We start from the raw sequence: 59,903 nt of genomic DNA, 5'->3' as shown, positions 1-59,903 counted from the left end.
CAGAGCACACTCAGTGTACTGACCTGGAAAAAGGTGGTGATGAAAGAAGGAACAGTCAGTCTCCCTTAAAAGTTTAAGGCTTGCATCTGTCTTTGCCAGACTCTCAATAAAATCACTCATTCCAAACGTAAATCACAAAATCAGAAACTTCACTGAGTACATCTACCCATCGCATTATTCATAACATTATTTTTTAGCACACTGCCCCAGTTCAACATCTCAAATGATTTATTTGACTGATGGAAAAATACAAACCAGTGTAAACAAAATATTCTGGGTACATCTACACAGTACTCTTCTACTGAAATATTATTTACCTAAAATTGATTTAAAGATTTTGCATTCAGTTTTCCTGGAATAAATCTGAGATCAGATGGAGTATCCCTATGCTTCTGTTTGCCCCTGTTTCTCTTCCTACATTGTACAGATGTGAATACTCAATTCTACGTGTTATTTTTTGTAACTTCTTTTACTTTAAGGAAGGTACTTTAATCAATACATACATAATTTAAGGAAGACAGACCTCTCCTAAGGAATATGTCAGACAAGCGATCCTTGTCTTAAGAACGTCCCTCAATGATTTCAAACACGATCCCCTGAGGCTTCTAATACTGTATTGTTCAGCCTCTACTAAAAAGCACCACTATTAGTAATCACATTTTTCTGACAGGTTTAACACTATATAGTCTGCACCGCATTTCAGAGAAAAAAAAATCCATAAGAAAAAAGTTACTAAAATCATTTATGTCAGAAAACATGAACTTGGCATAGGAGCAATATAAAAGAGCTATTGCTATGTTCTTTGGATGATTCCCCGGGCAGTAATACCACACGTACAGGTACCTGATGTAGAGCTCTATTCCGACGTGGGCAGAAAGGCTTCTTGACAAAAAGTTATGATCAAATTAAAGCAAAAACTCCAACATGTAATGATTGATAGTCGTAAGCACTAGACTTTCTTATCAGTCCTTGTTTGAAAAATAAACAAGGTTTTAACCACATATATTATTCTCCTTGCCAGTGTAGAACAACAGAAAGAAAGCTTTAAACAAACAGGACTTTTTACAAGCCATTGAATGTTTAAACTGGTGTCCAGATCCACAACTGAAAACCGCTCATGGCCAAGCGCACGGAAAAAGCACATGGTCTTCAGAAATCCACACTAAGGAGTTGTTCTTCTGGGCCAAGTGTATATAGAGGAATAACCCCTGGTCAAGGAGGACTCGTGCACGTGCACATCTCTTCCAGTAGCCAGAAAGGACTACCATAGAAGAGTACATTTATTCCCAAAGTGTAGAAGCACTGGGTAAGAAAAAATCTTTCATTTGAAAATGTGCTTTCAGAAATAACGCCATTTCAGATGGAAGTGGCACAGATATAATGGCTAGTGGGGGCTGTATCCTATCTTTCAGCTAGCGAGTCTGCTTGCCAGTTACAATTCCTAGTGTTCTTTTTTTTACCATGTTGTAGTACTGTTAGCTGTTCAGTATGACATAAATACCAGTGAATGCCAAGCTTTCTTTCCCTTTTCAGCTGCCAAGGGGCTTGCTTATTTTGGTTCCCAGTACTTTTATTAAACATTCTGTGCAAGTGGATTTGAGGACTGTACCCTTTCTATTTGCCCAGAAAGAAATCTCTGATTTCTAAAACTACAGGGTGGCAGTAAAATACATTTTGAATAACAAACTGTATTGCAGGAATAGTGAAAATTTCTCCTTCAAATATCAAAAGATGGAAAAGTAACAGTGCATGTGACTGCACAACAGGGATCATAACAGCATGTGATATAAACAGACCTTTCTGTCACTGCTTATGGACCCACAGAAGTTACCATATGCAAAGCAGATACATGGTTTTTCATTTCTAGCAGACAAGAAAGTATTTCCTCATGTTCTATTCCCTTATTTTTGTATGAACTATGCTTCTATGATTAAACATATTCAGATGTTAGCTACAATTAAAAACATTTAAATGCGATTTGTGAGTGTATCAAGAGGAAAAAAAATACAAAATAGCTGTGAGAAATGTAATAAACAATGAAAATCGAGGAGAACAGGCTACATAAAATATTGGGAGGTTCTTCCTGTCTTCAAGATAAACTAGGCTAAACAGACTCTGAGATTCACAGCTCAGGATTTTAAGCTAAGGGTATGGACAAATTATCACGGTTGTTAGTGTTATTCTGAAATGTCGTTCCTGCTGCTCAGTTATATTTTGTCTAGCCACTGCTTCAGAGAAAAGGTGATTGTTCTGACATACGACCTCCCCACCCAAAGCAATTGTCTCTTCACGACTTCATTTTTTATGCCCAAAACTGTGTTTCTGACTTGTTGGTGTCATTAACTCAATTTGATAAAAGGGTTCAAAATGTTTCAATACCAAGTTAAAACCTAAAGGGGTACTCTGGTTACACATCTGAGATGAGATTATTTTGGGGGTGTTTCATGAACAAACAAAAGGAGAGAAGTTTTCTGTTCCTTGCATATTTGACAAATTGCTTTGCCTGCAATGTTGTTCAGCCAGTTGGAATTAAGAGAGAGACATAAATGAATACGAAATTATGGGTCAGCAAATATAGAGCTTTACCCGTACTCTAACTGGCTCAGACAATTTGTTTTCAGGATAACTCTGTATGCATTGCCTCCAGAATTTTAATTCAGCAAAGTTAATGCCTGTTACCATACAACTCCTTGAACACAAAGTGTTATGTAAGTGGTACCGATTTTTACAAGGTTATTATTTACTGCTGTAAATAATATTTAACAGCCACAACACCATGATAATTTGTTCTTGTTGGCTAAAATTAAATACTGAAACCAACTTTTGAAATTTACATTTTTAACTGGCAGTTAGGAAGCAAAGAATAAAAATGGTCATTTGGGCTGAAATGTTTAAAAAAAGCCTTACATTCTAATTTGCTTCACCCTGTCTACAGCTGAAAGGGTAAATATTTAGAAACTGTATTTATGTCAATACTAACATCAATAAACTATTGATTCAGTTTAAATTAATGCAAAGGATATACTCTAACGGAAAAGAAATTACTTTTCTAAATACTTCTACAGTCAAAAAGTCTGAAAGAGTACTAAAAAGTTGCTCAATATTGTATGTGCAAAACCGCGTTTAGTGTCAGGACTCTGAGTGGCCAGACGTCTTTCATACCATCTCTTCTATCTGCATACATTAAAGGGATTAGGTCTGTGGTTTCTGTTAAGCCCAGTGGTCACAACTGCTGCGAAACTGTCACTCTTGTGCTTTCAGACAACTGGTCTTGATATGTGAAATTTGCAGAACTGGAAGCAGTAGCTGGAAAGCATCCTGAATATAAGTAGTACTGTTGCAACCCTAATGGGGAGAGAAAACACATGGTTTATCAGTATAGCTGTCATGCGTTTCAGGAATTGCATTGTACTTTTTCAACAAACAGTGCCTTTTTTAGATCTGCACCATGTTATATTAGCATATGTATTCACACAAGATTTTACAATCTGTAGATAACAAAATGCATTCAAAGAGTTTACAGAGAATAAGCATGGCCTATATAAAAATCTGATTTCCCCTCAGTTTGGACTCCTGGAGAGTTTTGTTTGTAATGTGAGTAGAATAAAATGCCACTGTGTTCAGAAGTAGGTTTGACTCTTGTAATACAAATCAGCTAGTCTTCCCATCAACAGAACTAATTTTGAATCTGGTGTAGGAGGAAGTGTCACTGAAATTAACAGTTTGAATTATGATAAGAGTTTAAAAACATTGTACTATTTACGGAATTTCTAATGCTCCGTGAACCTCGGCTGTACGTATTTGTTTACAAATCATGAGGTTTAAGAATTACAAAACAGCTTATTCCACAATTCTGGACATTCCCAGATATTGCAATTCCATACAAAGATGTGTCAGCTGCAATAGCAAATTTACCCCATAACAAAAGGAACTGTATAGCAATCTTTACTACAGCTCTATTCAATTTTCCATTATTTTCCTTAAAGCTACTGTTAATCTACTGCAAAAAATGCTTATTTTAAAGTAACCTTTTCTTCATTTTTAAGGGATCATGGCTGCTAGATACAGAATGACAATTTGTAGTCACTGCTGTATGTGTATGTCTGTTTAAAGATGTGATCTCATCAGCTGAGTTAAAAGAATTAATGCTGCAGATAGTACACATTTAGTACGTGTAGTACTTTATGAACATATTACTTCCTCTTGACCTCTTCTCTCCTCAGTAAAACTGAGGCACATTTTGCTTACTGTGCTTTTCTGATGAAAAATAGATGTGATGTTTAATAGAAGAAATCACTCATGAACATTTTGATGTCGATGCATGGTTGTCCATGTGCTGACCAAGCCAGCAGCTAGACTGTGAATCTTTGTTGAAATCTAAATGCCTGTGGACAGGAAACATCGTAGCATTCCTGCAACCCAAACTTTAAAGGAAAACATAGGCTGAAACTATCTGTGAGTAAGAAATACTTGTAGGATTTGAAATAGGTAACAGAACAGTAAGAATAGACTTAGCCCGGGCAACTTGTGCATAGGTTAAAAAAGGGCTAAGCAGCACATCACTAATTGCCTGTTGTGCTCTGACCCATGCAGCCGCAGCACTTAAGAACTGGCCAGTCTCATTTCAGTCACAGTTGGTAAGAATCCTCTGTAAATGCAGTATCACTGCTACAGTATTTGTGGGAGAGGCTGAACACAAAAAAACAAGACGTTTATGAGCTGGCACTGAACAGCCAGAATGATATTGCCATTACTTTTTAGTTCTTTCTTCAGACATAAATGTGGCCATTTCATTTCAAAATCATCTTCCTACGGTATTTCCTAATGTGGAAAAGGTGAAGGCTTACCTCTAACAGCACGCTGTTGATGAGGGGGTTGAGAACTTCTGCCTTCATACTGCTCTGTAAACCAGAAAAAAGAATGAAATGCCAGGACAAGAGAGACATTTAACAGAAATATATTGGCATCTGAGCAGTGGTTTTATGAATTCTAGACAGGCCTTGTTTCACCTTGATTCTTATTCAGACTGTTTATCACAGTATTCCTTATAACTGCGTCTACATTTCATGCACACTTCAGTAGACCCCATGTATTTCTACCACTGAGTACAATGAACTAAGGCAGACCCAGGGTTTTACTTTTTCATTAATTCATGTACCATGGAGTTTCAAATGCCTTGGTTTCTTACGGATATGAAATTGATGCGATTACATTGTCTGCCCATCTGTCTGCCAGTGCCCTTTTCATCCCCCTCAAAGTTTTTTAACCCCTGGCTGACTTCCAAGGAAGTAAGGAGAAATACACATTGGAAAGATAACGATGTTCTTAGAAGTTTCAGGAAAAGGCAGATGTAAAAGGCCCCGATTAGTTCCCCTTCAGAAGGAAAAACACATGAAACAGATCTTCAACTGGAGGCAGTGTATGTTGAGCTAGACAACACAGGCTGACCAGTGAATCTGTGTGCGACTAGCTCAGCAAGCACAGCATTTTTCTCAACCACCAGACAGGAATAAAGATGGGTACAATGGGTAGTGATATTACTAGAGGCTACAGAAATCAAAGCCCTAGAAAACAGATTCATCAACTCTTCTGCTTTTTAAAATGGCAGAAGTTTTTTTTTTTCTTCTCACTATTCTTTGTATTGTGATTTTTAGAACGATATTAACCTCCAGCAAGAGTTGCTTTCTTCTAATACTGAATGGTGGACTTCTTTAGAACAAAGGGAATACAATACCCATTAATGTAACTGAAGGATGTCCCCTTAGAACCTTGTGGCTTTCACATCACAGATTTAAAGAAACACGATACATCCAAATCTTAGCTCAGAGATGGCAGAACAAAAGGAAGATGGTTAGAAAAAAAGAAGTGCAATTTTCCTGACAGTTACTAGAAAATCCATTACAGAATGTTCTGTTCATTGTCAATAAAGTCCAGAAACAGACAGAGAGCAGTATCAAATACTACGGACTGTATACATCAGTAAGTTTAAGTTTGAAAGAAATCTTGCATAGCGAGCAAAGCTGTTATTTCTTACTTCTGCATTACTGCTCACTCTTAGAAACACTGCCAACGTTATAGACTATGGGCAGAGCCAGCACTGTAACTAACATCTGAATTATACAGATATAGCTAATAGGGGCAGCAATGTGTTTAAAAAAACGCTCTTTTCTGTTCTACACTATTTCTGTTTCGCACGAGTAATACACTTCGCAAGATACTGGAATATGTTTGTGAAACCAAATGCTGCTGGCAGCTTAAGGAGAAAACTGAACCACTGGGACATGCAGGAAAAAGCAGATTTGTGAAGACTCGTGTGTGATTAGTGCTCCTTGCTAACCTGCCTGATCATGATGAGCAGAAGTCCCACATCTTCCAGAAGCTAACAGGGATAGGACAGCACATAAAAAACCACCAGACAGCCCAACTCAAACTTTCTTCTAGAGAGGATGTTGGCAGTGAGAAGTGTATTTATGCTCAATTTCTACTGTGCCCACACAAATTTTCACAAGAGCAGTCTGGTCCTACAATCTGAGTACAGAGTTTATAAGACCAAAACCTAGTGCAATGCTTATGAAAGCTTTAGTTTTCATTTTCCTGAGTTGTGCCAGCTTAATATTTCATGTGCAATTTACTTTTGTGTCTGTGCATGTATTTACTGCAAGTGTCACACAAAAATATGCTAAAACACAATCCCAAGTTGCAAAACAAGCAGATTCTTCCAGAGTAATGTGAAGAAATGTAAATTATTCAGAATAAAAGCAATCCAATAAGCCATCTTCTCTACAAATAACTCTTAAAAAAAATCTTCAGAGATGTGCTAGAAGAGCTCATGGGAGAACTGAAGAAATTTCCTTTGATGTACATTCACCCTCTACTGGAGTAATCAGGAGAGCCAGAACTCTTTTCTGACATTTATGAATAATTTCAGCAACAGCACATTTTTTTGCCTCTGGATCCTGCCAGAATATTCAGATGCCAGTCATTTTTGAAACTCTTTCTGCACTACAGGCCCTGAAAAGGCCTTCACTGCTCACCTACACAGTGTCTCCCCATTTGTCTTCAGATTAATGTCCTCAGGCTAGTAAAAGGAAAGGGAACAGGAATGGGAAATAAATTACATTTCTGGCAAAGATGTTCACAGATAAGTGGATGTTCCCAAATGGCCTATCTTGGGATATAAAACAGTGTTTTTTAAGATGGAAGACCAAAGAGATTTTCTAATCTCTTAAACCTTTTCAAACACAATGGCCCTGGGACAGGAGATTTAGCAAAGGCTAAGAAGACAGCTCATGAAACCATCTTAAGGTGCTGGAAGTATTATCCACTAATGACTTTTTCACAGATGCATTCAAAAGGGATAGGCTAAGTAGAATAAAATGTCATCAAGTAGTGGGACTTCAAATGTGGGGCCCTTTAAGTGAGAGTAAACGAATGCTGAGAGGTGATGAGGAAAAACGGGAGAATAGTCTCTAGAACGGCAGATTTTAAAAGGCTGGGGACATACTGCAGTCTATCAAGGCTCATAGACTTTCTCTACAACAGGGAATCTGCTGTGAGAATGCTCTTGTGTTCTTGATCTGAAGAAAGTAGTGCCCTCTTTGCTGGTACCTCATGTAAAGCCACAGGATTTAGATAATAATTTCTGTTTTAAGAAGTGAACTATGTTAATAAAAACCCAAATGGTACAGAAAATGTTGTTATCTTACCCCAGCTGCTGTTAAAGAATCAGAAAACTTCTTTGATAAAGATGAAACTTCATTGCACATGGCACTTGTAACACTGGTTTAAAAAAAGAGAGACAAATATAAAATTACATCCTTGTCCTGGTAGTGGATAAAAAGCCAGGCACCAACTTCATCTTGGAAGCCAACAATATTCTTAAGGCAATTTGGCTTCTAGTAATATTAAAAATATCTCAGGATAAATTTTACTCATGGTATAAGTTTTATATTCCCCCATGGAAAAATCCAGTCCTGACTACAGCGACAAAACAATGTCATGTTGGCTCAAGCACTAGTATTTTTTTTTGATATGACATTATTTTTTTAAATTCTAAACCTTTAGTTTAATTATTGGTTTTCTGATTGCAGCAACACAGTTCCTAGAAATGCTGTTGGAAAAAAAAATCAAGCTTAAAAGTGAATAGTGAGAAGTTTCTTATCTGAGCACAGAAAACATCTATTCTGTACCAAAAGAGGAAGTATCCTTGTGGTTACAGCACAAGAGAACAAGGAGATCTAGTCCTATTTCTAGATCTTTCACTGTTTTACTAAATATTCACAAGTGCATCGCATTGAACCTCATCCTGCAAAGTGCATCATACTTTTGCTCTAATTCTGCAAAACACTTTTTTGAGTACTTTGTTTCAGACTGAAGTGTTTCCATGGACTTTGCTAGGGTTATGGCCATTCTTAAAGATAAACATTTGCTTACATGCTTTACTTACTTTGGACTCAACTTATTACAACATCTTATGGTGAAATCTTTATGAGGTAAGCAAAACCCACTGAAACCAGTAAAATTGATTACTACAGAGAGCTTTAGATCTGCATTCTGAGTCTCACTGGGTAAACTGGCTTCTTAAATTTATGTATGTTATGTTGTGTATTACTACAAACTTACTGACAAGAGTGGTCTTACTGTTTAGAACCACAGACTGATTTTTGTTTATTTTTGGCAGATAAGAACCAGACAACGAAACTCTACTGGCAGATAATAAGGCTGCTTTATGCACTCTAAAGGCAAATTCTGTATATGCTAATACAATATATGTTCCAGAGGTGACAGGCAACACATCCCACATGAGCATATACATTCACTTGCTGGGACAGCAACAACTTTCAGCATTCGAACAGGTCAAAACAGGTTTTTGTAAACATGCTAGCCACGTCGAAAAATTATAGGTAGCCTACCTGACTTGATTACATGAGAAAATATAGCACCAGGACCCTAAAGCCAACGTTGTTTGTTAATTCATGAACTTACCATGACTTCAAGTGCCAAAAGCTCAACAGAACTTCACGAGTTTCAAGCAAATGTCAAATGTTCATATATGAAATATATAACACTCACTTTGTCAGTACTTTTGCTTGATCTTGAGCTGTTTTTTCTACTTCCTGCCCATGTAGAATTAATTCTGCTAGTTTATGAAGCTGTTCAATACAGCGAGCGGTTACCTCAGCCAGACTTTCAATGGACAGCATGTAGATTTCCTTAAATGAAATTAATAACAGGGAACAATATCATCAATATTAACAACACACATAAACATACATATATATATATTAACTAATTTGTAAAACAGAATACTCCCCGTACCGCCCCCAAATGGAAATATGGACTACATGCACCATAAAGTCATCCTCACAAACAATACTGGAAAATGAAATACCCACTGATAAAACACAGATGTTATGCTGATCCTGGAAAATTAATAAGAAAAAAATCTACTATTTATTTGGATGGGAGCTTTGTCGGACCCTCAGATTTTTGAAAATAGAGCTTTTAAGACTATTCCTAACAAATACAAAGATCCCTTAACTGTAGAGTAAGTCATAATTGCTTCCATATGGAGCCAAAAGCATTGAGTCATTCCTCAGATGAATTTCCAGATTAGAAGTGGATAAGTCTCCCAATAAAAAAAGTGTTTTTTATCAGCTATGATAAAAAATTCTACCTAGCACTCTGGCAACACAACTTTCACAAGCTGGTGCCAGTTGGAAATTTGCAATCACATAAAAATCTTTAATATATACAATGTAACTCCATTGCCTTATTTGGACTTTTTTTCGTGTAAGGAAACATGGCAGGTAATTAAAATTAATTCAGAAAAACTTGACAAAGATCCAAACCACATGTAATATTGCTGTAACTTCACATAAAATATTCAATAACAACTAACCATATCAACAGGAGGGGTTGTCTAAATGGACAAAATACATTTAGCCTTCAGTGCTATCTTTCATAAGGAGAATTAGTACTTGTTAATTGCCTAACAAATATTTGTTTTGTCTGTTTGTGAGTCGAACTATTCAAGAGTTTAAATAAGGTTGCAGATATTTTTCCATGTATTGTCACTGGGAGAAAGAGATGCTAAGGAATATTGACATATGACCTTTGAAGTCCTATAGGTATTACACCACAGAATGCCTCAGTTCACTGTATGTTGTGTATAAACATGTGTACTTACGAAAACATAGACGGGAAAAAAAGGGATAAGCAGAGGTCCTGATATTTTGATATTTACTCATGGGAAAAGACCAACAGTAAAAATATTTATGTAAATTAATTTCCTATTGGGTCTACATTGAGTAGCTTTATATTAATTTTTTTCAATACTTCCATGAGTTTAACAAATAAGTACGACACATAATACCAACACACGAAGACAAAGAAGTAATATTATCTAACAATGTATGAGAATTTGCTTAATTAAACTTATCCTCCAAAAGGTATTTTACCTCCACAGTTTTGTTCTTATTTACTTCTGTTTTATCATTGTCAATTTTATCTTCTCCTTTTTCAGTCTTTTCTTCATCAGGTTCTCCAGGTTTTTCGTTTAGCTTCTCTTCTATTTCTACTGATGTGGAAAAACTGGCTTCTTCCAGCCACTCATGAGCTTTCTTCCTAGCCTGCCAAACACAGAACCCAACCCCAAAGTACAGTTCAAATGAGGAATATAAAATGATATTCCAAAATGTTAATTAATAGTACATTTAATTACTTGCTTTTTTTCATTCAGAAGTTTTAAATATATCATGCCTCTGGGTGGCATTTAGTTAAGTGTATATTAAAGAAACTGTAGGGAGAAGTATTTCTGACTGCATAAAGATAGATCAGCCAGGGATAAATCCTGTCCAGGTATGGCGTTCCTCAACTAATATACCAAGCTGGTGTTAATACCAAAGTTACAAAGATTTCAGCTTTATGAGGTAGCACTCAAAGTAATTTACATGGAAATAAATTTCCCAAATGAAAAATTAAAAGGGTGATATACAGAAAAGCAAAAAATATTGGAGAGGTAAGAGAGTTGTCCTAAACACTTAAAGGAAAACTAATTAGAAAAATTACTGTATTCTCACCTGCCTTCCCAGGCATGAAAATAGATTAAAGTGGAAAAACCTTTGTGTACAACTTCAGAGACAATGGTTACGGTTAGTAGGAAATTTATTATTTCTCTTTTTTAATGTAAAGTTGAATTGAAACACGTTAAAACCTAAGCCTGATCTGGTTATCTGTAGTCTATCTACGCTAGGGAGATTAATATTCATCTGAGCCAAAGATCAGCAGGTTAATCACCTTTAAGGGTGCCTGATAGTAAAAATGTGACTAGCAATGTAATTAGTTTTTGCCATCTAACTTTTAGGTGATTAAAGCTAGATGAGATAAATTCAACACCTCCCTTCTGGCTGAAAAGATCTGGAGAAGTCCCTCAGAAACATGAAGCACAAGAAAAAATAATTCCGAACATGAATGTTGTCACTGTTCTTAACACGTAAGACCAGATCTGCTGAGCTGTGTTCTGCTGAGACACCCCTGGTCCAAGACTTTCTAATATGGCCAAGTGTGGGAGCTAGGCACTGCAACCGCATTGCCTTCCTAATTTCAGCTGTTCTATGAAAACTTTTCTATATTTACCCTTTTAGTCCCACCCTCCTGTACTTTGTTTTCTGAACTGTCTGATCTGAGCTAGCTACAGCTCTGTGTCAGACCAGAACAGGCACTAACCTTGTTGAGTTTGTCAGGAGTAGCAGCCACGTGTAATTCAAATAGCAGCTCAGTAAGCATGCTCACAAACTCTTCTCCCATGTCTGTTGCAAGAGAAAACACAACGTTTTTTGTCAGGGTGTTAGAGCTATAATATTCTACACAATCAAACACATCTAGTCAAATAGCTTCCCTAAGCACTCCAGCACTTGAAAACCAGTGACGGTGATGTAAAAGAGGGGGAGATATATGCTCAAAGAAAAGAAGAGTAAAAGCAATATAGATAACTATACAACTAGATGTCCTAGCTCGACACTTTGACCATTCTTTCCACTTCATTCTAAACTCCATTAAGTTTCACTGAGACAAGAAGGTAAGAAGAGAAGTTGCATGATCCCTAGTTATCTGACAAAAATAGATGACCTACTAAATAACCAAGGAAGAGATACTAACCTCTTCTTTCATGACAAAGAATAAAAACTGCAGCAGGGCCAGATCCTAATACAGTTTCAGAGGAAACACACTGGAAAACACGTTCTCTACTGTTCTGTCTGCAAACCACATCTAAGAAGTGTATATTCTTTTGATTTGAACTTTGCTTAAACAAAGAATGTTTTCTGTTCTGTTTGGAGTAACGGGCCTTAAATCTGCACTTTTATTACACAAAGTCAAGGTAAATACCACTAGTATTTGAACTTCACCTTCATTATATACATCCCTTTGACTACCTGCAGATGCCATATTCTAACATGCTCTAAGCTCCTAAAAGTTGCTAATTTGGTTGTTCTGTTCATCTGCACTGAATGAGTTTGGAATTTTCATTACCATTTCCTGATGGAATACGCAAAATCTGTTTGTTTTTTTTTTTTTTTAGCTTGCTGATGCTAAAAGGTTAAAGTCCCCACACTGAGCCCGATAAAAGTCTTCAAAAATGAATTTCATGTCTTGCTTTGTTCTCACTTTGTGTCTTGGACACACCGAATTTGCTTGTTCTTAAGACAATGCCAAACTGTTTTTTAAACTGCAGCACACTGGAAACTGTTAGGCAGTTCATTGGATCACTGCAGTGTTAGCAAAATTGTTGATAAATGGCATATTCAATTCAGAGCTCAGTTTGGTTACTTTCTCCCTTAACCTCACATGCTTGCACACAAAACCTTTGATGTTAATGGATTTTAAAATGTAGGCAAAGCTACTTTTTTTCTGGTATCTGCCTCTCAATATTTCATAATCAACTGAAAGGAAAAGAAGCTGCAGTTAAAATTACATGAAAGAATTGCACAATCAAAGCAAGAGAAAAACACCAGAGAGAAGGCTATGCATTTGGCTTTCTCCTACTTGCGTCAGAAAACAGACTTTCCCTTTCTGTTCATACTGATTTTCCACCTATATGACTGAGCCTAGAAAAGAGACACAAAAACCTCCAACCCCAGTTTCAAAGTTGTCAAAAACAAAGCCTAGCCCCAAACCTTTCCCAAAGCAGTCCTCCAAAGACCACTGCAGTAATTTCTCCTTGTGTAGAACTGAAAGTGTTTACTGTAGAAACGGAAAGCAGCGCTAACACCTCTGAATGACATCCTGGGAGTCTAAGGTAAGAATGGAACCTGAGAGTTTACGTAAAACAAGCAGCCACCCTTTTCAAATATTTGAATGTAAAGTATTGGTTTTCTTCTCAGCTGGTCTCTTGTTCTGCTGAATATACACAGCATTGACACATGTCACCACATAAATAACATGACCTTGATCAAAAGAAACTGGCACCAAATTACACAATAGGTGGTGATTAACCTGTTTGTAAATATTGTTCAGTGGATAGATAGGATTTAACATCTTCAAACACCATTAGATAATCTCTGGCTTCTGTAAGGGGTTGGCTTCATCATACAAAGAGAAAAAAACATGCACGTTTTATCAACCTAAGAAGCAAAAATTAAAATCCTATGGAAGGAAGGTTCATTATAGCTATAAACTAGTTAGCAACCAGGATTAAAACTCAAAATTCTTCCATAGGTTTTAACATAGCCTACTACCTCTTGCAAGATGAGCCAGCTGAAGTGAAATTATACACTCCTATAATAAAAATAAGCCATTAAAAGAACATACGGCTTGCTGGCTTGACTTTGTAAGTATAAAACTTATGAATGTACTTAACAGGACCTTAGTTAGCCTGGGCTAAGAACATAAACCAGAATGAAGCCTTCTCTTTAGAACAAGACATGAGCTGCACTTAACCCTGATCAGCCAACCTGTTGTTAAACTGTACTGTCTTTCATCAGTGCTGGATGCCAAATGATATTTAAAATTTCTCCTAACATTAAACTCATTTTCTTAGTGTAAATTAAAAGATCAAGTGTGCTCCCAGAAGGATACACATTGACGCACTCCAAAAAGCTAAACTTAATTGTAAAATACGACCAGAACACTAAGTGCAGTCAATAGAGTGTCGCTGGAACATAACCCGAATTATGTAAAGGCTGGCAAACCAAAGTCCGAATGAAATATGAAACACTTTAATAAAAGTGTGCTCCATCAGAGGAAGCAGACATGCAAATCCCATGCAGCATTATATGTAAACGTGCTGGGTATTGTTTTTATCTGAAAGTGGGAGACTGCTGTCATGTAAGGGCCTATTATTGGAAGTCTTTAAGTTTTACGAGGTTTTATTCATCTGCTCCTCTTACTAAAAACACTTAAGATCCTGTGCATTAACAATTTAGGAAAAGGTCTGTTTTCCGTGACTCAGGAGGTTTTATGAAGCTCCTAAGAAGCCTTCACTCACTCTGACAGATCTTAATGAAGACAACATATTTTTGGACTAGGACACTGCCTAGCGGAGACGTGTCAAAAAGCACTATACGGTGTTAAGAGCACTCTCTCTACAGTACATGCAGTGTTGCATGTACTACAGGTTATGGGAGAGGCTGAAGAAAGGCCACAAGTCCCCACTTAGTAGTCTGACCACATTCTGTCAACTCCATCCTAACAGAAAGCTACTTTGTAAGGCGATTCACTTTTCTATTATTTTTGTGTCCTCTAGTAGAACTAAAACTTATCCAACTTAGTATTAATATGTGAAATTTATCTGTAGTTCAAGTACTAATAAATCTTGAGTTTGACTGCACTAAAGGATGTGAGTCATTTTGAATTGCAGCCTGAAGTAACACCCATTTAACTGTAATGCAGAGAGATCTTGTGTGTGGTTATTATTTCTGTTGTCACAGAGAGGAGGATATGTTTCACTGTTGACTGACTTACTTTTGCAGGGGAAAACCTGCAGCAAACTCTGACTTTGTCCCTTTTTTTTAAGGTGCTCATTGTCTTGGTTCCAGCACATTTAGAAGGCCAGTTAATGTTTCAAGAAGAGTGTTCAGCAGCTGTGCTTCACTGAAAAAAACAGAACTTCTAACTACCAGAGGAAACATCACTTTGTGCAAGAAGCAGAGCTTTTTCTGGAGGCTGGTTTCAAAGAAGGAAACTATTTCCCATATAAAGTAAGGTACAGCACACATCTCATGAATCCTCAATCTTTAGCAGGTAAAACACTTTCTCCACTTATTTCTCACAAACCTGCAGAGGGAAGTGGAGTTTTAAAGAGTAACAAGGGAAAACACAGCACAAAACTCTACCATACTAAGACTTTACACTGAACACTTGCTATTCATTCCCCTGAGAAGCAATAAGCTACCTGTGAGAGACATCAGGCATACTGAGCAAGCACTGCTTGAAAGAACACAGTCTGATGAGGAAATACTTTCCAGTTGGAATATGTGGATGTTAACGCAATTTCTCTAACTTTTCTGAAGGTTAGAGAAATCGTACCTCAGCATCTTGCAGAATATAGGCAAAGCACTCCTGAGATCAAAAGGATGCGAAGAAAGATCTTTCAAAGTAAGGTTCCGAATACAATGTTTAATGGCTTGAGAGAGTGTTCAGCCAAGGGGATTCTTTTTATTTGCTAGAAGAGGTTTGGCATGGATCTCACACGCCTGGAGGTATAAATTATGGTAACTTTTCCTGACCCGAGTCCATTCAGGGGAATGCCAAAAGTCCTAATTGGTTTAAGACACCCATTTTCCTGCTAACTAGAGGATCCATGTATTTTGTGAGCTATTTTATGGACTACCACACTGGTCCCACCCTCTTTAATGTTGAGCACTGTGATAGTTAAGGCATGTTCTGCTATTTTAACTTCTTTCTAACACTCCATATGCAACATCTTGCCAAGCAACACCTAGAAGGCAGCACTGCCACTATGTTTCAAAGTGCCTTTTGTTCAAAGAGTTCAGATTTTTCAAGTCCCTTAATTACACTCTAATCCTTTCCCTATCTACCAAGGGAAGGTGCAAAGTTAGGATGAAATTGCTAAATAGAAAAGCATTGTTAAATACTCCTAAACTTTCCAATTACACAACTTTAGAAACAGACTCTGTAGCAAAACCTCAATCATCCAGAAAGTTATTTTCCCTTTTCATTTTTGTTTTGTTTTCACTGATGATATAGCAAAATAGTGTAACATGTCTTTATCTTGTATTTTCTTTATCTCATACTTCAATTACAATATAAATCCAAAGTTAAGCATTCTTTCAAGTTACAGAACTTCCAGTGTAATCATTTGAGTGATTTTCTTATAAAGAATATTAAGATAACAGAAATTACAGTTTGGATTTTAATTTTTTAAATTACTATATACAGAAGTAACAATTGTCCATACAGTTAAGTCTCTGTATTTCTGATTACCTTTCTGTGCCTGCACGACTTCATCATCTGATTCCTTTGGAATGAAAATCTCTTTTATAGCAATTAAATCATTTTTCACAGTCTCCAACTGCTCTCCATCAAGCGTTTCCAAATATAACTGAATCTGTAAAAGAAGGGACATAAAGCAGTCAAAAATGAAGCAGAGACTTTGTTAAATTGCTAATTTTGAGCCTGATACCAAAACAGGCTAAGAAATGGAAACTTCCACTAATTCCATTTCCAAATTACGTAGACTTGTCTTTAGTTCTCATTAACATTTGATTAAGTATCGCAAAAGTCACACCAGCCTTTGTAAGATCATCGGGTCTCTACCTTCTCCAAGAATGTTTATTTTGAATTATATATCAGTGGTTTAACTGCAAACTGTAATAAACAGTTGGGGTTGTTTGGATGAAGACAGCATGCAAGAAGAGCACAGACACAACTCACACTTAGCTTAACATTCATGAGAGCCTGATTTTCCTCCTTCGGAATCCCACCAAAATTTATTGATGGAGCACTGATCTACATGTTCTGAAGAATGTATCAAGACATCTTTTCAGCTAACTGCGAGTTGCAGATTATCTGCAAGTCCCTGCATATGTAATAGGGTGGCATGCCCAAGAGGGATGGAAACAGCTTATTTGAATCACTGTTTGCACTACAGTTATGTTGCGTTAGTCTCACGATCCCACTCTCTACCTATGGAAGCCAAAAGAAATGTCTTCTCTCTCCTTGTTATAAAATTTTACTTTAGGCTTGTTTCAAGGTGTTTATTTTTTTAGCTTGCTTCACCGAAGTGCAGACTGACTCAGTGAGAGACTGGCGAGACACAAAATGCTTCTCTTGTGTTCCTCCTTGGCATGTCCAGTTCATATGCTCAGGGTAAATACAAAATAAAGGTGGGAGACCCAACTCAAGATATGACAGACTACCTAGGGTTTTTGTGTCCATTTCATATGATAACTGCCCAGTCATATGATTTCCCATTCATGATTTGCCCAATTCATATGATAACTGTGATTTTTTAAAATAAAAGTTTAAAAAATATATATATTTTAAATCCCTGCTATTAGAAGGACCAAGGACATCAGCAATGCCTTCAGTTTCTGTTGCATTCCTGTGGGCCCATCAGAGTGTAGCTTTTAGGCTGTTATTATGGTCCCAAGCTTGTAAGTACTGAGAGTGTGTGGTATGAGTGTGCGTGGTATGGTGTGTACTGTGTAATTTGAATATATTCTTTGAGCCTTTTGGAATATATATCAGGTAATTGGACTTATTGACCCAGACAGTTGCATTCAGTCCTATGCGTTTTTATCTTCTAGATAGCTGAGAAAGTAGGACTGTCAACCAGTAATCTAGGGGTTATCTAGGACATAACATGCAGCACATCAGAAACCTCAAGGTTACAACTTGCACAAGTCTTACCGTGCAGTACTTCACAGTAAAAGAAAAAAAACAAAACAACATGGAGAGTATCTACCTATCTGCTATTAAAGCGAGCCCCTATTATTTGTGTGAGCAAATAAAACCTTAAAAAATTAAGTTGGTTATTTTTTATTAAAAATAACCCAGAGGGTAAGAAGTGCTAATTACTAAAATAAACTGAAATAAAATGTATTTTAAGAAATTTATTCAGAAAAATGTTTCAGTAAAAAACCACTGATGCAAATTTACAAAAGTTCTAGTAATATACTGTCAGTGTTCTACTGATCTAGAAGCAGTGTCAGCAATTCAACAGCTGAAATTAAAAAATATATGTATCATATAGGTGTCAGTAGCTTTAGCATGTTCTTTGGAGAGACATAAAGCATTTGTATACTTCCAGTAATGGAATTATTCCTGGGGTAGTCTTCTCTAAGTTTAGAAACCAACAAAAAAGAAGACAGGATTTGAATAATTAATCTGGAATTAATTTTAATTCACTGGTTTCCAAGTGTAGTAGGTGTGAAATTCCTGAGTATAATAAGTATCAGTGCCTGATACAAAACCAAAAGACTTGAACCTCCTTGCAAACTCTGAAAAGATATCTGCACAGTGTTACAAGCTGAAAGATACACACTATGCATGATCTTAACAAAAATAACTTTCAGTTGCAAAGCTGTTTCTTTTGAGCTAATCTTTGAGTTAAATTCTAGGTGTATTGAGATGAATTTCCTGAAGCCACAGACTTGCCCCTGGGACCAATCCAGCTTTCTCTGAAGCTGATGGAAAACTTACTGTTCATTTGCACATGCAACTTCATAGCAAAATTAATGTAAAGAACAATTTTTTTTTTTTTTTTACCAGCCATTGTGACTTATCCAGTCTGCATACTGTACCTGGGTTTCACTTTCATTAGACAAGATTTCCAGAGCTTCAAGATGAGACAAACCCTGGAACTCATCAAAAAGCAGTCCATAATGTGCTGTCCTTTCAACTGTAACTTGCTGGGCCCGTCTCTGTTTCTCTTTTTCTTTAGCTTCTCGTAACAGCTGCAAAAATATACATCATTCCTGTTGTTTTATTGGTGGTGCTGCAGGTATGACATTTTATTACCTTCCGCTTCTGCTTGTTTAGAAAATAGTAATAAAATTTGGGACTATATCACACCTACAGAGCTGAAATTCTAGAGCTGAAATACCTAACTTTTTTTTTGATAAACTTCTCTAATAAAATATTTAAGTAGTATTCTGAGCATGTTTTTCCCAATGGTAATCACTAACTTTTTTTTTTTTAAACAATAAACAAACAATCTTGCTTATGTTTTCAGAAGTAATATCAGCTATGAATACCATCTCATAAATCTAGCCACCAATTGCAGTGGAAGAAAAATAAAAAGGACTATTTCATATACAGCATTAAAGACTCATGCAATCCATTTCACAGACCACAAAATGGGAAGAATATTATTTTCAGGACCTACCTACCTACCTGCATAAGTAATGCACCTACATAAATATTTCCTACATACATAAAATATTTTTAGTAGATACTGAAATCAGTTTGATGTGACAGCAGGACTGACAAAAGAGATCTGACTAATTAGGTATGTCTTTTCCAAGAGTGAGGCAGAACTATACTTCATATACTTGGGGATATTTTGGAGTGATTTTCTTATACAGCAGAATTTCCAGGAAAGCCTGGCCACTTGTATGAATATGCCACTGTAAAGGTGGTAAATTCACCTCAATCGCATTTTAAATCACATATAAGCCTCTGAATACAGGTAAACTCACACCACTTACACTGTTCCATCATTCAAAATTTCTATGATATTGTCTTCAGTTATTCATTTGTTACATAACTCTTACGATGACACATTTTTCGAAGTCTCCACCTTCAAATCACACATAAAGTTTTATGTACAAATCACCTAAAAGGAAGCACTATGTTATGAGACCCATGAGAACTGATTTATACAACTTTCTGCATCCAATTTTATGGGTGGATTCACACATACTGTTAGGTAGGTATTGTCAGAGGCTCATTTTAACCCTATGTGCCTGACTGTGTGTATAGTCAGCAGAATGGCTCAGACTGCTTACAGGCCATTTCAAAGCCCAAACCCAATTTAGTCACTACAGGTACAGCAAAGCAACATATTACAAGGCATTGGGCATGGCTAGGGCACTGGAACTTGATCATTTATAATGTTGATTTTTTATCGCTTCTGAAAGACCTATCCTACATTGTATCAGGCTTATTTTAAGCATTGTTTAAATTTGATTTTGAGTAATTTGACAATCCCACTTGTCTCTTTAATTTTGATGTGTTTAAAATCATTTTAAACGTTGAAACTATAAAAAGAAGTCAAATACATGCCCCGGTTAAGTCAACAACAAAATCTCATTGTTTTACATACAGACAGCATTTCATATATGGCATCAAATATGCCTGTATAAACAGCCCTGTGTTTAAATTCATGAATCCTACAATCTGGATTAATTTTCCCAGATAGATCTAGTTTTTCAGTCTCTATAAAAAGCAGGAGCCACTTTCATTACTGCAGGTCTAATGCTATTACCCTGTGAAGTGCTTTGGGATGCCCTCCCTTAAACATGCTCTACAAGCTTAAGCCTTAGTACAACGGCTAACGTTACCGAATTGGACACACACACTCAGAACCACACTGCGGTGCAGACTTCAGCTGTGATACTGAGACTGTAGTGTGCTATGCCTGCGTGCATTTCCACTTTATTAACGGTGACTGTTTAAAATAGAGTGCTGCTGCAACAGACACATGTAATATGTGTAATTACGATAACATTCTGTACAAGAGTTATTTGCTTTTGGCCTACCACAACAGCAATAGTCTGTATCAATTTACAAGGACTGATACTAAAGATGAAATATCTCATCAAAGGAGAGATCCCTTACTACTTTCTACTGGGTGGTAAGTGCAGTAAAATTAAAGGTGTTTTTTTTTTTTCTTCCCCCATGTATATTGATTTCCACAACCTCCCTCCTCTCAGTGCCTGGAGAACTAAAATAATTTTGTACTGGCAGCACTTACATGTCTGTTCTATTATCACCATATCTCTGAATGTTTAAAGATACAAGTCATGACTTGACTCCTCTCTAAGGGTACATTTAGTTTAAAAGGACATAAGATATAACTTTTCCCAGCTTTAACTCCTAATGAAACACACGTCATATTCCAGTATTACTCATTTCCAGGGAAATTAGTATAGGGATGTTTGTGCCGGAGGACACCTATCTACAGCTGTTACAAAACCACTAACAATTTGATTGTTTCTCCAGAGTATAATAATTTATTACCACATATATTACCTCATCAAAATCAGCTATTCCTCACATAATTAAGCAGAAAGGATGATTTTACATCATCTTTTGTGGTTCCGTGAATAAAAAGAAACTGTAGGAAACACAAAGCACAATATTTATTTTTGTAAGCCTAGCCAATATCTACTGCAATAAATAAAGCCTCTCCCTGAGGCATGCGAAATTCTGCAAAAAGAATCTGAAACAGCACTGACAGAGCTGTATTAAAATAAATCCAACCTGAGAGAGAGAAACTGTTCTTGCCATCAGTGTTTTTGTTCTCTTAAATCCAGGATCACTTTCTGCAAGGACATTCATGGTTGTCTTTCCAATAAATTCCAAAGCATCTAAGCCTCCAGATAATACACTTTTCCCCTGTATAAAATAATGAAATGTGGTTATTTCCTTTCTAGCTTATGCCAATATGAACTGTAAAGAGTATTACTTTTGCTGATGCCATCTTTGAACATTCAGCTCCCTAGATTTTCTCTGCTAAAGCTAACATTAGGTTATTAATGCAAATTATGCTACTTTGTTCTGAATACATTTTCAAAATGAAAAAAATCAACCATACAAATATTTGCAGTTAATTGAAAGACTCACATGAGAAGAAATGTAACACCTGTTGCCTATGAAAATTTTAAGAGCAATACCACTTTTATTTTATCTTAAGTGGCAGCTAGTCTGTGGAAACATGTTTTAGGTAAGAAAAATATGGAGACAAAGTCTATCGTGAACAGGATGAGACTGCCCTTATCTAACTGATTTCTAAAATTTTGACATGTGATAACTCTGGAAGTGTCTATAGAAATGCAGTTGTTTTTCCTGTGTCTTCTTACTAGAATTATTCCTCACTCAAAATTTTTCAGCTACACTGAAGAAGAATTTTCATTGGCTAATGACTTCAATTTCAGTGAAAGAAACCTGAAACAGACTTAGAACAGAACTGTTTTTACAAAGACCTACAACCCAACAAACTCCACTTGTTAAATGTCACCTGCCGTGAAGTTACACCTAAAAATGATCAAAAATACCTACAGGAGAGAGGTCTGCTAAAATGACTCACTGTGTTCTGTACAGCATTAGTAATAGCTGACAGCATCCCACGGGATCCAGATGAAGGAGAAGAAGGAATATTCTCAGAAGAGCTTTGGTCCAGAGAATCCTCTGCTTCTAGCAACAACAAAAAAAGACCAAGCTACAGTTTTCTTTCACCCCTATGAGTCAAAAATTACAGTAAACTGGATCCTGTGATCAAAATATTAAAATTTCTGAATTGTATTAATCTAGCAGTGTCAACGAGTGTCAAAGATTTCAGTGAACTTGAACTTACGTATAATTGATGTTTCAGCTGCAGGATGCTCTGCTGCTTCTGAAGATGCTGAACTTGCATTATGAATTCCCAGGGTAGTTCCTGCTTTTTCCTTTACTGCTGTTATCCCATGACCTGCATTAAAAACATACTTTAGATTATGTGATTTGAACGCTTATTCCAAACAGCGTGTAGCATCCTTATGTTCCATGAATGATCACCAAAAAAAACCTGATCATCAGAGTAAGTATTAAACCTACCTCACTTGTTTCACTTATTTTCTAGGTTAATAGTTCACTTGTTCTACTATGTCCAGTACATTAACTGACTAGAAACAATAAAGTTAAAATATAATACAAATGACACTGGATCAAAGATGTTGTAAAACTTGTTTCAATGACACAAGTAAGTTGAATTTAGTTCCCTACTTTTCAAAATGCTGAATATTCTATTAGAAAGTTTAAAGAGAACTTGATAATTCTCATAATGCCATAGGGTTTGGCATTGTTCCATTTTCAGAGGTCCAGAACAATTAACCTTATCTGCCTTTTGATGAACTGTGAGTGACTGCAGGGTTGAGGTGAGAAATCTGTTGTTCAGTATCCTTCACTAAGTACTTTAGGAACATTGACCCAATTATTCTTCCACTCGTGCACAATCTCCTATAGAGATTGTGCCCTCTGTGCAGATGCACATGCAGTGACTCCTTAACTCTGGTATACTAAAATGGTCCAATTTTATGTAAATAATGTACATATGTCATTAGTGTTTTTATCTGAACCATTTTGGCATGCTTTTTTACACATAATTTCCAAAAGCAGATTACATGGACTGCTAATATTCCACTATAGGATAGGGTGAGATTGGCTGGTGGTCAGCAAAAGGAGGCAGTAGCTTCCTCATCTGCATCAGCTGTAGTTGAAAAATGCTGCCCTTAATAAAAGAATACCCTGAAATTGTCTGCCTACTCTGCTTCTGGATATAACCCTAAGCAGTCATGCTCATGATGTACTTATCTCACCACAAATAATCCAGCTAGCACACCTGCCTTAGCTGGAAGCTTCTGCACATCAGCTGACTGCAGTCAGTAACCCACGAGCCAGGCAAGCCCTCCTGTTTATTCCATAACACAATGAAATGGCTTCAGTGACCCTATTTTCCTGGGTCTCGCATGGTACACTGTTACTGCAGTGCTTGTAAAATTGATCATTTCCAGCAGTAGGGCAACACAGAGTACTTTAGTTACCTGTCCTAACTACTTAGAAGTATTAATGATGATCCAGTACTTCTTTGTCTCTCTACCTTAAACTGAACTGTAACTACATAAATAATTTCAGTAAAGCCATTAATACAGATGCTTAGGCAGACACTTAGACATCTAAGGCAGGAAGTCAAGTATAACAGTTCATCACATGTTGTCCAAACTTTCTCACAATTGCATGTAATTCCTATTAGAAAAGTTCAAAACATCTTTTTGAGTTAATTACAGCAAAACAGCCTATCATTTGCCAGTGGTCAGGCAGCTGGACTGGATCTTTGTATGTCCCTTCCAACTGAACTATTTAATATTCTACATGTACATACATATGTATAGATGTATGCATATATATACAGTCATACAAATATGCTTCTTGAAAACCTGATTTTTAAAGATACGTCAAAACTATTTGGAATGGAGTAGGAAGAAGGAAAGCCTAAATTTATGATTCTGTGATTTCCAGATGGGTTGCATATCAGGTGCTCTACGGATTCAATAATAAATATACTCCAGAAACCATATGTGAAGCAGCTCTACTGAAAGATGACATACAAGAAAATTGGAGTATCTGCAGGAAAACACAAAGTAAAGAACAGATGTTCCCTAAGGAACAGACCAGCAGAAACAAGTGATTTTCCATATGAGAGTATAAATTACACAGAGCCCTGATGTTTTACACTGAAACAGAGAAACAAGGCACATAAATCCTCTGACCTGTCTAAAGAAAATACAGCCTTTGCCTATTTCATCTCGTGTCTTACAACCGCATAGGACATGCTAGGCTATCTGCCACAGCAAAATAAATCATCGCTGGATAATTTGCCTCTTGTAAAATCTGCTCCAATGCAGATACTGGAGAGTGGAGTACTACTTTGTCTAATCCCAACCTCCTGCACATTTTAATTGGCTCAGTGAAGATATTTGCATGAATGGATTCTTAAGTCACTTCTTTACTCATCAGTTTCCTGAGACTCACTTAAATAACTACTAATTGTGCTTTAAAGCTGATGTAAAAGATACCTGGTGCCATATTCTTTTCCATTTCCCCTGCTCACATTTTTTTTAAATGAGCAAAAGCATTCTGTTCTTTCCATTGACATAAACTGCTTAAAGATTTTGACTTGATAACATATTATTGTCCTTTAATGCTATAAAAAATAAGATATATTTGGCTAAAATTTCAAGTGTTTGTGAAAAAGTTACTGATTTTCAGATTAATTCTTAATTTTTTTTCTCTCTATAAAAATGCATTGTTTTATTTTTATTTTTCAACATTCTGGATTTGGCTCTCATAGATTTGCAGATGAGCTTATACCTCCAAGATTTGCCTTCATACAGTTGCTGTACTACAATTTACAGACTTAGGCAGCATTTTCAAGGCTGTGGTTACATGCACGAGAACGACAAGGAAGTATTTCAGGTCAGCTAGGAGCATTTTTGCTGAACAAAGCTGCATGGCACGTATCTTTGACTGCAACAACAAAACATCAGAATACCGCAAGTGAAACAACGCAGCACTGTCAGAGACACATACTTGCACAAACGCTGCAGAACTACACGCTGCGTTGGAAATGAAAATAATAATTTTTGTTTTCAGAAAGCACAGAAATAAAAGGGGTTACGGGAGACAAGCCCACATTTTAGAGATAATGTCGCACTGTTTTTCTTACACTGGGTGTGGTAACAACGGAACTGATATCGTCAACTTAGGAGCACCTCAGATGCCCCCACTTACTCATCTGAATAGCAGACGTGAAAGAGCTACTGGTGCTTGCTTAAGAAGAAAACCACACGCTTTCTTAAGTTTGTTTTTCTGTGCTGTTGGTTTGTTTTTCTTGCCTACATGATGACTTTTTTTTTGTATTGGCTGGTAATTTCAGCAGAATATTGTTGTTTAGCTTGCTGGGTGGAATCTTTCATTTGAGAAGGCAGATTTTGCAAGCACTGCCTAAAATGGCCTACCTTTGAGCTTGCCTGATCTGCCCGAGGCCAAATCGCAGCGATCACAAATGTTTTAGTCAGACACATCCCACTTCACTTCAGGCACTCTCATCTTCCACCTCCCAGCTGAGCAGCTTTGGCTTCCCTGCAGACAAGAGGCAGACAAACCCCTCTGGAGGGTGGTTCAGCACATCTGAAACCTCAGCCACTCCTGCAAGAAACTCCGTGCCTTGTCAATCTCACACTCCCAGGCAACTGGACTCCGTGCTTCAGTGGTACAGGTAGGGAGGATCAGTTTGCAATTTTGTCTCTGGCTACCCCAGTCTGTAACCTGTGTTGTACCACTGGGGGTGTTCCTGATGAATAACTGATTGAAATTAAACCTATTAAAATGAACGAAGCTTCTCCCAGTTTGAGCTGAAGATTAAGGCCTTCAGTTAGCATCTGAAACTGACAGAGAAACTGAGGAACCTGAACACTGGTGGAAGGAATCACTCCACTATATGCATATAGGTGTGTGGAAAAGGCAGCTGAACTCTCTCATATGCATTAAAGAAGTGGGACCACACTGTGCTCACTTTCAGACTACGCAACTGGCACTCCAGTCACTTCAGGGCTTTAGCAAGATTATCTTCCTTGCAGTTAAAACAAATACACTGGCTAGAGTCTTACAATACTTATGCCATCCAGTCTGTAAATCAGAAATAATTCCAATTAAGCCCATAAATGAGACTAGTTTCAGATCTCCTTACTGGAACTGATAAAAGGCTTTAATAAAATAGCAACAGGCATAAAGGCTGTTACAGCAGTTTATTGGTTCTCAACCTCTGGTGCATCATAAGCCCACGTTAAAAGACATAAAGAAAGCAAATGGGACTGCAGTCCCCAAAAGCATGTCCACAATCCCTCCCATCTGTTACTTGCACTCAGGATTCTTAGAGAGGAAGATCTGTAGAAGGGGTTTGCTGCTACTGCAGCTGTAATGTGCTATTTACAAAATAGCTGAGTGACCACCATGTGATTTCAGGCACAAAAAGAGTTTTCCTTTAATCGATTGAAAAACTGAATTATGCAGTGAAAAAAATACATCTTCTGAAGAGATTAACTGTCCTTTTTTACGACCACAGAAAATAAAGGCATAACATTCAGCCTCTATTTTTTATGTAACTCTTTATTTTATAACAGGGGAAAAGAATCTGTAGAGAATGGAAATGATATTCACATCATTCCAATGCTTCAGTTTGACATTATCTGAAGCGTTTGCATTTCTGTTCAGCACAGACTTAAATTTAAGCTATGCAATGCTGACTAATACACATATCCATGTGTAATAATACCCAAGTTCATGAACAAAGTGACATCACAAGTGACATTTCCTTCCCTCACACTTAGGGACAGGAAAACAAAGTTTTCAGCATATGGGGAAAACTATGGGTGTCGGGTATTTCTGTGTGTGGTTCTACTTGGTGATGAGCTAGATGAGAAATGTACATAAACACAAAATTATCAAGAAACCAGAATATAATTAAAGCAATGCATGAAAGAGATGCATTATGCAGCTTTATAATACAAATTTCAGACCATGTGAATTAACTAGCTGGGTTCTGTTTTTATTATTTCTGTTGTATTAGAGGTAATGACACATGGCAGCCTAATCAAGGGCACTGGAGTTTCAAAAAACAAAACACGCAAACTTGTGTGGAGTGAAGCACATGCATACAACATGATACAGAATCATAGAAAAGCTGATATACAACAGGCTTTCCTTGGAAAGGCAGCCTGTTGGGTGCTGTAACTTCTGCAAATATACAAAAGGCATAATTCATCCATATAAAAGAATATAGTATATGAAAGGCAAGGCTTGTGGGAAGGCAGCAGCTTTCATTAAACCAGCAGATTCACTTAGTTGGAAAGAAAAAACAGGCAAGTTTTCAAGAATACAAGCCGTTTTTTTGAAACAAAAGTCACAAGCTTCAAATACAGGCTGCAAATACATTTTGCCCCAGTTAAGCCTTGGGGCTTAAGATTTGATGTCACTGCTAGGCTGACCTAATGGCTTCCTGGTGCTGGTGAGGGAGCTCCTGCTCCTGTTTGTCCCTTCTGTTTGCCCTGGCACTTACCTCATTCCACCGCAAATTGATTCAAGGAACTAAAGAGGCAGAAAATTGATTTTTCTTTCCTCTGGGGTTATTTGTACGCCGATTTGGCTTCCTGAACTGGATTACCAGGTGCTCAAAAAAGCAGGAGTGCTGGCACATGGACGAGGAAGAAACATGAGTTTTTTTTTGATAGAGTTTTATCAGCACTGTTACTAAAACACTGGACTGTGTAATTGCTGATTTAGTAAGCAATACAATTTAAAAGAAAGAGGGTAAAAAGATGACAATAACCACAAGTTCTGTCTCCAGATCACACTGAGCTTACTTCTCCCATTCTATCATCCCAGCAACTATTTCAGTGGGTCTGCTCCCCTGTGGTTTCACAGAGGGGACAGCCAAACTTCTTACATCTTTAAAAACAAAACAAACCCCGTTCACCTCAGTAACAAGGCAGATTCAATATCTTAGTGTGACACCTAGTGTCAGACACTGAGCATGGTTCAGGCAGTGACTGCTGCTACTCCCAAAGGCATTGTGTTATCAGTTGTGTGGAGGAGGATCACATCAGCCTTTCACAGGCAGAAATGCCAGGGAAAGGGGCTTTGATCCAAAAAATGTCAGTCACTTTAAAGACAACAGACATTTTGTCCAGAAGACAAAACCATCACCAAAACAATCAATAGCTACGTATGCAGGTAGTTACAGAGAGATAAGATAATATTACACGGAAACTATTGCTGGAAACTAAAATCAGCAATGCTAAATATATAGACATGCAGTAAAAATGCTAATCTGTTTGGGGGCTCTAAATCAGGGTTTGATGAATAATTCAATTGGGATCCTTGAACAACTGTTTCAGCTCAGTCTTAAAGAGAAAGAAAGTATTTGGTAAAGGCTGAATGTATTTGGTTAGGCCTTTAATATGTTATCTAGTCCATCGCAAATTGTTTCTGCTATTTTTACATTGTAGAATTCTGAAAAAAATGAACGGTAAATATTTGTCATGTTTCAGAAGGCATGCAGCTGTGCTATACAGAAACAATGACAGAGACAGAAAAATCACATACTGAAGGTGTTGCTGATAAGTCTAATTCCAGAAGGGCAGCTTTACTTATACCATTATACCACGCACTAAAGCAATAAGCAACATTAAATGGACTGGATCATGGCAAATCCATTTTCTGATGTAGAACAGGAGATGAAGCTGCTCTGATATTGGTTGAATTGCTCAGATATTAAAAAGAGTAACTTTGAGGGGAATAATAAATATTTAATAAAAAGAAGAAAGCTTATAGAAATTCCCAGTAGCTTTTTTCTTCTGTTTCTCACTGAACCAGATATATGGCATACCCAGCCCAACATCCTGTGTATTATAGTGGCAGGCAGTAAATACGTACCAGGATCAAGCATGAATTTCCATAACATACTACTAGGAAACAAGCCCTCCATATCAGGGATATACACTATTACTTGCTGTATTGATTTCCTAGAGCAAATCTAAGATTATGTATGTAGCATTTTAAGTTATCTTGGGTTCTGCGAACTGTATTAAAATGTTCGATTTAGCAACCCAAGTAATAAATTCAAATGCTGTTAATTAAGACTTAGTATCCATATCAGCCTCAGAATATCTTATAAGGAAAACCAGAGAGACCTAGTATATCTGACTATAGGATAGCTGAATGTCAATTTGTTTTCTGCTTCATTCAATGCCTATTTTATTAAATAAATTCATACAGAAAAGTTAGATCCACAGTTATTAGACAGGAATATGGGAACTCAACCCTACCCTGACCCCAGGGTCAGGAAGTCTAAGTTGTAAATTCCAGAAAACAGGAAGAGAAAACAGCAGAAGTGCTGGTGTGTATCTACACATCGGTTTTTAGACTCCTTCCCAGTTGCAATAATTGACAGGTAAAAATAATTTTATTTTTTTCTTGTTTTCTTTTCTGCTTGTGGATGCTCCTTTGCAACTTGTAACTGTTCCAACCATGCTCATTTTACAATAACATAAATGCTGCAAATATATATACATGGTGAGCATACACCTATTTTAAATAGACATCACACAGTCTTATCAAGTCAGACTGCCTAGACAACAAACTTGTTTGCATATTTATACTCAGTGAAAATTAGTAACAATACTGATACAGTCAGGTGGTATTTAATATCAATTAAGCATGACTTTTTAATGTATCTGAACCAATACTTTATTTGTTATAAAAAGATCGTATCATAAAATAGCCCATGGAAATTCAGAGATATACAATGCTGGCAGCAGCTTTCATAGACAAAAGCAGCAAACAGCTGTAAATAGTATGTCTTGTTTACTTATTAGGCAAAAAGAAGGGATAGAGGGGATACAACGCACATTATTGTTTGTCTCCCAAACCTTTTCCAACAGTATTCATCACTTTCAGGCAAGCTTGTGTCAGTTTTGCAAGAAAATATCCAAGGCTATGCTGCCCCACAGAAAAAGTATACGCTTTGTGATATTAAACTGATTGCTCCGTGAAGCCAAGACTTTTAAGAAATAGAAGACACTAAGTGGGATTGCCACTGCAAGCCTGCAAAAAACAATGTCTGTTTGGTAACAAATAATATTAGAACTCACGAGGAACATTAGAATCTCCGTCTGATATAATATTACTTACTGCAAAACCTGAACAGATTATAACTGGGGCTATCTCATAGGCGAAACTGAATCACCTGGAAGAGCTGTGTTCCAAGAAACCCATTGCTGCAGCTATAAAAATGAACTGAACTAATCCATCACCATTACAATTTCAACTGATCAACTGCAGAATTACTTTCATGCAGATAACTTTCCCTCTTTTGTCATTTACACTAAGACAAATTCTTTTCAGAATGCTGTTGTAGGAATGTTATGTTGAGAATGTACGAGAGGCAAGGCTCATAGAAATCTGTGAAAGCAGCATCTTTTATTACCCAGCAATGGTGCTGGGAACAAAATAAGCAAAATTTTCAACACAAAGGCCCATCTACAAATCTGAAAGAGAAGCACCAAATTTTATTGTTTAATACGAACTCTTATGCAGTTCCACAGCTAGTTATGCTGTCCTCATCCCCATCTGTATGTCTGTTCTCGTCATTTCACTCATGCTAGCAGTAGCATTTAGGTGATTAAAAGGTGAACCAGATTAAGGAATTTGCAAATTAATCCAGGCGAAGAACCAGCTCACACTTCATTGGTACTTTGCAAAATCAGTCCCAGAATCCAGCTCCCCACATTGCTACACGAAGGCTATCGTTAGCATATGAGGAGAAATACATTGGTAGTGCAGGGCAGGCCTGCCCCTTTCAGCAGGAGCCTTTATTTACATCAGTTTGGAGACATCTTAGAAACCCATTCTAAGTTTGTTAGACATGTTAACTGGCGGACTGTCTGACAGAAAAGATAATTATGAACTCCTGAGTGTGGGTGTTACTGAAAGAAGAGATGATAGGGAAGTTCCCTCCTTCTCTGAGGAATAAACAGAAATAATTTATTGCCCATTGAACAAAAAAGGATTAGGAGGAGAATTATTTAACCTTATATGGGATCACAAACCCCATAACTCCATTAAATCCATTATTTTTAGTAACTAGCGATTAATTTTAATTCCAAGGTTCATCCTTTGAAGGTATTTTGTGGATCCTTGATTAGAACTCATTAGCTAACAGCTTAGTAGCTGTTTTGTGAGAAACAATTTCCTGCTGCTAACTATCTATTGCATGCTTCACTTCTTGTCTGTGTGAGTTTTTAATGGGTATAATGACTAAGTTTTACCTGAAGTCTTCATGAGTATATTTTGGGTTGACATACTGTTGGAAATGAGCATATAGGGAGAGGGAGTACAGGGTCCGTGTTTTGATATGCTGCTCTACTCCCTGAACTCTGGTGTGATAAGATTACCAGCTTCACTGTGTGTCAGTGAAAGCCAGAATAATTTATGAGAAGTGAATTCACATTGTACAGTTAGAAGTCATAATGCATAAACCACAAACACATGTGCGTGATTTGGGGATGGAAGGCTTTGACTTCAAAACCCACAACTGATAGTCATTGCATCATATTATGCATTCTTTCTGCGAAGCAGACACAATGATAAGTCACTCACTTTACAAACAAGCCTATTACATTGTCCATAATTCTCCCACGTGCCTGTTGACAGGACGAGGGGGAATGGGCTAAAGTTGCGCCAGGGGAGGTTTAGGTTGGGTATTAGGAATAACTTCTTTACTGAAAGGGTTGTTAGGCATTGGAATGGGCTGCCCAGGGAAGTGATTGAGTCACCATCCCTGGAGGTCTTTAAAAGACGTTTAGATGTTGAACTTAGTGATATGGTTTAGTGGAGGACTCGTTAGTGTTACGTCAGTGGTTGGACTGGGTGATCTTGGAGGTCTCTTCCAACCTAGACGATTCCGTGATAATTTGACCTGGAAAAGTATTTACATGCCCTGACAGTTTAGGAATGTCCTTCATCCTATTAAAAAAAGTCATGGCACACTATCAGCTTGCCCAGCCCATCAGGAGAAAACTGTCTACAAATCTTATTAATCGAGACAAGCAGGTTTGCCTTTAGATGTTATTTTTAAGATACGACATTAACATGTCTAATAGCATATTAAAATTATTATTTATTTCCATATAGCTTACTGACTAAACACTTACCCACTGTGGCAGAAGCTGATGACAGGAGAGACTTGCCCCACGTACCCCAAGCTCCCCATCTACTTGCTTTAGATGAGGAGTCTGTGGCCTACAAGAACAAATATATTACTTTACTGTCTAGAAGTCATGTATCACAGTGATGCCTTCTGAAGAATGATTCTTTAGAGTCAAAACATAGAGAGAAATAGCCCTGAATGACTACTGACAAAAACTTTGCTGCTAGCTCCTCTAAGAGATGCTTAAGCTTTTGTGCAAAGTAGTCCATGCAAAAAGGTATCATTTTTATTACAGTGCAGGACTGTTTCTATTCCCACCTCACCTTTTCTTCCCTCCAAGAACAGACTACGGTCATCAAGCTCACTCTAAAATCTGTGACACCGATCATTTGGCTACTTCAATACAAAGTCAGGTAGGCTAATTCAGTCTTCTGTAGCGGGTTAAACCAACCCCGCAGGCTTTGAGCTGAAAGGCCACGTAATGGGTTCTGCAGGATCTGCTGTTGTATGGTAACTTCTAGCTAAGGAATTGCAACATTTGACTGGGAAGGACTGGCTGTTCAGTGAATGTGTCTACAACTGCAATGAGAAGAGTGTCTGTACTGAGGATTAGTTAAGAACTATGTGTCACAGTGAAGTGTCATTCTAGCTTATTTCACATATACTGTCCCTGGGCAGACACGCACTTCTGTAGTTTTATTACAATGACTGATTTATATTGCCTCCATGTTCAGAGTTTGGTTGCCAGAAGCCAGATTTTTAAAGTTTTTTTCATTCCTAAAAGAGCAACAGATTCTTAATGGGATCCTAATCACTTACAGACAGTGTTAGATTGGGCATTATGTGAAATTCAAATCTCTGTGCACAAGAAAGCAAAATAGGAAGCTTAATTCAAAGCACCTATTCCTGAAAGCACATAAAACTCTAGGGACGTCTTTAGGGATGTCCTAATATTTCTTCAGGCATCTAATCTTACAAAGCCATGCAAATGTATTGCGGTTATTCTTTGGGACAGGCAGGCATCCATCTCCTTTCTTTGTTCCATGGGGAGCCAGAGCTAGAGGCTTCTCTGCCTGAGTCTCCTCATAGGTGTAACCCAGTAGATGTGCACAGGGAATTCCTAACAACTGTTCAATCAAAACACAGCCAGAAGAGGTGCTGCCCACCTTTTTCCATTAACACATGGAATTGAACAACTATCACTACTCCATATTTAAATCATATTAAGGAACTGTTGTCTCAATTGCATGTAACTTATTGCCTCTGCACAATTAACTCATGAACAAAAGCTGAAGTATCCCAAGCAGCTCTGCATTGTGCACTGTATACATCCCCTGTAACGTCTTGGAGGCAGGGCCCTGTTACTGGTAGAGGGACTAAACAAATGCATTTGAACCTTTTCCAATTTGTGGATACCTGAAAATGTTCCAGTGGAGATATAAATATCTTTAGCTATGTCATCATGTGCATTGAATGTCATGTAGACTGTAAAAAAGCACTTTTCTTTTTTAATGAACTTCTTACAATTGCTCAGGACTCCCAGAGGCTGGAGGATCACACATCAAACAATACTGGCCTAGAATGAAGGCTGCCAGTTTCAGTGAATCTTGTGAAAGATGGATTATTTGTGTGAGGCTAATGTCTTGAAAACTGGAAAGCACAAGTCTCAGTGCTGCATATGCAGCTTAAGTTTGGTCCTCTTTCAGGTTTGTTCTGTGAACTGAATGAAGCACATTTGTACAGAAAACCAGATAAATTATAAGAGTATTCAAAATGGACTAGATTCTTAGTAAGACAAGCTCTGGCACAGTTTAATTGCAACCAAGCTAGAGAGACCAAATTAATATCACCCTGTGAAGAGAAATTCAGCTGTTCCTAGTTTCCAAAGGCTTGGCGCTGCAGTCAGTCTAACTGATTTTATTCCCATGCAGGTTCTCTGTATGTAACTCCTTAGGTTTTTGTAAAAAGCAGTATACAAATTTTACAAAACTCTGTTCTTACAGAGCAGGGAGGGGAGAACATTTATGGAACTGAAAATATTACTCACTGGACTGCTTTGTTCAGGTGGTGTTTCTTCAGACTCAGGTTCTGCATCAAGTCTTACAGTCTCATTGCACTCAGTGGGCATGTCTTCAGCCAGCTCTCCATTGGAAGGCAGATTTTCAGCTATGTTTTCAGTCAAAGGATTTTCATTAATAAATACGTCTCCTTTCTGTCCATTACTGGCACTCTGAGCAGCCTGTCCATGTTCCTCATGTGAAGATGTAGGCAAGATCTCAGCCTCCACAAGGTCTGGTACTGACTCGTGAGGCAATACATCATTTCTGGGCATTTCCACTACTTCAGGTTTTTCTTCAGGTGGAATGCCATCACCTAAGTCTTCAGACATTTTCAATTCTGAATAAAGAAAATAAATTAGTCTTTTTAGATGAATAATCATATAATATGGAGTGTTTCCCAAAAGCTATTGCTGAAAAAAAAGCATAGCCTTGATGTAAGGTCTCCTGAAGCACGGAGCCCTGTGGTACATACAGCATGCTGGCCCTGACACGATTATACTTTGAATACTCTATTCACCTTGCAGGACTGCACTCAAGTACAAAGAGCAGCATTATTCTTTTGTTTTCCAAAATATTGCTGGTTGAGTGAGAAAGGATATTCATTTGCCTGGAGAAGTCAACTATAAGAGCTTCCACATGGTTAATTCCTATGTTCCTTATTAGGTGTATTGATGGGATACTGGAAAATGTGATAAGCTGAGCTGCAATGGCTCTAGAACATATTGGCCAAGCAGTTCTTGCTCCTATTTTCACCACCTCCACTTACACACGTTCCTATCATCTTCTGAATGATAGAGAGTAAGATGCCAAGGAGCTGAAAAAAGCACCAGTAAAAGCTGCAGTAATATTAATACATTGGAGATGGGTTGTAATTTGAAAACACAACAGGCCATGGTCCCTGCAGCCAGTTCAAAGATAGGAAACATTTGCTGCTCACATAGAGTCTGTACTGCTTATCTCAAAGGCTTACTGTTTGGGTAACACTTCTCACCTGTTCCTAAAATGTCAGGGATCAGTTCTGGAATTAAGCTGTGTGATTAAACTTCAATTCTGAAGCCAAGGTAAGCTTGCATGAGGTACAGTTATTGACATATTTCCAAGCATTCTCCACAACATTGTAGTCATTGCACTAAGGACCCACACAGAGAAAGAAATGGCCACGGAGCAAGCTCTGCAGCTGATTAAGAAGCGGCACTGGCAGAGGCCAAGAGCACTGGACTTTAGTCACAATTACTACTATTTACTTGTTGACAACAACAGTATGCCTGGCACCATACTTGAAAGACAAACCTTGACAGAGAGCTGTCATTGCAAGGTCTTGTCTACATGCAGAGCTGAGTGGCAGAAAATAAACTCAAGCAACCCTGTCTGCTGATGCTGTCTTTTCACTGACTCCCATTTGAACTAAAAACAGTCCAGAACCTCGTACCTGTTGGAATGCCTGAGGTTCTAAAAGAGACTGGCAAAAAAGAAAAGAGGGTGAAAAGCAGAATATAACTGGGATTAGTAAAACACCTGCCTGTCAAGCATGTACTTATACTAGTACCTTTTATTAAAGTCTGTAGAATCATGTACAGCTGTGGCCTTAGCAGCCTGTTTATCTAATTTGAACTAGAGCAGCTGTTTGAACAGTACCGAGAATAGCATTTAGGATCAGTGAACAAGAGGCATAAATAAATAAACACTTGATGCCACTTACATTACTTTAGCTTACGCTGTAACTTAATTATCTTTAGCAAATATGCATTTACAAGTCAGAATGTTTACATTTGCTACAAACATTTGAAGTTTTCTATTACGAATACAGCAAACACCATAAAATAATGTAGGCAAATATTGCTATAATTTTACAGTACTCTGTGTGATGGGTAGCATCACCTAAAGAAAATGCTTCTATTTGTGTCAGTTACGAGGATCCTCTACTAAACCCAGTAAAACCTGTAGATACATGCATCACAGTTTTGCACTGGGATTGGATCTGAATGATCAAATACCCGACACCAGTACAAATTTTAAAGGCTCACATGTGCACACGGATAGTGGCAGGACTGGCTCATCTCTGGGGGCCGCTGTGGTCCCTGCAAGTCCTTTGCTGAGCCTGCTTTTGGGGACCCGAACAGCTAACAGCAAACTCCCAAAATCAGTCAGAAACCAAGAAGCCGTCCACTCGTGCTTGACCCTGGGGCAAGGCGTCGCTGCGGGCTGTACCGACGTGACATGACCGCGACAGCTCTGTCGTGAGGGAGCCCCTCTCCCCTGACGGATCCAGAAGAAGGCGTCGAGGCCAGAGGCGACCCCCAGCCCCTCAGGCTCCGCGGCACCTCTGAGGTGCGGTGGCCGCCCGCGGAGTTTCATCCCGCCCCGAAAGCGCCTGGCGCCGCCTCGCTCAGGGATAACTTGATAACTTTTTTTTGTTCGTTTTTGTCCCCCGGGGAAAATCCCCGGCGACACTGCGCTCCCTCCCGGGGTCGCTTTTCTCCCAGCTGCCACCTGCCCCCGCGGGCAGGGCGAGGCGGGAGCAGCCGCTCCCTCAAAGCCGCTGCTTCCCCTTTCTTCTTCCTCTTTTTTTTTTTTTTTCTTCTCCTGGTTTAATCCCCTCCGGGCTTGAGTTGTTAGTGAGGGGCCCGCAGGAAAGTGTCAGGGAAAAACAAAACAAACCAAGAAATCGCCGTGCTCCTTACCGCTCAGCAGTCCCCTTGCCGGCGCGCCCCCTGCTCCTTCCCCGCCCCGCCACGTCGGCAGCAGCGGGGGGAGGAGGAAGCGATGGCCGGGCGGCCGCGGGCCGGCCGTGCTGTGCCGGGCCGGGCCGCTGGGAGGAGGGAGGGCTCTTCTCTCGGTCCTTCTCCCTCATGTCCTTCCGAGGCAGCCGCCTGTTGCGCCCGGGGCTGCGGGCAACCGGCGGCGCCGGCAGCACTGCCCCGCCGCGGGGAGAGTCGCCCTGACTGCCGTTACTGCCCCTCACGGCCCCGCTCTCCTCAGGAGGCGGAAAGGGGCTGAAATATGCGGCTGTAGGATTACACAGCAGGGAGTTAGCCTTTCAGGTGACACCCCGCACCTTGGCTGCATTTCCAGGAAGTGCAGCCGAAAGTAACTGGGAGGTGCGTACGCAAACTTCCAGTAAGTGCCCGCAGTGCTGCCCGCAGCCCTGTGAGGAGCCGTGGGTTCTTGGCAAACAGCTTGCGGTTCTGGTCACAGTCGGATCCCTCACGCCGTTTCCTCTTTTTGCTGCTTCGTTTTCAGGCAAAGCATACCCTTTTGCAGTTCCAGGATTTGTTGCAGCATCATTTCTGTCACCAGACTTCCTTTGCTGAAGAAAAAAATTTGCTGTTGGCACGGGAAGCGTAACAAAACTTACGAATCACTGAGGAGAGCCTGCTTATAGGAGGTCATGAAGTAAAACCTCAGTTCTCAGAAGCGTGCCTCACAAACGAGGATAAAGCTACGTGACTTAGCACTTATTGAGCGAAATGCTCTGAAGTTTCCCATTAAGGTAGGTGATAGCAGAACAAATGTTTGTATTGCTAAATAATCTTATTTTTAGGTGTTTCAATGAGTATTTAAGTATCAGGGCATGCTTGTAGTTCTGGTGTCTTTTAGGTTAATTTATTAATGTGTAGATGTATTTATTGAGAACTCTCAAGAAGTCCTAAGGATTCACCTGTTCTTTTTAATGGAGCTTGTGGAAGAGTAAAGGCATTGTCTTTGTATGAATCATAATAGATGGAGCTCAATAGTTGGGGGTTCATTTTTCCTTGTCGTGACTGGTAATTTTGACTATAAAATAGATCTTACAGTAATTAATCAGTATTGTAATAGGAAGTTGCTACTCAAAGATGAAAGAACATTGTAAATGTGTGTGTATGTCTGTCTGTGAGATAGGAGGTTGTATGAGTTTCCTGAGTTCCTAAACGGCTTCACTGAATTTAGCACTTGTATTTACTAGTTTTCTTTCTCTTTCACTTTTCAGTAATTAATTTCACTTGTATTTTCTCACTGCAGAAATGTTACAAATGGTTTTGGAACAGAAAAATTAGTACAGAAGATGAGCAATAAATGAACACTTCTACTCACCTTGGATTTCATTGAAGTCTATTATCACTGTAAGTTGAGTGCCATCATCTTCCTAAAGGGTTCTTGACAGGTTTCAGAAAAAAATAATGATTGCCTTTTAGTAAATAGATAAATATATTAAAAAAAAAAAAAAAGGAAGGAAACAACTTCATTATATGACTTAATTTGGCTACTTTTGTCAAGACATTTGGGGAATATATTCATCTTCAAGTAAGTGATTGCACTAGAGTGGTAAGTGAGGACTAATGGCATGCAATTTATGGTAAAATGCTTCTTTTGCTTTTTAATATATGCCTAATCTTTATAGTATGTAGGCAGAACAGGAGAACTCAGACTATGCCAGTGGCCAGTGTACTGTCATTTAATTAAAGAGATACCAATAACAGGCTCTAATTTATGGCAGTTTTTACACGTTAATTAAATGTGCATCTGACTCTGTATTCAGTAGAGTTACGCCTGTGTTATATTCGTGTGGTTAAACTGCTATAATCTAAAACAAGAGTGAACATTTGATAGAAGCAAGGGCTTACTTTAAGATTTTACCTCTTCAGTCAGGAACAGACAATAGTATGGCTTGTATGCAACAATGGTACAAAGTGTCACTTGCAAACTAGATGTGAATTCTCTTGTCTATAGTGACAGAAACAAAGAATCATAGAGCACCACCATAAGGCTTATCAGCATGACAGCAGAGAATATGAATTGCCCATGTTCTGTTTTGTGCTGTCTCTCCTATCTTTCCCTTTCTTTTTTGGATAATTTGTTTTCATATGGGGCTGAGAAATGAAGTATGATGTATAGAATAAGCTTTAAAGTGAAAAAGTAATTTTTAAGATTATTTCCTCTGATTCCTGAATCACTGAAGTGTTAATACATGATAGTATGCTAAACCAGAAAGATAGATTAGTTCCATTGGAGTTAGTTCCATATTTAGACCTCAGCTAAGATGGAATTTCTGACCAGCGTTGTACAGAAATAAAGAGAGACTGGTTTATGTCTTTGCCAGGATAATAACCCAAGTGTTTGGCATTCAATACTGAAGGTGCTGCTCTGTTTTAATTCAAAAATAAAATAAAAATAAAAAACACCTTACCCAGTGTTTTCATCATGTCCACTATTTAACCCAATCAAAACACTGCTGTGGAACAGGAGAGAGATATGGTTCCTGTTTTTTTTCCCCCTGCTTATCCTATCATAAAGCATGAAAATGCACCATCAAATAATAATTAAATAATGAAGGAATGTCTTAATTAAATAATAAAATTATTTAATAAAATTAAATACACTTACTTAAATAATGAAATTAAATAAATAATTCAGGAACGCCTCTCGTGAATGGTAATAGGTTTATAATAATTGCTTTCTGAGTCAAAGGGAGAGGCAGAAAATTTGAACCTTAAAAAAGTTGGTCTATGATGGCTGTTGGATATACACTTAATGATATGATCTGTTTTTGTTGTTGTTACAGGATCAGAATAAAGATGGATGTATAAATATTGAACATCTGCAAGGAGCCATAAACCAGTATGACAAAGAATATGAGATATCTCGGAAACCTTTTTGTGTATGAGTGTCTGTTTGTATTAACTTTTTGGAACAATATCAGCCTGTCTGTGGAAAATGAACTCTTTACATCTGTTTCTAATAATTTTCCAGAAGGTGGTTCTGACAAAAGCATCATGAGCCTTCCACTGTTGTATAAAAATCGTCAGCAGTCCAAAGTTGAATACAATTGGGTTGTAGTAGAAAATACTACAGAAAGCCTGTCATTGTCACAAATCACAAATGGCAATGTAAAAAAATTAATAACTTTATTGTCTGATTTCAGAAAAGGCTCCAGGCTACAAAATCTGACACTGACAAATATGTCAGTGGACTGGAATATTTTTCTTGAACTTCTTCAGACTGTATGGCACTCATCCATTGAATATTTCAATATCAACAACTTTACGCAATTGTCGGACGTTGAATCTTATAACTTCAGGTATTCGGGTACTTCCATGAAAGCACTGGCATTGAAGAACATTCTAGTCACAGATCTATACTTTTCACAGGATGACCTGTACCAGATATTTGCAAACATGAACATTGAAGCCTTGACAGTAGCAGAATCAGAGATGATACATATGCTATGTCCTTCGCTTGACAGTCCCTTTAGATACATAAATTTTAGAAACAATGATTTAACAGATCTGCTTTTTCAAAACTGTGATAAATTAATTCAACTGGAGACATTTATCTTGCAGAAGAATAAATTTGAGAGCCTTTCCAAGGTGAGCTCCATGACAAGGCATATGAAATCACTGAGGTATCTGGACATGAGCAGCAACTTGCTGCGTAACGATGGAGCCGAGGAGCACTGCCAATGGACCGAGTCTCTGATGGAGCTGGACCTGTCCTCAAATCAGTTGACAGAGTCCGTGTTTGGGTGCTTGCCGGTCAATGTCAACAAACTGGACCTACAAAACAACCAGATCGCCAGCGTCCCCCAGGGGATTGCTGAGCTGAAGTCCTTGAAAGAGCTGAACCTGGCGTCGAACAGGCTGGCTGACCTGCCGGGGTGCGGTGGCTTTTCGGCCCTGGAGTTCCTGAATATGGAGATGAACTCGATCCTCACCCCTTCTGCCGACTTCTTTGAGAGCTGCCAGCGGGTGCGGGAGCTGGAAGCCGGGCACAATCCGTTCAAGTGCTCCTGTGAGCTGCAGGCCTTCATGCGTCTTGAGAGGCAGTCTGGGGGGAAGCTGTCCGGCTGGCCGGAGGCGTACGTGTGCGAGTACCCAGAGGACCTGAGGGGAACGCAGCTGAAGGACTTCCACTTGACTGAGCTCGCTTGCAACACGACCCTGTTGCTGGTGACAGCTCTGCTGCTGACGCTGGTGCTGGTGGGGGTGGTGGCCTTTCTGTGCATCTACCTGGACGTGCCGTGGTACGTGCGCATGCTGTGGCAGTGGACGCAGACGAAGCGCAGAGCTTGGCACGAGTGCCCCGAGGAGCGGGAAACCGTCCTGCAGTTCCACGCCTTCATTTCCTACAGCGAGCGCGATTCCGTGTGGGTGAAGAACGAGCTGATCCCGAACCTGGAGAAGGGGGAGGGCAGCGTGCAGCTGTGCCAGCACGAGAGAAACTTTGTTCCCGGCAAGAGCATTGTGGAGAATATCATTAACTGCATAGACAAGAGCTACAAGTCAATCTTTGTGTTGTCTCCCAACTTTGTGCAGAGCGAGTGGTGTCACTATGAGCTGTACTTTGCCCATCACAAGCTGTTTAGTGAGAACTGCAACAGCTTAATCCTGATTTTGCTGGAGCCAATTCCTCCATATATTATCCCCGCGAGGTACCACAAGCTGAAGGCTCTCATGGCAAAGAGAACGTACCTGGAGTGGCCGAAAGAGAGGAGCAAGCGTGCCCTTTTCTGGGCTAACCTGAGGGCAGCTATTAAGATTAACCTGCCAGTGGCTGAGGGGCAGAGGTGTGGAGAAAGAGATTAAGAACCTTTCTAATGCAGTTTCTTTTCTTTTCTTTTTTCTTTTTTTTTTTTTTGATGAACCAATAAATACTTTATGATTTCTATTTGTTGTCAATATATTTCACTTTTTGTTATAGAACACTATTTCTACAGAATTGTCTATGCTGCCTTACTAGAGGAAAAAATTAGCCTAGTTTACTGGAAATCACTTGAGATTGACACAAAGATATAACTTGAATATTTACTTTTTTTCAACTGTGCTTGAAATATTGTAGTAAATATTTCTCTGTGAAATAAAATCTGGAGCACTTGGTATGGTCCTGTGGAAGAGGGACTGAATTGCTGGTGCCTTCAGAGATCTACATTACATCTTGGTCATAGGACCTCTGTTAAAATTAGGTTGCAAGAAAGAAAATTATGTATCCTGAGATGTCTAGAAGTCCAGAATTTGAGAGTATTACTGGGTTAAGTTTCAGATTGAAGAACATAAAGCACGGGACCCAGATACAGAGCTCTGTGAATATCCTGTGCAAGGGAACAGGCATGGCTGTGACAGAACCAGACTGAGTGGGGAAGGAAGGGGGATTTTATTCTTAAAGAGAAAAAAGGATGAGGTACTTTGCCTTTTGGTGTCTGTAGCTTGGCACTGCTCTGGATGAATGGATCGAGTGCACCCACACTGAGCTCCCAGACAACACCAAGCTGGGCGGCAGCATCGATCTGCCTGAGGGCAGGAGGTTCTACAAGGGATCTGGACGGGCTGGGCCCATGGGCCACGTCCAGTTGCATGACTGCGGAAAGGATTGTCCTCTTGTATGCAGCACCGGGGAGACTGCATCTCAAGCAGGGTGTTTGGTTTTGGGCCCCTCAGTACAAGAAGGACATGGAGTTGCTTGAGTCCCCATCCCCAGAGATACTTAAGAGGTGTTTAGGCGACATGGCGTTTAGGGACATAGTTTAGTGATGGGACCCCGTGGTAAGGCTGATGGTTGGACTTGGTGATCTTGAAGGTCTTTTCCAACCTAGATGATTCTACGATTTCATGATTCTAAGCAGCTGTCGATTTCAGCTGAAATAGTATCTTTTGCAGCACAGCTATGAGTTTCTGATCAGAAAGGCAATAACCAGTCAGAGGCTGAAAAGATTTGCCAGGTCTTGGGACAACTGGTAAGACCTCTATTCACGAAGTCAGAAGGACAAGCTACATTTACGTTATGTGCCAGATAATTGACAAATCAGCTACACATGCTGTGAATTACTGCATCCAGTTTCTCAGATTCCCCAGCAGAGATTTCTCAAGAGATATATCAGGATATTCCAAACAATTATTTTAGCCTCTGCCATACTCTGAACACTATATAAAACCAGTTTCAGTCCAAGAAGGATTTTTTCCCAGACGTGGGGCCATGTGTTAGCCTCACATCCTGTGTCAGCCTCTTTTCTGGCACTTGTATCGGCACATTCTGGAAGGTAGCTCCCAAGCGTCAAAAAAGGGTGTATGTAAATATATTCTGATGTCGGATACCATATCAGCATATTCCTGGCATTTGACTAGTCATCTCAGTGACTAGCAGGAATGCTATTTCACATGCAGAACAATATCAACATACAAAACTGATAATGTGGGAGTTAACCACCCTCCAAAACCTAGAAAATGTGCAGAATGAAGTGAAAGCACACACACACATATATATTTATGTAGTGTGTAGCATAAAGGAAACCAAACTATGACAGAATGGAAGTCACAACACACAGAGGGGTTGCCTTGCTGAGAGCTCAGCTCTTTTTTAGCTTTAGAAATGCTACAAAGCATCATCATTGAAGCTCGTTTATATAACACTATAACACTCATTTGCACTCACTGCTCAGTCAAGAGGTATTGATAAGCCAGTAACTGAGAAAGTTGTGTGCTCTGCAAGGTGGCTCTGTGTCACGGGGAACACAGTTTGATTTCCATGCTTTGATCCTGGTGTCTGTCTTTGCCCAAGCAAAATAGGTTTAGGCATTAAATGTGGTAAATCTCTGCTCAGTTTAACTTGTGGTGGCATTTAGCATTCATTTTGCCTGCTTGACCCACGGGAGTAAGCTGTGACAACGAAAGAGCTGCCATTGAAGTTAAGGTCCTCTATATGACCAAACACTGACCTAGCCACTTGCAACTTCCGATAACTGTTAACTTCTTGTAAGTGCTTGGATGAGTCTAACTGCTCTGGCTGTTTTAACTCAATGTTTTGCACATGTAAGTTCCCTTTAGCAGTTCCTATTGGGGACATCCTTCGATCCTTCAGGACAGCGCTGGTCCTAAATAACTTCTGATACTCAGCTGAGTGTAGCTGCAGTTCCTCCCTAGGTAAGTAAACACAATATATAGGCAGACGTGTGAGATATACGTGCAGGAAGGGCTGTTTGTGAAAGTAAGTGCTCATTGGTAGAATAAGCTACAAAAAACAACCAAAAAAAAGAAAAAGCACTTAACCAAAACCAAAACCAAAAATGAACCCCCCCAAAATACAGCAGTATAAGCTTAAAAAATGGAACAAGGTATCTGCATGAGTACAGCTATGTTCAGGACAGAAGGGGTGGTATTTACCTACTACATTCAGGATGCTTGAACAGGTACACACTGCTTTTTAGTTTTTGCTATCATGCAAAATGGCTTAATCAGTAAACCGAAACCACCCTCAAACAAACCTTTGCTGAATGGGTTAGTAAAAATAACATTGTGCAATGTCCCTAATGAATTAACAGAGGTATTTAGGAGTGTCAGTTTCATTTTCACTAGTTCCAAATTTTCTTTATGGTACAACTGTACAAAACTGTATTTTATGCAGTACAAAACTGTATTCTGAATGTACTTTAATGTCTCCTAAAGAAGGGTGGTAGGGAAATTAAACATATTATAAATAAAGGTGTGGGTACTTTTCATTTTGACAACCCTGTGTGCACTGGAGTCAGTTCTGAAGAAAGCTGATGGTATATTTGATTTTGTCAAGACAGCAAAGATTTTTCAGTAGTTATAGTGGAAGGAAAACTGCCATTGTTCTGTCAACAAGTGCCTTAGTCTATTCATTTTCATGGATTAATGCTCCCCAATGGGAACTTCTCCTTTAACATGAAGAGAAAACAGTATCAGCTGACAATCAGACAGAAGCATTCGTGATCCCCAGACTTGTCTAGGGTCACAGGTGTCTCAACCTGTAATGAGTTACTCAGATCCACTGCATTGAGGAAAGCAGAATGGTTTGCTGTCAGGTTTCAGCAACACTATCTCACTCATCAGTCTCACATTGAAACCCCGAAATTTTCTTCCAGCAAAGCAAAAAGTTTACATTCTTTGCAAAATTGGAAAGGCAAAGGAAAAGATTTAAAAGAAGCTAATGCAAGCTTCAAATGTATCTGGCACAACTAGTTAGAATAAATTGCCATACTTCTCAGCTTTTTGTAGCTGAATACATTCTTGCCTTCAAGTCTCCTCCAAGGTGCTGTTTCACTGTGGGGAGTAAGCTTTAAATGGAGTCCAGTCATCCAAGATGCCCCAGTCTGCTTATACGTGAAGGATTCATTATATATATCATGAATTTAATCTTAAAATTCATTAGGATAGAATGAACCTTTGTTCACTTATTTATCTTGGCTTCTTTCTTCCTTGCTGATTAATCTTCATAGAATCATAGAATCATAGAATATCCTGAGTTGGAAGGGACCCTTAAGGATCATCAAGTCCAACTCTTGACACCGCACAGGTCTACCCAAAAGTTCAGACCATGTGACTAAGTGCACAGTCCAATCTCTTCTTAAATTCAGACAGGTTCGGTGCAGTGACCACTTCCCTGGGGAGCCTGTTCCAGTGTGCAACCACCCTCTCTGTGAAGAACCCCCTCCTGATGTCAATCTTACTGAAGCATGTTGTGTTAGTTTGGAGGCTCATGGGAGTGAGATGTTGGTTTTGGTTATTTACATCTGCCTCTGCAGTGCACTGACTCTCTGCTCTGTTGATTTGTTCACTAGGCTCATGCTCCTGTTCAAAACTTTAATTGAATGACTGCTTTATTGGATGCCTTCATTCCCAGATTGCCCTCTATGGCTTTATTCTTCATGGCTGCTCTGCAGCTTTCATATCATAGAAAATACTATCTCTAGATTTATTTTTTTTCCAATTTTTTTTTTAATTAAATTACAATGTGGGATTTCCGTGATTTAACCATCCAAGCCATATCTAGTGTAAAGATGACCGACCTGTAAATGTTTTGAATTGCATCAGTTTGCCCCACTACTAGATTTGGAGTCTGTTAATGTGCTACATTAATTAATCTGCTTGTTGGGGAAACTAACTCAGGAGGGTAGATCTCTGCAAGAGATTTTGATACGAAGAGAAGTAGGCTGTGAAAGTTCTGCTTCCTGTTTTCTGTGCGTGCAAAAAAGGAGATGCAGTTGATGAACTTCCAGAACATCTGTGTAACCATCAGAAACAGACGTGAAATTAGAAATGCAGAATTATTTAAATGTTCTTGCTTTTGGGGAACATTTTGTACTGCAGATAGGTTTATTTCTTCCTAAACCATACAGTTAGGTAAATATTGCAGAAGTAAATGTACTTTGAGTTTGGACTGTTAAAAATTTCCTTTCATTGTGTTGTTAATATCTGCATTGCAGGGAAATTTAATTCTTTATTAGAATTCTGTAGTCTACAGGTAAAAAACTGTTCTTCCTACTTCCTGACACAGTAGTTAAGGAATTAACATCTTGTATGAGATTCTCCAGCTTGAAGATTACATGTGCTTGAAAATCCATCTTGAGGTTGTTAACGGAGTATGCAGAAGTCTTATACTGGTCCTTCACTTGGAGATGAATTCAATGCACAAAAGGTGGGTAATATTTGCTACTTTATTTACATTTGAGAATTTTTGTTATGGGCGGTTTGGGATCCATCAGATCTCAGGTGTTGTCTTTCTTCACCAGGGGAAGATATTCTGGCATTTTGAAATTTTAGTGGAAATGCTCATTTTTATGTTGAGTTTCAACACAGAAGAAAGGAAAAAAAATGGCAATTTTCATTCTCAACCAACTCGAATTTAATACTGTCGTACAATGGTGTTGGATGGGTTACTGCTGATCCTTAATATTGCTTCGCTATACAGATCTGCTCTATTCTTTGAGTTTGGCACACTTCAGTGCTCTACAGGGTGGATTGTCCCTTGCACTGTACAGTATAGTGTGTATAGTAAACTACAATTCATCTGGCAATAGAGCATGGACCAGAGAGTGTCTTCGTTTTTTTTTTTTTTTTTTTTTTTTCCCTTCAGGAAAAAAAGTCTTGCTTTGTTCCTGACTTCCCATCTCCCCAGAGTTTATTTGATTCAAGATTTTTTTTGTCAGCCTGGGCTCTGAAGAACAGGGTCAGCTACTCTTTAAAGTAATCTTGGTTCTTCTTGCGAGTGATACTGTACTTTGACCAACCATCTCAGCTTCATTTAGGATCTGTTTTGTGCTCAGATTGCCTAGTACAACTTTCTGAAAGACAGAATTTGACTTCTCAGTTTGATTCTCCAGAAGTAGGTTTATACTTTAATGGTTCATTCCTTTATTGCTCTTAGTGATGTTAATTACACATATTTTTGCTTTACTTATTTGGAAGAAAACTTGATTAAGCTTGGTAGAAGATTTAGAAGGCAAAGGAAAGAGTTTTGATATCAGGCAATCAAATTACTAGGGACTAACACGTGTTATCACTCAGAACTGACAAAAAAATAGGCTTTTATTTTTTATTAACAAAAGATTACACAGAGGAATATCCCCCACCGCCCAATTCCCCCACCCCCACAATCAGCAGAGAAAAAAAAAATGGGGCTCTGTTTTCTAAAAGAATTGGTGAGTCATTCATACATCTGGTTGCCAGTCTGTTGTGTCTATGTTGTCTTGTCTTGATAACGCAATAGTACTGCCCAGAGCATGCATTTTCATGGTAGAGCCGGTGCCGTTCTGAGTCTATGTAGGCTGTCAATAGGCTCAACCATTTAGTCGTTCTGCTTTTTGATCTCTGGAACCAGATTCATCATCCCTCACCATTTCTAGGGAGGTTCTTTGTCAAGTTGGCAACTACGGGATAATTTGAAAAATGTAGGAAATTTCTTATGACACCTAGAATATCTTGGAGTCTTTTAAAGTGTTAAGTGTTTTCTTTCAGATTTGGGTACTGCTACTTCATATAGGTTCTTCAGTTATGCTGAAGAACCTATTCATCACATTCAGAAAATTCCATGTGTTTTCTTTTCACAGGGTTGGACTTCTCACTGAGACATATTGAACAGAAAACAGAGATGTGCTTCTGTGTTTCTCTAAAGAACCAAGATAATTCTAGAAGGCATAATGGGATCCCTTACAAGTATCTATGTCTTTGCTTGTGTCTTTACACTCACGCTTTGGAATAATATCCATTCAACTGTGGAAAATGAATTCATTGCAAACTATTCAAGCCTTTTGCTAACTGATGTTCCAAAAAACATTCCACTCCATACTCATGTATTAGATTTATCACATAATAGGATCTCTGAACTTAGTATCTCTGCATTTATTTCTCTTTCTGACCTTCAAGTATTAAATCTTTCTCATAATCTAATTACAGAGCTTGACTTTAATGTCTTCATTTTTAATCAAGATTTAGAATACTTAGATTTATCTCATAATAACATTTGGAAAGTTGATTGTCAAACGCTTTCATGTCTTAGACATTTAGATCTTTCTTTCAATAATTTTACTGTCTTGCCCATCTGTCAGGAATTTGGGACCATGTTTCATTTGGAATACCTAGGATTAAGTGCCATGATGATACGAAGGTCAGACTTCAGACACATCACACATTTACAGCTGAACACTCTCTTCCTTACCTTAGAAAAGTTTTCTCTGTATGAGCCTCAGAGTCTGACAGCCTTAAATACAAAGAGCCTTCACATTGTTTTTTCGGCAAACCAAAACTTCAATTTTTCCCTCTTGTATGATGGGATGAGCACTTCAGAAAACCTAAAAATTGTTAACATAAGATATACCTTGAGCTACAAAGATTTCCCCTCTCCTTCTTTAAAGCTTCTGAAGAAAATCAAGACAACAACTCTGATGCTTGACACTGTGGACTTAGAATGGCCAATCATTTTGCAAATTTTCCTGCTTATTTGGTATTCACCCGTGGAGAATCTGACTGTGAGAAATTTGACTTTTCGGGGACCAATGGGAGTGTTGACTGCATACAAATTTGTACCCTTCTTAAGCTCTCTGGAACAAGTAGTCTCTCTGGATGTGTCCATGAAAGTGCTAACTTTGGAGCATGTTCGTAATAAGGTTTATTATTTCAACCAGGAGATTCTATACAGAGAGTTTTCAGAGATGAATATTGCCAATTTGACAATATATGATGCATACATGCCACACATGCTTTGTCCAGAGAAAGCAAGCTCATTTCAATATTTAAATTTTTCTCGCAATGCCCTGACAGATGAATTGTTCCAGAATTGTAGTACTCTGGCAGATTTGAAGTTACTTATTTTGAAGAGGAATAAATTTGAGAGCCTTTCCAAGGTGAGCTCCATGACAAGGCATATGAAATCACTGAGGTATCTGGACATGAGCAGCAACTTGCTGCGTAACGATGGAGCCGAGGAGCACTGCCAATGGACCGAGTCTCTGATGGAGCTGGACCTGTCCTCAAATCAGTTGACAGAGTCCGTGTTTGGGTGCTTGCCGGTCAATGTCAACAAACTGGACCTACAAAACAACCAGATCGCCAGCGTCCCCCAGGGGATTGCTGAGCTGAAGTCCTTGAAAGAGCTGAACCTGGCGTCGAACAGGCTGGCTGACCTGCCGGGGTGCGGTGGCTTTTCGGCCCTGGAGTTCCTGAATATGGAGATGAACTCGATCCTCACCCCTTCTGCCGACTTCTTTGAGAGCTGCCAGCGGGTGCGGGAGCTGGAAGCCGGGCACAATCCGTTCAAGTGCTCCTGTGAACTGCAGGCCTTCATGCGTCTTGAGAGGCAGTCTGGGGGGAAGCTGTCCGGCTGGCCGGAGGCGTACGTGTGCGAGTACCCAGAGGACCTGAGGGGAACGCAGCTGAAGGACTTCCACTTGACTGAGCTCGCTTGCAACACGACCCTGTTGCTGGTGACAGCTCTGCTGCTGACGCTGGTGCTGGTGGGGGTGGTGGCCTTTCTGTGCATCTACCTGGACGTGCCGTGGTACGTGCGCATGCTGTGGCAGTGGACGCAGACGAAGCGCAGAGCTTGGCACGAGTGCCCCGAGGAGCGGGAAACCGTCCTGCAGTTCCACGCCTTCATTTCCTACAGCGAGCGCGATTCCGTGTGGGTGAAGAACGAGCTGATCCCGAACCTGGAGAAGGGGGAGGGCAGCGTGCAGCTGTGCCAGCACGAGAGAAACTTTGTTCCCGGCAAGAGCATTGTGGAGAATATCATTAACTGCATAGACAAGAGCTACAAGTCAATCTTTGTGTTGTCTCCCAACTTTGTGCAGAGCGAGTGGTGTCACTATGAGCTGTACTTTGCCCATCACAAGCTGTTTAGTGAGAACTGCAACAGCTTAATCCTGATTTTGCTGGAGCCGATCCCTCAGTATATTATCCCCGCGAGGTACCACAAGCTGAAGGCTCTCATGGCAAAGAGAACGTACCTGGAGTGGCCGAAAGAGAGGAGCAAGCGTGCCCTTTTCTGGGCTAACCTGAGGGCAGCTATTAACATTAACCTACCAAAGTCATTTGAAGCAAATGAGGAGGAGAATGATGTTACTTCTACTGGTAGTATAACTCAGCCTCTGATTAAGTGACTTGATTGTCCTGCATTAAGTTGCATTAATGAGTGTTTAATATCTTTTAAAAATATATTGAGTTTGTAGCAAAATGTAGTTGTGAAGCATATGGAAATTGCTACTGCTTATTTTAGTTGGGAAAGTAGTCAGAAATTTTCTGTTATTTCCCCATCATTGACTAGAGAATGAAAAAGGAATTTTCCTAGTTATTACACTTTTTGTAGGCTTGTGTTGCATTTTTTTGGATGTTTCCCATTGAATCTAGATATATTTAAAAGTAACGAAGTAGTGATTAGTTTAATACCATTGGGATTGTAAAGTCACGTACTTAATCTTTGTTCTGACAAGAATGTTTTGTAGTTGAGATGGCAGAGGTCTGCTTCCTAAGGTTTAATTAAATAATACAAACAAGAAAAAAACTCTTGTTTAAATCAGCTTCTGTACACTAGTATAACAGCGGGTACAGTATCCCTACACCTTCAGACCTCACTGCAACTTATTCCAAGCCTGTTTTCACTTCTGGGAAATCTTTCCCTTGACCACAGACAGAGACTGTCCTGGGTAAAAGCTGGAAGTTGAAGCCATTTATCCGTGTTTAATATCATTCTTACTTTGCTGTACCATACATTGCCGCTTGCATAGATTTACCCATCAAGCAATCGTTTCATAGAATTTGCTATTGGTTATCTTCAAAATAATAGCTAATATCTGAATTTATGATTTTTATTGTATTATATTATTACTGTTTCTGCTGTGCCTATACCAAGTATTGAGCCGCTTGTTTTCAGAAGTACAGTTATATATAAGTATTCAGTAATATATTCTTTTATTAGGAACTCTTTCAACTGTAAGGTTAAAAAAAAAAGATGTCTCAATCTACTACAATTCCATTAAAAAAAAAATCTCTCAGTTGCACCACTGTAATTCTTCTGTTAAATTATAAGATTTATTTTATTACTGTCTCTCTGGATCAGCTAGTAACCAACCTACTTCACAGTGTAGTTTTGTAGGTATTTAAAATGTGTGCCACGTGATAATATTGCAGGAAAGCCCCTCTTACTGAAAATAGGAAGCAGAACTTGCATAACCATTGTGAAAGCGTTGCATTAGCAGAGTAGTCACTGAATTAGGTCATCTATTAAATATTTAAATTCAGGAGGCTGATGTTTTGAGGTAAATCCCCTTTTATCTCTAGAGTTTCACTGAACTCTGTGATCCCGCCCTTTCATCACCAGGCACTGAGAGTCACCTTGCAGGATAAAAAGCGTGCGCTTCACTGGGAAATAACCTCTCCGCTAAAATCAATCTAATTAAACTAACGATACTTGTTGATAGGAGGCATCTAATTATTTGCTGTACTTGGATTTAATTTGATAACCTAATAGATGTCTCTTTTTTTTTTTTTTTAATCTATTATTAAACTTCCTGGTGTCGTGTCACTGGTGGCGAGGAGCTGTGTAATTATACTTACTACCTGATGGAAATGAGAAGCCTTCTGACCGCAGCCGTGAGTGGCATGTGAAGTGAGTAAGTCAGTAGGAGGATGTGATCCCTAACGCGGGCTGCTAACCACCCAGAACTTTGGTGGGAGCTCATGGATGCGGCGTGCTTGACAAGCAGGTTATCTGCAAGCAGGGGAGATGTTCAAATGGGAGCTTAGGGCTCTGCAGGAGGTCATGTCAGCAAGGCTGCGCCCTGCCCTCTGAGTCACTTGTGCTTCATGGAAACCTCACTCAGCAGCCAGGGGAACAGGCACTGGAAATGGATGGCAGAGCTCATGTGCCAGTCAGCCTACGACAGTAGGCTGCAGGGCGTTTTCCACAAAAGCCGTGATGTTCAACGTGGGGCTGCAGCCAGAAGGCACAGCTGGAGTTGCTCCATTTCCTTCTTAGCAAGTTTCCCCCGACTGTACATCACTCTTGGTGCAGAGTATTCGCTTCCTCAATAACACTGCTGTCTGCTATTAAGCAGTTGCCTAGCTAAACTTTAGTGTCTGCTTTATGAAAGCTATGGCCAGAGTATGCCTATAATTTAAGGTTTGAAATGCTCTACAGCTCTCAGATACTTTAGGAATCATTCAGGAATAAAGGCTGATGCATTACGATGGTTAGGGGCTTTGTAGCCTCTACCTCTCCAGGGCTCCTCTGAGCTTTGCAGCCAAGAACGCTACAAGAAAACCTCTTCTCCTCCCTAATATCAGGCTTCTTGCTCCCCCCTACCAAAAGTCTAAGGACATGATTAGCATTCATATTTAGTGGAAATCTTGCAACAAGCACACATTGCCCTGTCCACACAATGAGAAAAGAGGAAGTAAGATTTCTCAAATCAGACTTTCCGGTCTCCATAAATGTAATGCAATCAGCAAGCTGGGGTTTTTTAACATGCTAAATAATGTGTGTGGTATTCTGGGCCTTTGAAGATTGCCTCATATTTAAGACTGTTCTGAAACTGAAGTTGTAAGTAGACGTGAAAGAAATATTTTTTCTCAGGTTTGCTAAGTTTATTGTTTCAGGTTATTAACCCTGTGTGTTCCCTTTATCCTCTGTCCTTCCTACCTCAGAGATCTTTCACGCCCTTACCAAGAGTTTTAGTTATTTGCACACTGTAGCGTACCCTGTATCCACTTAAAATACACTTTGGGGTTCCTTTCTTCTTTAATTTAGCATCTGATGGAGTTTCTCATCACTTCTCTGTCGGAACTTTTTTCCCCTTCCCTAAAGCTCTTGTTTCTGTTCAGTGAATTCATAAAGTGTTTTTTTTTTTGTTGTTTTGACCAAATGTAGAAAATCAGGTTCTACATAAACCTTCATAGGTTTCATTAAGCAAGACGTATTCATAGAGTTGTTTCTTGGAGAGTTTTTAAAACTTACAGGATATGAATAGTTGGTTAAACCCTTGAAATATTGTCACGCTAATGTCTGTATTCATAAAAATGAATTCAAGAACTGCTCTCACTGCAATCACAAGCCTGAAAGCATACATGAAAGCAACATCATGTATTGACTTTGTTCATGTTTTGCCAGACCAGAATTTTAACTGTGGAGAATACGTTAAATGTGTTTTCGTGGCTAAAAATCACTGTAAAGACACAAAATCAATCTTGAATCTTTGAGTAGGTTTCTGTGTGTGATAGGATCAGACTCTGTGACGGAAGGTGAGACAGATGTAGCAGCTTCATTTCTTAAATGTGCATGAAGAAATATTTTCTTAAAGTACAACCTCTTCATCTTAAATTTTGCTATTTTTCTCAGATAATGGGCGACACCCAGTGGCCAGTTAAATTATCACCCACCATTTCCTGAAAACGAAAGCTCACACTAGAATACATACAACACGTTTTCCCACTTCGTGCTAAAGATACACACAACATTTTTCGCTAGCAAAACTGAGACAAATAATCACATTGGTTCAGCAAAGTCAGGAGCCCCTTGAGGTGTGTGTGGTATACATTAGACAAGAGGGATTTTCCCCAGGTCAGGAGATGACCTTCCTGGTTGCAGCTCTCCTGCCGAGTCAGTGGTGGTGATTCAGTCCCCTGCTCCATAGCTCGCTCCTACTAAGTAGGGTGTAGAGAGCATATATTCATGGAGTTTATTCAGAGCAGATCACAAACTCTGCCCGGCCCTCTGGATAAAATGCAGGTGAGGTGTCAAAGCTCCCAAATCATGATTACCTCATACTTTGTGATAACACACTCCTTGAATATCTGATCCTATTTACCCAGGACTTATTTTGCATTATCTAATTGAAGCAGTTTTTGGGAGCAATAAATACCATCCTTTCTGTACTTTTGGATAACCATTTGCTCTAATCAAACATCATTAGTTGTCTCAATTTTTCTTTTTCTGGTGGAAAAATATAAATTATTGAAAGAACAGAGGTGAGAAAGTTAAGGGACACAATGACAGTTAGAGAAGGACAAATACCTGTTTTGATGGAAACCTAAATAACTTCAGAGAAAATGGAACAGTTATCTTAAAAATCTCTAGTTGCTAGGAAAATACATCCCTACAGAGACAGATTCAGCTATATATTTGTTTAGCATCCAGAGACCTGGAGCTGGTATAGGCTCCTACAGCCAAGTACACCAGAAGGTGTGAGCTTGGCGTCTCAAGGCCTACCGAATCTTTATGAGGATGAGTCAAAACTTCTAGCTGGTGTTTGACATCCAACGGAGTTTCTGAAAAGACATGGTCTGCCCTCAGTTCTGTGCCAGAAGTGATCTCACAGCTCACAAGAAGGTTACAATCCACTCCTGGCATCCTCCGGCCTGTACTCCCATACCCCTCTGGGAAACAAAAGCCTGGTGGCCTAGGCCGGGCCTGCGCTTGGCTCTGCTATTGCTGAGGTGAAACACATGGGACCAGAAGCAGAAACCCCTAAGTTTAGTCAGTTTTTCCTTTTTGAACATCTTCAGAGACTTTAAACTCTGGGATGTTTTATATTTAGTGTTTGTGATTCTGTCAGCTAAATGGCACAAAATCCAAAGACGTCTGTCACAGAAGTAACAGAAACTTGTCAGACAAAGTCACATCTGTGCAGAGTAAAGGCTTGATTAGCTTGCTTGAGAGTCACAGTCATTGTTCTGGTCTATACCACTGTATATACTTCCATTGCATTGGTAGGTCAAAGGCTCTCCAGTAGTATGACAGAATCTCTTTATCTCCAGCCAGTAAAACAAATGACACATGGTCTCCATATAAAATAACATACCCTACTGCCCTCTGGTTTTGTCCTGTTTTAGCAACACCAACAAAATGCGTGATGCAAGGAAAATATCAGAGATCTGAGGCATTGTTGGGAAGAAACTGACTCTTTCTAAAGAGAAAAAAAAAGGTTTTTCAAGCTGATTAGCATTATATTATGATTTTCTAATTTTGTCACCAAACCAAAAATGTCAGTCCCTTTTATTACTTGAGGAAACACTGAGACTATTTCATTTTTTGAGTACTCACTTTTGTCATGTGAAAATAGAGTGCACCAACTAACCGGGAAAAAACAAACAGACAAACACCACAACGAAAACCAAACCAAACCAATGCCAACAAACAAACAAAAAGCCATACCTAACTTTGCTGTCCACTCTCATCTAGGAGCTGCTGTGGTGGCCTGTAACCCTGTTTTAGTGGTCCACTTCTCAGTTGCCCATCATACACTCATACCCCTGAGGGAGGAAGCCAGTTCTCTTCACACAAAATAGGAGCCCGCTCTTCTGGAGCAGGCATACGTACTCATCACCCTCCTCCTGCCCTGAGAAGCCCTTCCAGAGCCAGGCTCTTTCACAGTGCTGAAAGTTCAATTCTGCTCATCGTAAATTTGTCAGACAAAAACCCATACTTCTTTTACATATTTATTTAGAAGCCTCTTTTCCAGTGCAGGGCTCCAACTTGGGGTATGTGTGCCTTGATTTCCCTTTCTACCCCCTCCAAGACTACCTGATGGCTGGAAGTAGTTCCTGAAAGATTTTAACCAAGAAAGTAACTTGCATGCTTGGTAAAATCATTAGCTGCTGTGTTAGTTCTGACTAGAACAAGAAAGCATCTGTTTCTGCTTTTAGACTGCTTGGCGCACATTAATATCTTGGACAAGTTCCTGGCTTCTTCTCTGTCACCTTTGCACTGTTTCAGCGATGCGTAAACCTCAAAGCAAGCTTAAGAAGCATTCTTAAATCTCCCCTGAGGCTGGAGATCGTGACGGGGCGCTGGTCCAGAGCTGCAGATCCCAGCTGCCCTCTGATCCCCACACATGTCGGAGAGCCAGGGGGTTCCCTGGGGGCCTGGGCAGCCCCACAGAGAGCAGCTGATGACAAACCTTACTATTCATGGGCCGAGCAGGCATGTCCTGAAGCTGTTCCTGCAGCTTCTCGTGGTGTCATGCTGGATGTACCTCACGAGGTAGGCAGTGGTGTTGAAACCAAACGCGCTCTGCAGATAACCTCACTGAGAGGCCCTTGGGGAAGATGCTCTATGACAGTCTGCTACAGCAAGAGCTGTGTCCTTCTTCCTAAAGGCAAGTGTATAAGGAATGAGCACTGCTCAGTGTTGCCCATGGAGAAAAAAAAAAAAAAAAAAAATCTGCATCTAGAGTTTCCAAAATTTCTCCCTCTCCCTCCAAATGGCTGCTTTAACATTTAATACCTAGGTTCACAATGTGGGGGCCTTTCATGTGTGCTGAAGAAGAAAACCATCATGCTTTGGTCCAGTCTGCACATGATTTGCACACACCTATCTCCTGTGTGCCCAGCTCCAGCACCTTGGCCCGTAAAGGGGTCTGCAGGGAAGAGGGGCTGCAGGTGGCCCTTGCAAGGCACCGACACCGAGCAGGTCCAACCCACCTCAGTGCAGAGATCGCCTCGTCCTGAACTCTCAACATCTTGATGGCAGGCTCTTTGGATTAGAAATTAATGTGTTTAAACATATTTTACAGACTCTCATAGGGTGGGATTTTCTTGGGGGGAAGGGTAGGTTCTTGTTATTTTTATTCAGTACTGATTTTACACACTTCCTTAGACACTTTTATGAACGTCGGGCATGTGTAACTATCTGTTGTTGTATAGTAGATGATGACATGACCAGAAATAATATTCTGATGGCTTTATTAACAAGTATAATACATATGTATTTTATACTAAATATAGTATGAGGACTGTACAGTACAAATTTATGTTCACAGTTTGACATGACAAAATGTCATTACTGAATTCCCATCGGACTACCAAAGTAGAAACAGTGAAAGTACATTAAACATTCACATCTTTAGTAAGAAAGATTACCAAAATGTCTCCATATTTGCAAGTTATAGTAATGTACACTAGAAACCTTTAATTACCCATTCAGTCTTATTAGCTTATAAAATATATTACATTTTATTAAAAAAAATCTGCATAGTTTATACACATATTAAAGTAAATATAACACCCCTGCTATATTTGCAGGTGAGAGATGCTAAGCGGAAAGATTATTTTGACCCTCTAACATTTAAAGTACATAAATAGTAGAAAAGTACTAATATCTGTAAAATACAATGAAAACTGGTGTAGCCCTCTGAAGATATGTAAAATGGATTTGTATTCACCTATATTTTGCTAACCTTGACAGAGACAACAACATATTTGGACAAGATGTGGCATTAGAAATACCACTGCAGCACGGCAGTGTATATTTAAATAAAACCACACTGTAACACCTGCTTAGCTTTATAAGATTGTCATAGAAACTAGTAACCCATTATAATCAAATGGTTTCAACAGGAACATTTTAGTAGAACAGTATTATTTGTTACCTACTGCACAGTGCAACACTGCTAGTGAAAGATGTTTTTTGAAACATACACCGTCTGCAGGATTAGTTTTTTGTTTTTTTTTTTAATCTTTTTATCTAAACTGGCTTCTCTTTAAGTCATAGATGGAAAGACTGGCTGTTAAAAAGTATTTAGTTGTATATATTAAAAAATTTCATGGTACCCCTCAAAGCAAAATTTGCTAAAATGAGTCAACGAGCCACTCAAGATGTAAATGCATGTTTTTCAGCAAAAAGATTAAATCCTATTTGCATGTGACTTTTTTGACCTTCCACAGACACCACAGACCCAAGTGATAAATCATACAAACAATGCATTTACATGAAAAAATCTCAAATATTTCTATTTAATATTTAATTTTTTGTTGTCCTAAATCACATGGCACATAGCTAAAGACATTTAAAAGTTCTATTGCATCTCCACTGTATTTGTCCCCACCATTATCATAAATATTTTCTGGAAAAAAAGGTACATAGGCTAATGAATGAACATAGTAAATAAAATAGATTAAGTTCTGCAAAGTGACTCTCAGGTAAAAAGAAGTTCAGCCTTTAAGGTATCTGATTTTATATTTCTAGTTTAAAATAATAAAATAAACCCACAACACATTAAAGAAAACATCTTGTGAAAGCCTTAAAAATCTTGTGAAAGCCTTAAAAGAGAAATCAAGCATTGGAAAGAAATGTTGCTTAAGCATCCCAAATATTAGGCGTTTGCATTTGTTAAGCTAAAAATGGGATCAGTTGCCATTAACCCACTTACAGATTAATAGAATCCCACCTACTTTTTTCCCCTAAAATCATTGAGAATTGTTTTTATCCCAGGATAAAAGCTACCAAGTGGCTGTAGACCTGTGCTTGATGCTACAGAAGTTCCAGGCAGCCCCCTCAGTCAGCAACAGGTCTACAATTATCAATTACCATCAAAATCTTGAGCCAAATGAAGGAGGCAATTTCTGACTCCTCACAATGTTGCTACCACTGAAAATAAGAAATGAAAATCCAATGATAACCACCATTCTAAAACAGCTGCTCAACAGCAGCAAGCTTATCAGGGTTAGTAACAAACCAGTCAAGCAAACAGGGACCAATTGATTTTCCAGGTTTTTCAGTTCTGGAGATAAACCGATCAGGGTGAGTCCTAGTGAAGTCCTGAGGATTTGGGGTGAGGTAACAGAGCGTATGGATCTTCTTCATAAAAGCTGTGCAAAACCAGCCCCAGCCCAGCGCTGCAAACTCCCATTCTGCCCTTTCCAGAGCACAGATGAAGGGCTCTATTCCTTAAATAAAATTGCTGGTTTCATATTCCCATATGTAAGATTTGTTACACAATTTGAACAATACTTTGCATTTTAAAGCAATCGCCATGAGCATGTTTCTCCCCTTTTTCTCTACTGTAATGGGCATGTGTCAGCTGAACTCCTGGTAAACCCTGTCAGCAAGGGACGGCTCCTCACACTCAAGTCTCGCGTGTCTGCAGTATTTCAGCCTGGTGTTGGACTCCACAGGATGTAGAAGCACAGCGTTCCTCTCCATTGGTCCTAAAGTACCCACCTTCAGTGCAGGTGGGCACTCCACCTGCCTCCTTCTGGAGGATTTTATCAACTTCCTCCTCCCCACAACCCTCCATTTCCCACCGGGTCTTTCCAAGAGAAAGGAAAATCTGACTTCATCATGTTTACATTGCAGGGAATGGTGTTTACCTTACATAGGGG

General features: G+C 39.1%; 3 protein-coding genes across 7 annotated transcripts; 2 read left to right on the top strand and 1 right to left on the bottom strand.

Annotated features, from left to right (window-relative positions):
* Window positions 1-205: 205 nt before the first annotated feature.
* On the bottom strand, window positions 206-37,362 carry FAM114A1 (family with sequence similarity 114 member A1). 2 transcript variants are annotated; one of them, XM_066995760.1, is made up of 14 exons: window positions 37,230-37,362; window positions 34,536-34,885; window positions 32,493-32,580; window positions 22,541-22,654; window positions 22,274-22,380; window positions 21,448-21,582; window positions 18,765-18,917; window positions 16,444-16,567; window positions 11,728-11,813; window positions 10,461-10,631; window positions 9,073-9,212; window positions 7,707-7,779; window positions 4,848-4,901; window positions 206-3,345 (listed from the first exon to the last, which is right to left on the bottom strand). In XM_066995760.1, the coding sequence occupies exons 2-14, from the start codon at window positions 34,875-34,877 to the stop codon at window positions 3,244-3,246; spliced, it is 1,689 nt and encodes a 562-aa protein (XP_066851861.1). In that variant the 5' UTR covers window positions 34,878-34,885; window positions 37,230-37,362; the 3' UTR covers window positions 206-3,243. The 2 variants fall into 2 exon arrangements, with proteins under 2 accessions (XP_066851861.1, XP_047928826.2); XM_048072869.2 differs by having other exon boundaries at window positions 11,728-11,810.
* A 145-nt stretch (window positions 37,363-37,507) lies between these two features.
* On the top strand, window positions 37,508-43,072 carry LOC125179680 (toll-like receptor 1). 2 transcript variants are annotated; one of them, XM_066995759.1, is made up of 4 exons: window positions 37,508-37,646; window positions 37,789-38,038; window positions 38,548-38,648; window positions 40,088-43,072. In XM_066995759.1, exon 4 carries the CDS (start codon window positions 40,146-40,148, stop codon window positions 42,105-42,107), a length of 1,962 nt encoding a protein of 653 aa, XP_066851860.1. In that variant the 5' UTR covers window positions 37,508-37,646; window positions 37,789-38,038; window positions 38,548-38,648; window positions 40,088-40,145; the 3' UTR covers window positions 42,108-43,072. The 2 variants fall into 2 exon arrangements, with proteins under 2 accessions (XP_066851860.1, XP_066851859.1); XM_066995758.1 differs by having other exon boundaries at window positions 37,532-37,665.
* A 3,439-nt stretch (window positions 43,073-46,511) lies between these two features.
* On the top strand, window positions 46,512-52,779 carry LOC106039090 (toll-like receptor 1). 3 transcript variants are annotated; one of them, XM_013185963.3, is made up of 3 exons: window positions 46,514-46,655; window positions 46,770-46,950; window positions 48,362-52,779. In XM_013185963.3, exon 3 carries the CDS (start codon window positions 48,452-48,454, stop codon window positions 50,906-50,908), a length of 2,457 nt encoding a protein of 818 aa, XP_013041417.3. In that variant the 5' UTR covers window positions 46,514-46,655; window positions 46,770-46,950; window positions 48,362-48,451; the 3' UTR covers window positions 50,909-52,779. The 3 variants fall into 3 exon arrangements, with proteins under 3 accessions (XP_066851856.1, XP_013041417.3, XP_013041418.3); XM_066995755.1 differs by having other exon boundaries at window positions 46,512-46,950; XM_013185964.3 differs by lacking the exons at window positions 46,514-46,655; window positions 46,770-46,950 and having other exon boundaries at window positions 48,362-48,467; window positions 48,860-52,777.
* The last annotated feature ends 7,124 nt before the right edge of the window (window positions 52,780-59,903 follow it).

This window comes from Anser cygnoides, chromosome 4, assembly GCF_040182565.1.
Source record: "Anser cygnoides isolate HZ-2024a breed goose chromosome 4, Taihu_goose_T2T_genome, whole genome shotgun sequence".
Classification (NCBI taxonomy): domain Eukaryota; kingdom Metazoa; phylum Chordata; class Aves; order Anseriformes; family Anatidae; genus Anser; species Anser cygnoides.
Note: the sequence above shows the minus strand (reverse complement) of the source record. Positions and strands in the feature narration are given on the sequence as shown.

Coding starts and splice junctions, on each gene's coding strand:
- LOC125179680 (XM_066995759.1), top strand. CDS start 40,146: ATGACAAAGAATATGAGATATCTCGGAAACCTTTTTGTGTATGAGTGT.
- FAM114A1 (XM_066995760.1), bottom strand. CDS start 34,877: ATGTCTGAAGACTTAGGTGATGGCATTCCACCTGAAGAAAAACCTGAA. Junction 22,655..32,492: donor ATCAGCTTCTGCCACAGTGG/GTAAGTGTTTAG, acceptor TTTTTAATGCAG/GTCATGGGATAACAGCAGTA. Junction 16,568..18,764: donor CTAATGAAAGTGAAACCCAG/GTACAGTATGCA, acceptor CTTCTTTTACAG/ATTCAGTTATATTTGGAAAC.
- LOC106039090 (XM_066995755.1), top strand. CDS start 48,452: ATGGGATCCCTTACAAGTATCTATGTCTTTGCTTGTGTCTTTACACTC.